The 72,089-nt window shown below is 35.5% G+C and overlaps 4 protein-coding genes across 4 annotated transcripts in view; all 4 read left to right on the top strand.

Annotated features, from left to right (window-relative positions):
* The first annotated feature begins 33,345 nt into the window (after positions 1-33,345).
* On the top strand, positions 33,346-37,463 carry LOC143555501 (E3 ubiquitin-protein ligase AIP2-like). The gene is made up of 5 exons (XM_077045034.1): positions 33,346-33,533; positions 33,963-34,182; positions 34,876-35,111; positions 35,924-36,136; positions 37,184-37,463. The coding sequence occupies exons 1-5, from the start codon at positions 33,387-33,389 to the stop codon at positions 37,331-37,333; spliced, it is 966 nt and encodes a 321-aa protein (XP_076901149.1). The 5' UTR covers positions 33,346-33,386; the 3' UTR covers positions 37,334-37,463.
* Positions 37,464-38,830: 1,367 nt separating this feature from the next.
* Positions 38,831-51,827, top strand: LOC143555510 (mitogen-activated protein kinase 15-like). The gene is made up of 10 exons (XM_077045040.1): positions 38,831-38,836; positions 46,087-46,495; positions 46,578-46,705; positions 47,327-47,386; positions 47,476-47,625; positions 47,712-47,867; positions 48,437-48,648; positions 50,560-50,664; positions 50,746-50,876; positions 51,259-51,827. Exons 1-10 carry the CDS (start codon positions 38,831-38,833, stop codon positions 51,558-51,560), a joined length of 1,659 nt encoding a protein of 552 aa, XP_076901155.1. The 3' UTR covers positions 51,561-51,827.
* A 1,968-nt stretch (positions 51,828-53,795) lies between these two features.
* On the top strand, positions 53,796-58,334 carry LOC143555505 (4-hydroxybenzoate polyprenyltransferase, mitochondrial-like). Its single transcript, XM_077045036.1, has 8 exons — positions 53,796-53,804; positions 54,437-54,550; positions 55,189-55,373; positions 55,506-55,575; positions 55,658-55,784; positions 56,721-56,879; positions 57,799-57,895; positions 58,153-58,334. The coding sequence occupies exons 1-8, from the start codon at positions 53,796-53,798 to the stop codon at positions 58,220-58,222; spliced, it is 831 nt and encodes a 276-aa protein (XP_076901151.1). The 3' UTR covers positions 58,223-58,334.
* Positions 58,335-63,233: 4,899 nt separating this feature from the next.
* Positions 63,234-72,089, top strand: part of LOC143555506 (peptidyl-prolyl cis-trans isomerase CYP57-like) — a 10,436-nt gene continuing 1,580 nt past the window's right edge. Inside the window, exons 1-7 of the mRNA XM_077045037.1 lie at positions 63,234-63,463; positions 64,814-64,992; positions 65,069-65,170; positions 65,240-65,349; positions 65,458-65,599; positions 66,492-66,705; positions 66,837-66,876. Coding sequence (XP_076901152.1) covers positions 63,244-63,463; positions 64,814-64,992; positions 65,069-65,170; positions 65,240-65,349; positions 65,458-65,599; positions 66,492-66,705; positions 66,837-66,876 — 1,007 coding nt within the window. The 5' untranslated portion in view covers positions 63,234-63,243. The remainder of the gene's footprint in view (positions 63,464-64,813; positions 64,993-65,068; positions 65,171-65,239; positions 65,350-65,457; positions 65,600-66,491; positions 66,706-66,836; positions 66,877-72,089) is intronic.

Genomic DNA, 72,089 nt, shown 5'->3' with positions numbered 1-72,089 from the left:
GACGGTGGGTGGCGGTGGTGATGATCGGTGGTGGTGGTGGTGGATGGTGGAGGCGGGTGGTGGCGGTGGTTGCAGACAGTGGGTGGTGCTACTGGGTTGTGATCGACGGTGGGTGGTTGACGGTGGTGGTGGCGGAAGGTGGTTGGTGGTGGGTGGTTGACGGTGGTGGTGGGGGACGGTGGGTGGTGGTGGTGGTGGTGGGTGGTGGTGGCGTCGGACGCTAGGTGGTGGTGGTGGCGGTGGACGGTAGGTGGTGGTGGTGCAGACGGTGGGTGGTGGTGGCGGGTGGTGGCGATGGTTGCAGACAATGGGTGGTGGTAGTGGGTTGTGGTCGACGGTGGTGGTTGCGGAAGGTGGGTGGTGGTGGGTGGTTGACGGTGGTGGTGGGGACAGTGGGTGGTGGTGGCGTCGGGTGGTGGTGGTGGTGGCGGTGGACGGTATGTGGTGGGTGGTGGTGGTGGTGGTGCAGACGGTGGGTGGTGGTGGTGGTGAACATTGGATGTAGGTAGGATGATAAAAAGTGTGAAGAAGTGTGAAGATGGTAGATATTAGCTTATTATTTAAGACCATATAAACAGTTTTTAGATCTTTTTTCTTTTTTTTAAACAGACTGTCTTTAGGAGCTTATGTCTACGCGCCCTCATACATAACCCTCCTGCAGACCTTTGAAGCAAAAACAAACATAGCCTAAATTGAATGCAATTGAAAGCTGTATGAGATGAGATGAGATGAGATGAGATGATGCTAATTTCCATATTAATTGCAATTAAGCAATGCCGCTGGGGAGTGGGAATTAATGTGACATGAGAATAATTGTTGCCAAGAACGTGCCTAGAGCTTTAATTCGCAATTAATATTTAAGCGTCTTAAGAGAGAGAAAATAGGAAGTTGAAGACCTTCCATATGCATTATAATGTAATATAGATATAGATAACAAAAAATGTTCATTTAACCAATAAACATAATTAAAATGTTCATCTATTTAACAAACCTTTTTCTCATCATTTCCATCATTGGCGAGCAAGATTTTCTACTAACAAGATTTTGTCATGCGTTATAAGATTGTCGGGTTGATATTTTTATTTAGAAGAAGAGTAATTTATTTAAAAGAAGAGTAAAGTGCCAAAATCATCCCCAAAATTCAGTCGTTTATACGACTTTAGTCCAAAATGTTTTCTTTTGCAACTGGACCATTGATGTTTCCAACTTTTTACCAATTACGTCCAATTTGTGAACTCCAACCACAATAAAAATGAGCTATTCGTCGCTAATTTTGTTTTCAGCTTCTTACCAATTATGTCCAATTTGTGAACTCCAACTAAAACAAATGAGCTTTAGCGGCGACAAAATTCATCGCTAAAGACCCCAAATGTAGTCGTTAAAAGTACACCGACAAGTCACCGTCAATACTTTGTCGCTAATGGTCTAATATCATCGCTAACAGTTCAATGTCGCCGCTAAAAGGTGTCGTCGCTAAAGGTGTTGCCAGAATCCGGTTAACCGGTGTTTTATTTCCGTGACTTTTAGCGGAGACTATGTCGTCGTTTTGCAATACCGACGACATAGTTAATATCAGCTTTTAAGTTTCAAAAAGTTTAAAGATTGTTGTGTGTACATATGCTCATTTTGTGAAGAAATAAGCTTATTTTTTTCTTTCTTTTATTTTGCAAAGAAATTAAACTTTATTTTTTATTCAAATCTTGTATTATCTTTGCATGATAAGACTATCCAACATGAGGGTTAAGATTTGAATATTCTTCTTTATTTTCTTTGGTGTTTCGTATAAAGCCTTGGACTTTCTCCGTGTGATAATACGGTATCATCCGAAATTATTGTGAAGGCCTTATACACTTCAACGTAGTTTTATCTTTTTATTTTTTTTTTAAATAGAACCTTATTCGCGTGTAGTAATACCAATCTTAAGGGACAATTTAACCTTCCGCTCTATTTTCTTTTTATTATTTTTGCATGAGTCACAACTAATCTTTTTAAGAACGCAAAAAATAATACATGTGACAATTCATTGTATATGATAATATTGTGTCTGATAGGTGGGGTCCATATGAGATTTGTGCTTAATTGAATCTAAAAAGTATCGTAAAGTTATTGAACGATTTGTATAAAGTTTAAATAGGACAATTATATCTGCATTCATCTTTGGATTATGTGCATGATAATGTCGTTATTTTGAGAAAAAATCAAAAAGATTTTAGGTATCGATTTTCTACGTGGCATTACCTGTATAAGAACACACGTGACAATCATGTGAAAGACCGAACACACGTGACAATCATGTGAAAGACCAACTGAAAGTGACAAAGACTAAATCTTAACGATTTATAGCAATAGTCAAGGGGAAGTTTGTTAGTACACTTTCGATGTGACAAGTGCTGGGAGTTGAACTAATTAGTCGTTTGTCTTTAAATAAGGTTCATATGTCGAGAGAATGTAGAGAATGGGAGGTAAATGTAGAGAATGGGATATAAAGTTAAAGAATGAAAGAAAATTGTAGAGAATGAAGGTGAAGTTAGAGAATAAAGGGAAATTGTAGAGAATGAAGGGTAAATGTAGAGAATGAATGAAAAGTTAGAGAATGGGAGGTGAAGTTAGAGTATGGGCTGATTAGTAAAAATACATGTTCATTTGTTAGTTAGTTAGTTAGGAGTTCCAGACTTGATTTGTATCCAAATTGTAATTAAACGGTGTCGAGATTTATAACGAGCTTCAACGAGTTAATATTTACATCTTGTGTTCTTAATAGTTCAACTTTTTTGTTCATCGATTTGTACCAAAACGCACCGAAACAAACTCCGTGTGTTTTCAGTTTCGTTAATGAATATCGAGTTAACTGATCCTCATCAGGAAAAACTTTTTTTTCTTCGGTACACTTATAATCTCGATGGATTCCATTTCTTCTCCGGTACACACCAAAACCAAGTCCAGCTTTGGACTCCTCATCAACCTTTTTAACATTCATAGGCTCGTAGCCACATTTGTAGACTTTGATTCAATTCCTTCACTATTTCCAGAAATACTTTGAACAAAAGGATCTACAGTCAATGGATAATCAATATAATACCCTCTCGATCGGACATTAAATTGACAAGTAATAGCAACTTGCTTACATGAAACTTCCGCTTTTAAATCATGGTTTCTAATAGTTAAAGCATCAGTTGTATCTTTATTATCTTTTTCATTTTCAATCAAAATTCTATAGTTATCTCTTAAAACAACAAGATCAATAACCAAAGTATTGTTATGGTTACACAATCCTTCCACATTAGAGAGATTCTTAACACAAGTTTTGCAAAAAAATGGATCAGAAGATACCTCGAGTGATGTTGGCATGGAATCATACGATTCATTAAGATCATCAAGAAGAATCACCTGGGCAGGAATGATAATCTCTATTGGATGTGGATCTTCTTGTTATCTCTTAAAACAACAAGATCAATAACCAAAGTATTGTTATGGTTACACAATCCTTCCACATTAGAGAGATTCTTAACACAAGTTTTGCAAACAAATGGATCAGAAGATACCTCGAGTGATGTTGGCATGGAATCATACGATTCATTAAGATCATCAAGAAGAATCACCTGGGCGGGAATGATAATCTCCATTGGATGTGGATCTTCTTGTTCAGTCTTGAATGATGTAGATTTAGGTGTCATGATCACAGTTTCATATGATCCAAACATATCGTGCGAGAACTTCATGGTGTACTTATCAAGAATGTCGGCTTCTAGCTCTTGATTGTCTTTTAAACAAGTTGATTCCATGTTTTCTTGTATATCAAACGATTCATCAGGCAATTCTAAAAAAGCCTTTTCATGAATAACTCTTGAATCTTGAATGTGGAAAACATCAATCAATCTTTCTTAATCTTTTCATTTGATACATGAACTTTGTTTTCATTCATTGCCTTTAACAGATCTAAATATCTTTCAGTCAATACGATTAGACATTCATTAGGCAAGTGCTTGAATGTATCAAACTCGGGCTTAAGACTACTTATCCACAATTGTTTCTTTTGATGATCAGCATATTGTCTGAAATATCCATAAGATAAATAATAATAATAATAATAATAATAATAATAATAATGATAATGATAATAATATAATGAAATCTCTACATAAAGAGATAAAATGTTAATCCCTAAAAAAATAATAATATAAAAGAAAAAAAAGAAAGAAAAGAAAAACGAAATAGAAAAAATAAATAAATAAATTATACAATATAATAAACTATAACGAAGGAAAGTGTATTGTACAACATATTTTAATAAAATAATAGTATATGAGAAATTTGAAGATGGAAATAGAAGCTTCATTATGTGCAACCATCATTTTGTTTCACTGCAAAACCGCTGCCTATAGCAGCTACAATCAAAACTTACAGTGACCTAGAAAGTTTAGTCCAGTTATAAATTAAACCAACCTCCTAACCAGTTTTCATCTTACCCTCACTAACTCACTCATCTCTTACAATTTCATTTTGTTTCTTTAAAATTTCCATTTCCAACAAACATATTGAAATTTAGGTCAAGAAAATAACATTGCAAAACTCCAAAGCCAACAACACAACTCGCTACCTACACCGCGTGCCGCTCGTATCAACCACTAGAACCATTGTTGAAACCTCCAACCATCGTTCCGCAGTTTTCCGACATCACTTGTTTCTCGGATCCGTTAACTTCCGTGACTAAGGTAAACAAAGCAAAACTTTGAACCTTCATTTTGAGACATACGTTTATATACGAATACAAGTTTATTGAAGCGGGCTAATAAGTTAGAGAAGATGAAGAAGATGACTTGCTCTTTCTATAAGTAAAAAAAGAAGAAAAAAAAAGAAAAAAGAAATTATTATGAAAAGTTATAAAAACTGAGTTTATTTACTCAAACGTGGATCTAACAAGAGTGTACTATTTTGGGTTAAAGTGGCTACCACCCACTAATTTCTAGCATGATATGAGGAATAACTTGCATTCCACTTGTAAACACTCTAAAATAAAACCGATCATTAATGTTCTAAAAATCTGCATTTAAACTTCCCTTAAGTTTCCTATAACTATTACTTTTATAAATACTAGGCGTAACTAAAACTTTTATAAAACATACTGTAATATACTTGTACACTATTTTCGTAATATAATTTTTAGCATTCTGTTAATAAATAAATGTTTACAAGAATGTTGGTTACCTTAAATTGGTTAAAAACTCAAACGAAAATAAATACATTTAGTTGATTAAATAAATAAAAATAAATTGGTGATGATCTTTACATAAGGTTATGATCGACAGTTGATAAAAAAAAATAATATAACCTATAACCTTTGAAATTAAATATCTAAATCTTAACAATTTTATTTTAGGTTATCAACACCCTTAAAAGAACGAGTGTAATATTCTAGTGGATCTTTCAAGGTACGGATTCTTACCCCTCCACTTATTATTATTGTTTTCGATTGTTAAAACCCCATTGATGTTTCGCATTCTTTTGGAACTCCTAAACGTCTTCGGAATATTAATCGGATCCAAATTTATTTTGCTTCACGGTTCGGTTAAGGTTGTTTGGACTCAAAATATAGATTGCTATTGTACGCATGCGATATTTTTTTTAGTTTGTACACAATATCGCATGTTTCTTACTTATTATACGGTATAGATATTTGTTGATATCGTTAGTACTATGCGCGCGTTACTTGTATTTGCTTGTACTCTTGTACCCTGAGTTCTACGCTTCCTGTGGAGTGTCCTATAGGCGCAACATTGTGGCATCGATGTTGTGTGCTCTTTTCGTGACAGAGATATTAGTTCACGGCGTCTCTTAAGGGCAAGTGTGGCCTACAGATATTAGGAGGCGTATGGATCGATCCTAGATTATATGTATATGATATTTGTGGATGGTCGGTGTATGCCAACTCTCACCATCGCACTATTGGGTATATAGGTTGTAGGTTGCAACCTATGTAGCCCACTAGTATGTTATATGTTTTGGCTCGTGGGTATCATACATATGATACGATTCACTTTATTGGCTTGCATACTTGCATCGTATCATTTTACATCATGACATATTATATATATTTTTATATTGTCGTGAATAAATGTTTGCTTAATTATTGTTATTATTTTACTTGAGCCTTTTATCTGTACTGGGCATTCGGCTCATTCCTTAAATATTTTTCATAACAAATTCACAGGTTACTCCGGGTGGGGTGTGAAGAGAGAGAAACAAAAAGGATTTGAGCTCTAGAATTTTAATGTAAAATGCTAGCCACTTTTGTAGCATAGTCTCGTTCATCTAGATTTGGCAATTATATAATATGTAATAAATAATTAACCCTAGGGTACTGTACTTTTAAACATTTAATAATGTAATGATGTTTTATGTTTTGAATACTATGATCTGTGACACGTCACCCCTCTGTCGGGTGGGGTGTTCCATTGTCGATCAAGAGCAATCCATAACTCATATGAATATATGTGTTTTCTGGATTCATATGTGACATCAAATGACACCGCATATGACAATATAGCGAACACCTTCTTTTCACAATCATTCTCAACTATCTGACAGGAATTCAATTCCGAATATGGCTTTGGCACACACAAATAGAATGGTTTATCTTCCCACAACGGAGGATAATAACCCATTTCTTTGATCGGTACGAACAAATTTTATTAATGAAATGGGCCGTGTTACAATCAATATACAATGACTAAACTACCGCTAGCCTATTTGATTAGCTATGGACAACAAATCATGTACTAACATTTGATATTGTTAAAAAAAATAAAAAAATATAAAATAACCTTGTTGATAACCTCGTCGGTGTAGTGTGTATATGCAATAGTGTGCATTGCATATATGCAAGAGTGTTGTATTGCATAAAATACAACACTATTGCACATATTTGATACACACTATTATATATATATCATATAAGACTAATGCACACGTCGAATACACGTTAGTACGTATGTGTAATAAAATACTAATGCACATGTGCACTATATCGACTTTTATTTTTTTATAACTATTTTTGGCATGCAGTACGACACTGCTGTTCATACACAATACACAAATATATATATGCAAGAGTTATTTACGTTTCCATCTTCTTTTCTTGAGTTTATTTGCAAGAAAATGAGGTTTCAAGTGAAAAAGGGTGAAAACCCGAGATGAAAACCGATTCTTGCATGATCAAGTGATGTATACGGGTTATACAAGGGATCTTGGTCCAAGAAAGGAGTTAAATGAACCAAAAACGAATTTTTACGGTTTAAACTTTAGTTTTGAAAAAATAACCGAAACTATAGTGTAAGAGGCTTGATGGTGAGTGTAACTTGCTTGGTATTGTGGTATGTTGGTTGTAGGTTCTGTATTTAGTGGTAAATAAGGAGGAAAGATGAGTTTGTAGCTTGTAGTGGCGGAAAACAAAAGGTATATTCGGTTTATGTTCGGTTATGAGTGTTTTGGACAGATTGTGGTACATTTAGTGTTAGGCTACGAAATTTCACAGAGATGATCTACACATGAAAATATGAGATCTGTGAAAATTTGGTAATTTTTGGACAAAGGATGAATATTTGGTGAATTTAATGCTCGGTTTTGGCTAAAAATGATGAAAAATACTTAAATATCATGATAAATTCTGGAAAATTCCAGATAAGCTTTTTATAACATGTAAAAGTCACACACAAAATTTTAGGTCAGTTGGAGAAGTCTAAGTAGGCTTTTCGGTTAAACGAGTTCTAGGGTTTTCTAGCTCGGTTTTAGTGAAAATGGCATGTATAAAGAGATTTTGGTTCTGGAAAAATTACAGGGGACTATGTGGATGGCAGGGGTCATCCAGGAAAAATTTGGGATTTTTCTAAGGTCCTTTGGTATTTACGAAATATTTAGTGTTTAAATGGTGTTTAAAAAATAGATAAATAAATTTTAAATATAAAAATTAATTCTGGAAATATTTTTATAAAATTCCCCATTGTCAAAAAGTGATTTGGGCAAAATTTCAAGATCCGAGATTAAACGGATAATTATTTGTGCTAAAAAGAAAATCAAAACAAACTTTTAAAGTTTAAAACGCGTAAACCGGTAAAGTTCGCCTAAACGAGCTGACTGGTGTATAAAAACCCTAAAAATGAACTATTTTCATATAACTGAGTTAAACAGGTAAAAATAAATCATCCGAAAATAATTCGGATGATTTGAGTAATTTTATCCGATTTAACAGTTTCCGGTACCCTAAAGACGGAAACGGGTCCCGCGGCCAATCGGGGCGTCTAAGCCGAGCTCTAATTTCACAACTTTAATTAAATTATCAGTCAACAACTATTTTCGGGTCGTGTGTGACTAAACTCATTTTTGGAACGTAAAAACGGATAACCGTGCTAGGCACGCAAAACGGGGAAAACGAACTAATAGTAATTTTAACTATTGAACTCTAAATGATATCACAATCTGAGTCCGAATAAGTGTTTCTGGGTTAACATTGCCCCCGGAACGGGTACAGTACTGGGTTAACAGTGTCCCCAGATGTACCGGTTAACACGGTTAAAGTTATATTAATAGTGATTGTATAGTAACGAACTTAGGGATCGTATTACAGATCCGGATTAGTAGCTGCGTACTATGTTACCTACTTGCTTGCGAAAGGTGAGTTTCACGAGCCCCTTTTTCTGAATTGTTTTTAAATATTTTCTCGGGGCGGAAAGCATGTTACTATTGAAATGTTTAAGTACATACTGAACGCATGGATTTGCGTGTATTTATATATATATTTTATTGTACGGGAATCGTACGGAAATGTACTAAGATGGTAATTGTCTGAGTTACTAACATTGTAAGGCCCCGCAACACGAGTGATTAGCTAAAAGCCGGTAGAGTGTGAATTGTACTATTGGTCTGACAAACCCAACTGGTCCGGCATGGATTTGCTGATGTTTCCCAGCCAGTTGCACATGTCTATTTTTTTGTTATTTATTTTTGCTATGTAATGTTAGGCATAGCGGTTTGGGGCAGGTTCGTGGGCGGAGTATGCCACGAGGTTGTATGTGGATAGTCAGAGGTTTCACTTGTGGGCTCAGCATAATTACATCGCTAATATATGATATTTATAACGATTTGTCACTGTTTATTTAAATTAGTGAAACTCACCAACCATTCGTTGTTGACCCGTTTTCTTTACATGCTTTCTAGGTACCCACAAACTGGAATAATTGCTACATGCTTGACGATGCGTGCTTTTTGTGGAAGCTAAATGATATTTTTCTTTGTATTAAATATGTTAATGTACTGTTGGTAAAACTTAAGTGCTAACGCCTAGACGGTAACTAAACTCGGAACAATGTAATATGGTGTAAATTAATGTAGTGGTGTTTTCTTTATAAGCGATGTTGTTGATATCAGATGTGTTTGTTGCATCCCGTTTACGTTTCCGCTGCGGTTACGGGGTGTTACAGAACTTGGTATCAGAGCCATTGGTTATAAAGAATTAGGATGTCTTTAAAAGATACCTAAAATATAACCAGTAGCTCAAGTATTATAGGATCTGAATATCAACTAATAATTTATAGTGACGAGATCTGGATGAACTTGGATTGGCAAGTGAGTTATTATGGTCCGGAACATAATAACAGACTTGTCCGCACGAGGGAATTCAGGGGAAGTCACGGGGAACATTAATAGGTAAAATTGGCAACATACGTGTAAGTATATGATAATATTTTTATGTGACAAAGTTGTATAAGTATGTGTATATTAATTATGATTTACATTATGGAAGGAACTATATGTTTGCTAACTTGTGTACAGGTAAGGATGTCGAGATCACGAAGTCTGTCAGTGGAGGAGGACCCGGAGGAGATCAGTTCCGGGAACTCTAGGAGCTTACGCCTAGTATCCAGCACTGAGCCTAGTGAGACTAGCCGTATGAGTGCTAGCCTGTCCTCCCCTACTAGGGTTGCCAGATCCCCCACCCCACCCGCACCACAGGCCACCCCTACCCCTCCCAGACCCGGATCCCGCCTCACGGCGCGGATCAGTGTCCCCTATGTCCCACCTACCTCTACCCCACCCAGACCTACTTTCCACAGGGGCGAGTCCTCCCGCCCCCAGCCCGAGCCTGTGCCTCCACCCCGTGTGGGGTACCCCTAGGCTGGAGAGGGATGAGCGTCCCTCCTCCGAGGCTGCATGGCTCCGAGTGCTCACCGAGCAGGTGGTTGAGCACACCATCGCCTTGACGGTGGGGATCCAGAGGAGGAGACACTTGGCGGACTGCGTACTGGACAGCCAGTACGCGATTGGCCAGCTGAGGAGGGAGGACGCATACTCCCAGTGGATGATTGACCGGATGGAGACACGGATCCGGGGTTTGCTGGCGGTGTTGGTGGTGATGGTGGCAGTGTTGGTGTGGTTGGTATACCACCATGCTTAGTTATGTTAGGGTGGTAGTAGTCAGGGTCCGCTTTTTGATACTCTGTGTAAGCAGTTAGTGGCGATGCTAACATAGAGTGAATCTTGGGTAGTTATAGTACAGCCACTAACCCATAGGGGGTCTCTTTTGGGGATATCATTGTTGATACTTTTGGTGTATCATTCAAGCACTGACCCATAGCGGGTTATGTCGAAATGATGCCGATGTAGGACTGATGTATGAAAACTCAATCTATGTGATGATGTTTATGTAATATTTACTGATGTTTATTAATGAATGGAATGTGTGTTGTGTATCGAGATTGAAATTTGTATTAATTATATGTATTTTTCTTAATGTTGTGTAGAATGGCACCAAAACGGTCAGCTCGAATGTCAGAAGTGGATGTGGATCGTCTGATTGCTCGACAGTTAGAGGCGGTGATACCGGATATAGTATCGCGCATCGCCGCCAGTATTAACAATACGACCAATCCAGACCCTGCGAGCAATCAAACGACCACCAATAATGATGGGGAACAAAATGTTAACCCTCCACCGAACGGTAACCCGATTCCGAGTAATGACGCACCGCCTAGGGTGGTCGTTACAGACAGTAATGGCCCTATACCTAGTGTAGAAACGAACCGCACTGAACCGACTCCTGCAACAAAGGGATGTTCAATCAAAGATTTTATGTTGTGCAAGCCCCTAGAATTTAGCGGGTCTGAAGGACCAAATGGGTTGGTTAAGTGGATTGAGAAAATAGAGTCTGTTGTGAACATCAGCAACTGCCCTGAGGATTACGTTGTTAAGTATGCTACCTGCACGTTCACGGACCATGCCTTGACATGGTGGAACACAATAGTGCAAACTCGCGGTCAGGCAGCGACAAACCGCATGACCTGGGCAGAGCTCAAGGCCCTTGTACTGGAACATTTCTGCCCGAAAAATGAACTGCAGAAGTTAGAAAACGAATTGTGGAACCTGGAGATGCAGGGGGCAGACCACTTGGGTTATACGAACCGATTTAATGAATTGTCGCGATTGGTGCCATGGTTGGTCACCCCAGAGTCAAAGAGGGTTGAGCGCTATATATGGGGACTAACTCCAGTAGTAAGGAGTATAGTCAACTCTGGGGGACACAAGACGTTTGAGGGTGCGGTGACGCAAGCTGGTATCGTCACATACGATTTCGTGAGGAGTGGGTCACTGAAGGTGGCAGGAGAGTCCGCTGGGGGAAAGCGGGGTACGTATGACAATAGGATCCAGGAGAAGCAGCAAAATAAACGTGCTAGTCCCGCTGCCCAGAACTACGCCATGACTAGTTCAGGCGGAAGGCAAGAATCGCAGAAAGGGACGTTCCCTAAGGGTGGGAAATGCGGTTACCAGCATGGTGGCGAGTGCAAGGGGGTAGTGTGCCACCGGTGTGGCAGGAATGGGCACTACGCACCGAGTTGTAGGACAAACCTAAACAGTCTGAACCGACAACCGCAACCTATCCGTGCGCAGCCACATAGGACCCAACCAGCCCGACAACAAAACCCACAAGGAAACCAAATGATGACCACCAGCCGTGCTTGCTTTGAATGCGGCAGCACAGACCACTTCAAGAGATACTGTCCGAAACTGAACCAGGGAGGAAATGGGAGGCAAACCGTGGGTCAGGCATCGTCGTTCAATCCGGCGAGAGGCCGAGCATTTGTGATGGGGGCGAACGAAGCACGCCAGGACCCCAGCGTAGTGACAGGTACATTCTTCGTCTCTGATCATTACGCTTCAGTATTATTTGATACGGGCGCCGATAGAAGTTTTGTCTCCGTTCAGTTCCTATCGATAGCAAACCTTCCGATTAGTGAAACCATAGAACCTTATACCGTAGAAGTCGCTAACGGTAAAACCATGATAGTTAATCAGATAGTTCGGAATTGCCCTTTTATTCTGAACGATCAATCCTTCCTGATTGACTTATTACCGGTAGAATTAGGTAGTTTTGACGTAATAGTGGGAATGGATTGGTTAGCACGTAACAAAGTGGAAATAAACTGTGAAAAGAAAATCGTCAAGATCCGGGTGTCGGATGACGAAGAGGTGTTAGTGCGAGGAGAGAAGTCGGGCACAATGATACCATTTATATCCCACCTCAAGGTGTTAAAATATATACGCCAGGGATGCGTGGCGTATCTAGCGAGCTTGACGGCCACAGATTCTGAGGAGAAACGGGTGGATGATATTCCGGTGGTACGCGAATTTCCACAAGTTTTCCCAGAAGAACTTCCTGGATTACCGCTAACCCGACAGGTCGAATTCAGAATCGATTTAATACCTCAAGCTGGCCCTGTTGCTAAAGCACCCTACCGACTTGCACCGTCCGAGATGCAAGAATTATCCAATCAGTTGCAAGAATTGTTGGATAAAGGATTTATACGTCCTAGTCATTTCCCGTGGGGTGCACCTGTATTATTCGTGAAAAAGAAGGACGGGAGCCTTAGAATGTGCATTGATTACAGGGAGTTGAACAAGTTAACAATCAAAAATAGGTACCCTCTTCCCCGAATTGATGATCTGTTTGACCAGCTGCAAGGTGCGAGCTATTTCTCAAAAATCGATCTTAGATCGGGATACCATCAGGTTAGAATTCAGGAAGAAGATATCCCAAAAACCGCATTCCGGACTCGCTACGGCCATTACGAGTTCTTAGTTATGCCTTTCGGGCTAACAAATGCGCCGGCAGTGTTCATGGACCTCATGAATCGAGTCTGTAAACCCTACCTCGACAAATTCGTCATCGTGTTTATTGACGATATTTTGATCTATTCGAAAAGTAAAGAAGAGCACGAGCAACACTTAAGAATAATTTTAGAGCTTCTAAATCAGGAAAAGTTGTATGCAAAATTCTCCAAGTGTAACTTCTGGTTACAAGTAGTGCAATTCCTCGGTCACGTCGTAAACCATCAAGGAATACATCGTTGATCCGAGTAAGGTTGAAGCAATTAAGAATTGGCAAGCGCCTAAATCGCCAAAGAAAATCCGCCAATTCTTAGGCTTAGCTGGATATTATCGTCGATTTATAGAGAACTTTTCCAGCATCGCCCAACCTTTAACTCTCCTGACTCAAAAGGATCGAAAGTATGAATGGGGAGAAGAGCAGGAAACGGCGTTTCAAACGTTAAAGCAAAAATTGTGCCAAGCGCCGATTTTAAGTCTCCCCGATGGAGACGATGGTTTTGTCGCGTATTGTGACGCATCGCGTAGAGGGTTAGGATGCGTGTTGATGCAGAATAATAAGGTTATAGCCTATGCTTCCCGACAGTTAAAAGTACACGAGAAAAATTACACTACTCACGACTTAGAACTGGGAGCGGTTATCTTCGCACTTAAAATCTGGAGACATTATCTCTACGGTACGAAGTGCACCATCTTCACCGATCATAAAAGTTTGCAGCACATATTCGATTAGAAAGAGCTGAATATGAGGCAACGAAGATGGGTCGAGTTGTTAAGCGATTATGACTGTGACATCCGTTATCACCCCGGCAAGGCTAACGTCGTAGCCGATGCCTTGAGTAGGAAAGATCGGGTTAAGCCATTGCGAGTGCGAGCACTGGGGATGATAGTCCAGTCGAATCTTTCGGACCTGATTCGAGTCGCTCAACGTGAGGCGTTGAAAGAGGAACAATTGGAAAAGGAGGGACTTTACGGCGATGAGAAGAATTTCGAACAGCGCATGGACGAAATTCTCTATTTCAAAAATCGGGTTTGGATCCCGACCCTCCATGACCTTCGTGAATTAATCATGGACGAAGCGCATAGATCGAAATATTCCATACATCCGGTATCGGATAAGATGTACAAGGATGTGAAGGAGTTCTACTGGTGGCCGGGTATGAAAAAGGATATAGCAACGTATGTCGGTAAGTGTGCGACTTGTGCGAGAGTTAAGGCGGAGCACCAGAAACCCTCGGGGATGTTACAACAACCGGAAATTCCCGAATGGAAATGGGAGCAAATCACGATGGATTTTGTGACACATCTCCCTAAGACATCCCGAGGACATGATGCAATTTGGGTAATCGTGGATCGATTAACCAAATCGGCACATTTTATCCCGATTAGGAATAATTATAATACTGAGAGACTTGCGCAGATTTATATAAATGAAATTGTGTCTCGTCATGGGATACCCATCTCAATCATCTCCGATCGGGATAGCCATTTCACCTCCAATCTTTGGCAAGCTGTGCAAGAAGCGCTGGGAACGCGTATTGATCTAAGCACAGCTTACCACCCTCAGACCGATGGTCAGTCTGAGAGGACCATCCAAACCCTGGAGGATTTGCTTCGTGCATGCGTACTGGATTTTAAGGGAAATTGGGATCAACATCTCCCACTCGTTGAATTTTCCTATAATAACAGTTACCATAGCAGTATAAAGGCAGCGCCTTACGAAGCATTGTATGGTCGGAAGTGCCGATCACCACTCTGCTGGACTGAAGTGGGCGACACTCAGGTTATTAGATCAGACCTGGTCCAGGAAACGACCAGCAAAATCCTTGAAATTAGGAACAATCTGAAGGCCGCGCGGGATCGGCAGAAGAGTTATGCCAATACCCGTAGAAAACCGTTGTCGTTTGAGAAAGGTGATAAAGTGTATTTGAAGGTATCACCTTGGAAGGGTGTAGTTAGATTTGGAAATGCGGGGAAGTTAGCCCCGAGATATATTGGACCATTCAATATTACTGCAAAAATCGGTCCCGTAGCATACCGATTAGAACTACCCGATGAACTGAGTGCAGTTCACAACGTGTTTCACGTATCGAACTTGAAAAGATGTCTGGCGGATGAGACATCGGTGTTACATTTAGAGGGTGTCCAAATAAGTAATAAGCTCAATTTCGTAGAGGAACCCATAGAAATAGTAGACGGGAAAATCAAGCAACTTAGACACAATAAGATTTCGTTGGTCAAAGTTAGATGGAATTCGCAACGAGGCCCAGAATATACATGGGAACGAAAGGACGAATTCCGGAAGAAATACCCCTACCTATTCCCTCAAAAGGAAGTAGTCGACGCGTAAAATTTCGAGGACGAAATTTTTTTTTACGAGGGGAGAATGTAACGATTCTGGCAAAACCAGGTATATCCGAACCGGTATATACTATTTATGTGTTATTTAGTAATGAATATATGAATTATAATGCGTTTATACGAGTATGTATGATTCACAGTACGGACTATACTCGATTATGCAGTTAATCGTATTGAAAATACGATTAACCGATTAACGGTTATTGTAGCCCGAACGAATCGAGGATTACGTTATAGACGAGATATATGATATTTAGTGATGTTTACGAAGTATTAAAGCTTCGGGATAAGTGAATTAAAGCACAGAAAAAGAATTTTCGATTTAATGGTACGTCGGTACGTTAAACGAAACCTTTAATACCAAACCGAGCAAGAGACGATCGATCAAGCCGAAAAAGATGCGCAACTATTAATAATATGATGTTTTAAGTTAATAAATGTCATGGTTTAAGTTTTTTTTAAGTTTTAAATCGGTTTTATATAAATTTCATTTTTAAGTCGAAAACAACCGTTTTAGCCTCGTTTTAAGCTGAATTAAACATTTAACCGAAAAACGAACTGAACCAGATTATCCAAAACATTATCCGAATTTCCAAAATCCAAATGGGTGGCTAGAAATGGAAAGGTGGGTCCCACCCCACCTCCCCTTGACTTCCGATCGGACAAGGGTATATACCTTGTCACTTGTTATTTTTTTTTAAAACAAACATCTCAACCTTCATCAATTCTCTCCATTTTATGATCTAAAAATCCAGAATTTTAGCAAGAAAAGCAAGGTAAAAATCGAGTTATTTACGTTTCCATCTTCTTTTCTTGAGTTTATTTGCAAGAAAATGAGGTTTCAAGTGAAAAAGGGTGAAAAGCCGAGATGAAAACCGATTCTTGCATGATCAAGTGATGTATACGGGTTATACAAGGGATCTTGGTCCAAGAAAGGAGTTAAATGAACCAAAAACGAATTTTTACGGTTTAAACTTTAGTTTTGAAAAAATAACCGAAACTATAGTGTAAGAGGCTTGATGGTGAGTGTAACTTGCTTGGTATTGTGGTATGTTGGTTGTAGGTTCTGTATTTAGTGGTAAATAAGGAGGAAAGATGAGTTTGTAGCTTGTAGTGGCGGAAAACAAAAGGTATATTCGGTTTATGTTCGGTTATGAGTGTTTTGGACATATTGTGGTACATTTAGTGTTAGGCTACGAAATTTCACAGAGACGATCTACACATGAAAATATGAGATCTGTGAAAATTTGGTAATTTTTGGACAAAGGATGAATATTTGGTGAATTTAATGCTCGGTTTTGGCTAAAAATGGTGAAAAATACTTAAATATCATGATAAATTCTGGAAAATTCCAGATAAGCTTTTTATAACATGTAAAAGTCACACACAAAATGTTAGGTCAGTTGGAGAAGTCTAAGTAGGCTTTTCGGTTAAACGAGTTCTAGGGTTTTCTAGCTCGGTTTTAGTGAAAATGGCATGTATAAAGAGATTTTGGTTCTGGAAAAATTACAGGGGACTATGTGGATGGCAGGTGTCATCCAGGAAAAATTTGGGATTTTTCTAAGGTCCTTTGGTATTTACGACATATTTAGTGTTTAAATGGTGTTTAAAAAATAGATAAATAAATTTTAAATATAAAAATTAATTCTGGAAATTTTTTTATAAAATTCCCCACTGTCAAAAAGTGATTTGTGCAAAATTTCAAGATCCGAGATTAAACGGATAATTATTTGTGCTAAAAAGAAAATAAAAACAAACTTTTAAAGTTTAAAACGCGGTAAACCGGTAAAGTTCGCCTAAACGAGCTGACTGGTGTATAAAAACCATAAAAATGAACTATTTTCATTTAACTGAGTTAAACAGGTAAAAATAAATCATCCGAAAATAATTCGGATGATTTGAGTAATTTTATCCGATTTAACAGTTTCCGGTACACTAAAGACGGAAACGGGTCCCGCGGCCAATCGGGGCGTCTAAGCCGAGCTCTAATTTCACAACTTTAATTAAATTATCAGTCAACAACTATTTTCGGGTCGTGTGTGACCAAACTCATTTTTGGAACGTAAAAACGGATAACCGTGCTAGGCACGCAAAACGGGGAAAACGAACTAATAGTAATTTTAACTATTGAACTCTAAATGATATCACAATCTGAGTCCGAATAAGTGTTTCTGGGTTAACATTGCCCCCGGAACGGGTACAGTACTGGGTTAACAGTGTCCCCAGATGTACCGGTTAACACGGTTAAAGTTATATTAATAGTGATTATATAGTAACGAACTTAGGGATCGTATTACAGATCCGGATTAGTAGCTGCGTACTGTGTTACCTACTTGCTTGCGAAAGGTGAGTTTCACGAGCCCCTTTTTCTGAATTGTTTTTAAATATTTTCTCGGGGCGGAAAGCATGTTACTATTGAAATGTTTAAGTACATACTGAACGCATGGATTTGCGTGTATTTATATATATATTTTATTGTACGGGAATCGTACGGAAATGTACTAAGATGGTAATTGTCTGAGTTACTAACATTGTAAGGCCCCGCAACACGAGTGATTAGCTAAAAGCCGGTAGAGTGTGAATAGTACTATTGGTCTGACAAACCCAACTGGTCCGGCATGGATTTGCTGATGTTTCTCAGCCTGTTGCACATGTCTATTTTTTTGTTATTTATTTTTGCTATGTAATGTTAGGCATAGCGGTTTGGGGCAGGTTCGTGGGCGGAGTATGCCACGAGGTTGTATGTGGATAGTCAGAGGTTTCACTTGTGGGCTCAGCATAATTACATCGCTAATATATGATATTTATAATGATTTGTCACTGTTTATTTAAATTAGTGAAACTCACCAACTATTCGTAGTTGACCCGTTTTCTTTACATGCTTTCTAGGTACCCACAAACTGGAATAATTGCTACATGCTTGACGATGCGTGCTTTTTGTGGAAGCTTAATGATCTTTTTTTTGTATTAAATATGTTAATGTACTGTTGGTAAAACTTATGTGCTAACGCCTAGACGGTAACTAAACTCGGAACAATGTAATATGGTGTAAATTAATGTAGTGGTGTTTTCTTTATAAGCGATGCTGTTGATATCAGATGTGTCTGTTGCATCCCGTTTACATTTCCGCTGCGGTTACGGGGTGTTACAGATATAGATTATAAACGTAGGCCACCAACTATAATACGATAATAGTTCCTAAATCGTTATTTAACTAATTTAATAATTCACTGTTTGATTTTAAACTTGTTATATATATTGAATAGTTTATATGTTTTAAAAAAACATGGTCAAACGTTCTATATATAATAATAAAATTAGATGTAATGTGTTAATAAAAGTTAGTATGATTTAAATTACATTAAATACATGGATACCAATGGGTTATACCGATTTAAACCCAAGATCCATGGATAGCATGGATTAAAGAGAGTAGATATTAGAAAATATGAAAGAAATTAAAATTAGGATTGAATGTTGTTATGAGTTATGACATATCTTCCTTATTATTTTTGTTTATTAGTATAGGTAGATAGGTAGATTGGAGGGCTGTTGGATTATTATTATTACTTCCTCTTGACGGTTGCGTATTGTGCACGAATTGAAGGTTTTTTGTGGCTGGGTACAAGAATCTTGGAGACACCAGGGAAGAGTTTTAGTTTTTGAGAGCGCAACTTGGTGTCAACATATTCGAAGACAGAAAGTGTTTAGCATTTGTTGGTTTGTTTTATTTATAATTATTTTTTTATGAATTCTTTTTATGAACTTATATTAGTTTTGTTTCATATTTTTTTTATAAGTAGCTAAATATTTTAACCATTTAGGTTTTAGTTGAGTACTATCTATACTATATATAAAGCATGAGTGAATGACCTCTTAAATTTTAAGAGGTACAATCACTAATGCATAAAATACAATCAATAATGCATAAAATTTTGAAAATTTGAGGGCAATATAGTATTTTTGACATCATTTACGGTTAAGAATGTTTACTTTGCAAAATAGTTACAAAAATGATCCTTCAACTTTAATACAACTTTGGTAATTTGTAAGGTAGTTACCCACAAATCCTCCATCTTTACCCATTTAATTGACAAATTCATTTAAATATTTTATTTCTTAAATATTTTTTAATATATTGTGTTTTAAACAAAAACGAACCTACCATTGCAATATGCTTATTTTTGTTGACGTTTCAATGTAAATTTTGTTTTATTTTGAGGTGTTGATTATAATGTACAAGTCAATTAAGCATAAGAGTACAACTCAAATATGCAATTATGAACATAAAATATAATTACAAATTTAACCCTTTAACTATACTCAACTTTTGTAAATTTAATTAATAATTACTTTTCAATCCCCTTAAGTTTACCCATATAATCATATATATTCTTTTTCTTTGATTTTCATTTATATCTTTGAATGTAATACGTTATAATAAATTTCAAACATACAATCACAATGTGTTCATTTTTGTCGACGTTCCAATGTAAGAATATTGGTGTGCATGTTATAAACTTATAACCAAAATGATTTCGTGTCATTTAAAAAAAATATTAAATTTGGTTCAAGTCAAAATGCCATCAAATTGAGTTTTGATCATTTTCTTTTAAATACTTTTATTGTTTCGGGTCAACGATTGAGGACTTTGACTGGTCAAAATGCCTTCGAGTTATAACTGTATGTAAGTCAAATGAGTTTAGGCCATTATAAAAAAAAGTTTAAAATCTTGTTTAGGCTAAAACATGCAATAAGTAAAATGAGTTTGAGTCGTTTAAGAAATAAAAAGTTGTCAATTTTGGTTATGGTTAAAACATGTTATAAGCATAATGAGTTCGAGTCATCATAAAAAATGATATTTGTTTGCGTCAAAACAATTATATTCAAGATGAATCCAGGTCATTTAAAAAATATCAATTTTGGCTCTGGGTGGATATTAAATCTTTGGTCGTTTATGAAGGTTTCAAAAGACTCCCAAATAACAATGACTAACGTAGTAGATTTGGTTCAGGTCAAAATGCCCAGTAAAATGAGTTTCGGTCATTCTTTTAATATTTTTATTTTTTCGGGTAGACGATCGAGGACTTTGATATGTGAAAATGGGTTCGAGTTATAATGGGATGTAAGCCAAACGAGTTTAGGTCATTATAAAAAAAATTAAAGCTTTGTTCAGATTAAGATGAGTAATAAGTAAATTGAGTTTGGGACATTAAAAATAAATTGTCAACTTTGATTCTGGTTAAAACATGCTATAAGCATAATGAGTTCGATTCATCTTTAAAAAAATAGGTTTTGGTTTGCGTCATAATAATTATATGCAAAACAAATTTGGGTCATTTAAAGAAATTATCAGTTTTGCCTGTGAGTGAACATTAAATCTTTGGTTGTGCATGAAAGTTTCAAAATACTTCCCAAATAACCATGACTACCATTTTATATATTTGGTTCAGGTCAAAATGCTCAGCAAAATGAATTTCGATCATATAAAACTTGGTTTTTATTATTCGTATACTAATTGTAACATACAAAAAGTAATATTCATTTTTTGAAAAAAAATGTATTATGTTATATGTTTAAAATGTTGTAACTACTAAAAATCTGTTTAAACATATTGTCATCACCGCAGCATTGCGCGGGTATACTACTAGTGTTATATTAATGGTTTGATGAATTATTATTTGATATTGGTTGATTTGATGTTATGGTAAAAGTTTGTAATTAGTTTGGTCATGATATTGCTGAGTAATTGAATTTAGTTTATTATTTTAATAATTTATTCCACTTGTGTTTAATAATTTTTGATGATTGTTAGACGCATGATTAGGTTGTTTACATTGTGTTTTCAACTTGTTTGCGATTTATGGTCGAAATAATCGTAGGAATAATTATTGAGAGCGGGTTAGATTTTATTGTTCTATCTCTAGAGAGGCCGGGAGGCAATTTAGTATTATGTCATCTTTGTCTTTTGCGGGTTTGGGTAATAATTGCACGGGAGTGAGTTATCCTAGGTCCCTTAGATTATTGTGATACAAATTATGTTCAAGTTACCCTTTTATATTAATATAATATTGTATTCGAAGAGACTGGGAGGTGATTTGGGTTTTGGGGTACCAAAATATTATCGGGTAAGGTGAGATCGGGAGGCGATCTAAACCTTTAACAGTTGAGCTTCACATGTCATTAGAGTTCTAGGGTGTCGTTGGTGAGGCCGGGAGGCGATCTAGCGTACTTTAGTAGTCTTTAGTGTCATATTTTTTAAGATATTGTTTTTCAACCAAGTCAAGTTCGTTAACTATTAATTCAACTAGTATGATTCAATTACCTAGGTAGTAGTTTCTCATATCTGTTTTAAACCCGATTTTTATAAAGTTTTATTATTATTTAATTTTATATTTATTTAAGTGTTATTAGTTTAATTAATATAAAAAATATATATATAAAAATTCTAAAAATCAAAGAAAAGTCTAGGTTAGTAATCTTTTAGGTTAAATAATTAGAGTTTACCCACAGTGTCATAGGTTCGATATCCGTTCTTACTTGCTAGCTACATTACGACTGGTACACTTGCCGGTTATGTGTGGGTTTTTTAGGTGAATCCAGTAAAACTTGGTTTTTAATATTATATAAGTTTTTCATATATAAGTAGAAACATCAACAATGAAACCAAAAATAGAATATGAGCATAATATGAGAAATTTCAAACAATTGAAGGCCGGTTACAGACTAGGAGCACCTCGGACTCTATGGTTTCAGATTCTGATATACAAACAGGTCGATCGACTACGGTAATTTCATATTACGAGTCAAATATATTGTAGTAGCAGTCGGAGACAAGAAGAAAACTAAGATCGGAGATGAGAATATTCAAATGAATTGAGCAGCTTTGAATATGTTTCATATGAATGGCGGTTATCTAACTTTTGAATCTGAATGTGTGAACTGTGAATATAAAAGGTATTTACTCATTTTGGGTTCTCAACATTTCTTATATTCAAACATAGTAAATAATAAACTAATATAAAATATAACTTTCTGATATTTCGGATATCCGAACTATCCGAAAGTTTTCAAAATCACTATTCACATCCGAATCCGAAAATTCTGATTTTCGAATATTCGGATAATTCGGATTCGGATTTTCGGATGTTTCGGATACGGATTCGGATACGGATTATTTTGAACACACCTAAGCACAAGATTTCAAGTTTGAATCCAATCTCAACCAGGTTTATTGGAATTAGGGGTGCAAACGAGCCGAGCTCAAGCTTGACCAGGCTCGAGCTCGGATCATTTAATTTACACATAGCTCAAGCTTGACTTGTTTACTATTTGTTAATTAACTTTTATATATTATATATGTATATATTAAAAACTAAAAAGTCAACTACTCACATTTTCTGTTATTCATCAAAAGTACAATTAAGCATGCTTCTCTTACAAGTCCTAAGAGCACTTATACCTCTGCATATGAAACTAAACTTTTTATAGATATGCTAAAAAAGAGAAAACAAGGTTTGTGTTCACAGCTATCGTTTCTTTAACCACTTACAAGACTAAAAAGGCAAACTAAACATTCACTAAAACAATACTTTGGTAGAAGGTTCATTCTACATGTGTAGCCACAATAACAAAGTTCAATAAGCCACATCCATGTACCACACAAAGTGCTACAGGTGTCAGTGGCGAAGCTTGGAAAAATTTGCCGAAGTGCCAGGCTCAAATTTTTGACCAAAAACGGGTAATGTATTGTGATAATCATTAACTCGAGGGGGCCGAGCTCAAATTTTCGGCCAAAAACGGGTAAATTTACACTACGTATACAAATTTTCGGTTGAATATCGAAAAATACACTACTAAGCGGAAAAAGGGGGGGCAGGGCCACCCCTGGCCCTAGTGAAGCTGCGCCACTGACAGGTGTCTCATATCTTTTGAACAATCACAAAGACACAACCTACTACTCCAAAGACTATTGGCAACCATTAGCATATAACAAATCTTTTGTATAACCAGGAGATGTAACTGCTAGAAATATGGACCGGTCCGCTTAAGTCAACGTGGTTGACTGGATTATGACCCGTAAGAGTTACACATTGGACAACGAACATAAAATCCACTTAACGAGATTAACTGGTATACACTAACCGTTAACGAAACGGATTATGATTATCTTGTATAATTATATATATATAAGACGGTTTATTGATTATAAAAGGTATGGGCTTTTAAACGTATGCTGAAGAGTTTGGGCTTTGCGGGCCAAGAAAAAGTTAAGAGATTAATATTATAATTTAGGTTAAAGGTTAACCTAATTATAATAATAATACATATATATATATATATGTGAGATATATATATATACTCCCTGCTGTGCTTCTCGTCAATCACAAGGAAGAAAGAAATAAAGAAAAGGCAGTAAGCCTTTTGGTAATTTACCAAACTGCCGCAAACCACGGACCAAGCCGCCACCGCGTCAGCCGCTGTCGTGCTAGTCCGCCGTAATCCAATATTCGCCGCCCCTACTGCCGTACATCACCCGGATGCCGTCGCCGCTGCCCATACGCCAACGTCGCCGCTCGTTGTTCAGTTTGTGTACTAGCTTCAGTTCGTTGAACCTCGGTGTCTCAACCGGTTATTCATTAACCGAGGTATAAACTAACTTTATCTATGGTTTGGTTTGATTTATATTATCGTGCTCGTGTATGTTGTAACCGGATCCGAGTTCGGGTTTCCGGTTCGCTTTAATAATTTGTTTTCTGTTGCGTTTTATAATTTGTTTTTAATAATTACTTAAACGAAATAATTAACTAAAACGGGCTAAAAGGTTTGACCGTTTTCGTTCCGAACCACCGTTGAAACCCATCAGTGGTATCAGAGCCGCGGTTACAACATACGAGTCGATCCCGGTTCGCTTAAACTGGATCTACATCTCAAACTTTAAATCGTTTAAAGTTTGTAGATCTAGATTAGTTTTCGGGTAATTTTAGATTTGGTCAAAATTTTGTTTATTTTATTTGACCAAGTCAAAACGACTCGAAATTTATTTATTTTTGAATATGTAAATCCGGCCCCGACCTATGTTTGTTTGGTTGTGTTTAGATCTTGAGTTTGTTTTTTGGCCATATAGATGGTTCAACATTGTAATCGGTTATTTTTATTTTTAGGTTTTCTTTTGGCCATATTGGATGGTTCAAATTTGTAATAGGGCAATAATATGTTAGTTTATAAATTTGTAATAAAGAAGACGCGATAATAACCGAGGACGAGCTCAAGGATTTCTTGGAGTTAGTGGGAGTTCGGACAAGATGACGGGATGCACCTTGAAGTCCATCCTTGTGGTTGTTTTGTGTTGTGAACCCCTTGACCCGATCGGTCTCCCTAATTGGCTCTAGCGAGACCGATCACCTTTTGGCCATAAGGATTTACATATTATTTATTTGCTATTTTGGTTGCTTGGTTTGTTTATAATAGGATTATATTAACACCAACTTAATACCAAATAAAATTGGAAAAATAAACATTTTTAATTAACCATTTATGTTTTGAAAATTAAAAGCGTTTTGATTTCCAAAACTAATAACTTAATAGTTTTCTATTAACTTAAAATTGGTTAGTCATATCGCGACAAACTTAGTTTTAATAGGTTATTTAAAAACTAAGTGTCTTGAGAGATGAAAGGGTTCATCAATTCGTCCCGATAATAAATACAGTAAAATTAGACTTTTACTCTATTTGGTAATTTTAAAATTAATCCTAATTTAAAACCAATAGTTTATGCCAATCCTACTACAAGTCACACTTGAGGCATACTGCGAAATTTCGAGTGTTGGAGCTACAGCACCGCACTTATTTTCTAGCCTATCTCATCAAGGTGAAAGCGTTTCGTTGACACATCCGGCGCTTTCACACGTCACTATACTAGGACAACTATTATTTTACTCTCCTGTTACGTGTTAAAGCTGTCTGGAGACTTAAAGTGGGCAAAGATGAGGCTAAATGCATCTATACAGACAATCGTTGTCCCTATAGGCCTCATAACCGAGAGTTGTGCTCTATTCAAAATTGACAATCGTTGTCAATCTGCCTAACCACTTATTAATGTTGTGTGCTACAGCTGCCTTTAATAACTGGAAGCCAGATTCTCATACTCCTATTTCATTAATGTTATTGGGTCATTAATAATGGGATTACAACATCGAAAATACTAATTATATTTACTTTTGCTTTATTAATCACATGTCTTCAAACGAAAATTCACCCTACGCCCTTAAGCCTATCCTTGAGAAGGAGAAACTAAACGGTACCAACTTCATCGAATGGCACCGCAACTTAAGACTCGTTCTTACTATGTCAAAGCGCCTGTATGTTCTCGGTGGACCTGTTCCAAACGAGCCTGAAAACAACACAGCCGCTGCTCGAAAAGCTCTTGACAAGCATAGGGATGACTCGGCTGAGGTCTCCTGTATTATGCTAGCCACCATGACTTCTGAGCTTGCTAATGGCTTAGAAGACTTCGGTGCCTATGAGATGCTGGAACAACTCAAAGGCATGTTCTAGAAACAAGCCCGTCAGGAGCGGTTCGATACCATGAAACAACTCATAAGTTGCAAGATGGCAAAAGGGTCTCCCGTCAGTGCACATGTTCTTAAGATGAAGGGGCACATCGATTAGCTCAAGAAACTTGATTATCCCATGCTTGATGAGATGGCATCGGATTTCATCCTCAACTCTCTCCCCAGCTCTTACGACCAGTTCGTAATGAATTTCAACATGAATGGCTGGGTAAAGACAGTGCCGGAGCTGCACAACATGCTCAAAACGGCTGAGATGAACATTCCTTCTAGGACCAATCAAGTTCTGATGATCCGATCTGCTGGTGTAAAGAAGCCCGAACCCAAGAATCAAGGTTATAAGGGAAAAGGCAAGAAGAAAGTTACTGTTGCTGCCAAATCTGCCACCAACACTAACAAGAAAGTTGCAAAGGCACCACCGCCGCCTCCTAAGGAGCGCCAGTGCTTCAAGTGCAACAAGATGGGGCACTGGATGCGTAACTGCCCCGAGCATCTAGCTGAGCTAGCAAAGAGAAAGGCCAATGGTGAAGGCTCTTCTCGAGGTATTTCCATATACGTTATTGAACTTTTCACTGTCTCTAGAAACACATGGGTATTTGATACTGGATGTGGTTTCCACATTGTTAATGTCTTGCAGGAGCCTGAGAAGTGGAAGAAACTAAATAAAGGCAGTGATGGGTCTAAATTAAACATATTATTAAATAAATATTCCATACACTTTTAAATACTTTTGAGCCAGGTTTTTATCAAATATTACTCTAAGGTGGTTCATATTTGAATTTTAAGGTATCTAAAAGATAACAAGCTAAAACGAAATATGTTTATCAAATTTGAGACCAATAAATAAGTTTCAAACAGATTATATATTTTTATTTTTATTATCAAAGTTAATTCAAAACATGTTTAAGTTTGAAGTTCTTTCAAAGTATTCCATTTTAAATTCAAACAAGTGACGAGTATTTCAAATTAAAAAAAACGAAAAGGGAGTTATATAAATTAAATAATCAATGATTGAATGAATAAATTACTATTAACCATATTTCTTTGTTTTTGTATACAGGGTCTAGTTTAAAAAGCAAGGAATAATATAATTTTATTATAAGAAAGAATTATGGTGACTAGGTGATGTCAGTTGGGCCAATCATAAACATAAAAAACCCACATGGGCCATAAAACCTATACAAAGAATTAAGAGTCGGCTAAGGAGCTTGGGCCAAAAGAAAAGAAAATCATATATAAAGAATAACCCAAGAAGGGGGGGCACGAGACACATCAGATTACTATCATTATTGTTATTTAAAGTTAGAGCCAAGGAACAAACAGAGAGGGAGTTGACGGCTGATTGGAGTTCAACTAGGGAGCCTCAAGAAGAATATTATATAGAAAGAAAGCACGTTCGTTTGAGTCGAGATCGTTTGGGTTCAACACCTACTCAACCAATCATCATAATTCGGTTTGAATTTATTATTTTAATTATGAGCTTGGTTGTTGCACTTAATTACTTTGGTTTCTTTGAATTTAAGATGCTAGGCTAAACTTATTAGACTACCTAGGTCGTGATGAACCTTAGTTCGGTTTGATATTTGTTTGGATTTCGTTTTCGTTCTGGATTTTATGTTCTAAGTAAACGGTTGAGTTTGATTTAATTGATGCGTATGATTGCTTGGTTTTGTTTACTTGAATTTATTGTTTCACATTGCCCTTGTTGATTGTTTCATATGATAGGGTTTTGTTAGGTCATTTACTGTGTGTTCTTGACTAGTTTGTGATTAATATCGATTAAAATCATAGAAACAATAAAATCAAGTAAATAGATAAAAGTGAACTGCCAGCCTAGAAAGCTGTAAGGTGATAGGCTATTGATAGATCTTTGTTGGTCAGGATTGCTAGATTTAGTTCTTCGTAAGGAGTCCGTCTAAGTTTGATTGTCAGCTTAGTCTATTAAATTAATTGAGTTTGCTTTGCTATCTTTTGAATTCCGCGCTGTAAGGTAGGTTTTCGCCATAAAAGATACTTAGACATAAGCGATTAAATAACCGTAAGGAAGTTTAATATAAAACTGGTGAGTCTTAAAACTTGTTAGAAATCCATAGGCGTCTTCTTGAAGTTCAAGGGTCCTGTTCGGGTTTTCTGTCAATGGTCTATTTTATGATCCCGGTTCCATAACTTGCGTTTTTCCATTTAAATTAATAACCGTAACTTTGGGGATTCCAGCCTGGGTAGTTATCTTTATCATCTGAATCAATCAAAGTTTTCTTAATTGTTTTCTTTAGTTAAATTAATTAGGTTAAGTTTTTATATTAAATTAATTAATTAAGTGGTAATGATTATGCTTTATTATTATAATATTTACTGTTAGGGTTTTATATTTTATTAATTAGTTTAATTAAAGTAATTATTAGTTAATTATTATTAAGTTTAATTATTAGTTTAAAATCCACCTCAAATATTATTAATAAATAGTCGTGTCTTGTAGTTGAGTCTAATTTAGCTAGTTTACGTAATTAAAAGAGTCTCGTGGGTTCGATATCCGGACTTACTTAGTTGTACTAGAGTTGACCGGTTCACTTGTCGGTTAGTAGTTTTAGTTAAGTTAAGAGTCTAAAGTATTACTTAGTGTCTAGATTAGCGTGTTTTTATATAACTACTTTTAGCACATCAGGCAGCATGGAACTCATCGTTGGAGATGGGAAGAGAGTACCAGTTCTGGCAACTGGAGTTTTTCATTTTACTTGTCCATTTGGCCTAGTTTTTCCTTTAAATAATTGTTTGTATGCTCCTGGTTTGACCAGAAACATTATTTCATTTTCATTGTTGCTTGAACATGGTTTTAAGTACGTTTTTAATGGCATGGCTATTTCTGCTTACTTAAATGATATCTTTTATTTTGAGGCTAAACCTCGAAATGGTATTTATGAGATTGATGTTCAACCTGAAAATAACGTATATCATCTTTCAAAACGTATCAAGACTAGCATCAATGATACTTTTCTATGGCATTGCCGACTTGGCCACATAAGCAAGGCAAGAGTTAAAAGACTCCAATCCGAAGGGATTATTGAATCCATAGGACCGGACTCGTTTGATGATTGCGAATCTTGTTTAGCTGGCAAACTCGCCAAAGACTCCTTCACTCATAAAAGTGAACGAGCAAGTGATCTGTTAGGACTCATACATTCTGATGTATGTGGACCTTTCAGAACCATGATTAGAAACCATGAAAGATACTTCGTTTCTTTTATCGACGATTATAGTCGATACGCTTATGTGTATCTTATGAAACACAAGCACGAAACTTTTGAAAGGTTCAAAGAGTTTCAAAGCGAAGTGGAAAAACAACTTGGTAAAACCATTAAAATGCTTCGATCAGATCGAGGTGGAGAGTATCTCAGCTCAGAATTTATCACTCATCTAAAAGAGCATGGAATTTTTTCACAGCTCACTCCACCTGGCCCACCCCAACATAATGGCATGAGTGAAAGGATAAATCGAACTTTGCTAAACATGGTTCGATCGATGATGTGTATAACTAACTTGCCTCACTCCTTTTGAGGTTACGCCCTTATGACCGCCGCCCGCATTGTCAATCTAGCTCCAACTAAAAAGATAGACAAAACCCCATATGAGATATGGCACAAGGGAAAGAAGCCCAAATTGTCTTACCTTAGAGTATGGGGATGTGATGCTTACATTTCAAGTGAGTCTGATGACAAACTTGATCCCCGCGGCGTAAAAGTTGTTTTCGTCGGATACTATAACCAAAGCGGTTATTACTTCTTTCATCCTGATACAAATACGATTTCTATAAAGAGGAAAGGCCACTTCCTTGAGAAGAAATTTCTCAATCGTGGAACTGGAGATAACATTGTTGATCTTGAAGAAATACAAGAAGCACAAACAACCGCTGAGGAAGTTGGAACGTTTGATCAACAAGTTGTTGTTGCTGATACATCAGACGTGAACACGAACGTTTGCAGAAGTAGTAGGACTCCCGTACCAAATTCTAGATACCTATGGCATTTAGATGGTCCCGAAGTCTTATTAGTAGCCGAGTCTGGCGACGAGCCTACTAACTACAAATCTCCTATCTTGGATCCGGAATCCGAGAAATGGCAAGATGCCATGAACGCCGAGATGCAATCCATGCAAGATGACCAAGTTTGGAACTTCGTTGAGCAACCCCCGATAGTCGGGCAGTAGGGAGAAAATGGGTTTTCAAGAGAAAAACCGACATGCATGGAAATGTTCAAATCTATAAGGCACGGCTAGTCGCGAAAGGTTTTACTCAAACTCAAGGTGTTGACTATGATGAAACCTTCTCGCCCGTTGCTATGACTAAGTCAATAAGGATATTACTTGCCATAGCCGCGTACTATGACTACGAGATATGGCAGATGGATGTCAAAACCGCTTTTCTTAATGGACATCTTTCTGAAGATGTTTATATGGTTCAGCCTGAAGGTTTTGTCAATCCAAAATATCCTAATAAGGTTTGCAAATTGAACAAGTCCATTTATGGACTCAAGCAAGCGTCTCGAAGCTGGAATCTTCACTTTGATGAGAAAATCAAAGAGTTTGGTTTTGTCAAAAATGAAGATGAGCCTTGTGTTTACAGAAAGGCTAGTGGGAGCACTATATCATTCCTCATCCTGTATGTGGATGATATACTGATCATTGGAAACAACATTCCTATGCTTGAGGAAGTTAAGCACTGGTTGGAATCTTGTTTTGCAATGAAAGATCTTGGAGAAGCCGCATATATTCTGGGAATAAAGATCTATAGAGATAGATCTAAGCAGCTTCTAGGGCTAAGTCAAAGTACATACATAAGCAAAGTCATGACACGCTTCTCAATGAACACCTCCAAGATAGGAGCTGTTCCATTGCTAAAGGAACCGTTTTAGCAAATCGCAATCTCCGACAACGGACATTGAGACAAAGCACATGCAAAAAATTCCATATGCTTCAGCGATTAGCTCTGTCATGTATGCACTAGACCTGATGTATTGTAAGCGTGTTTAGAGGAGTGGAAGAGGAGCTCACTGTAATGTGTTACACTGACACTGACTTCCAGAATGACCGAAATGTTTCTCGCTCATAATCTGCTTGGATGAAGAAATTCATAGCCAACCTCGATCTGGTTCCAAATTTAGGAAATTGATCGACGTGATATGTGATTACACAGGTGCTATTGCTCAAGCCAAAGAGCCCAATTTTCATCACATGGCCAAACACATTTTTAGTTCCACTATATACGAGAAATACTGGAACAAGATGACATCATAATAAGCAAAGTAGACACAGATCAAAATCTAGCTGACTCGTTCACTAAGCCGATGACTCAGGACAAGCATGACCAACACAGGGATGCTATCGGTCTTAGATTAGCTAGGAATTTTTTTTTTATTTAGTATTTGGATGTATGAACATTTAAGTAGTGATACTTTTGAGTTCACTTTTGATTTAATGGTTAAATTCAAACGTTGAATATTATAACTGTGTTCATTTTAATACGTTTAATCCATGAATATTGTATTCTAAATTATCCGTAGTCGGTCAGACTCGTGGGAGCGATTCTGAATTAAGACTATTCTGACTTTGGACTCAAAGGGTTGACTTCCAAACTCACAGACCTCATTATGAATGACGTTAGATGTAACTCGCATCAAATCATCTTCATGGATCTTAGTCATAAGATGCATTTGATATTGGTATGCTCATTTAGTATCCTTAGACCTGAGGTACATATTAGAACTTTCGTTTACTAAAGATATTCTTTGATCAGTGTCAACCGCTATCGCGTAACTGCCAGTCATAAAGGCATTGGTTGGGATTATTCTGAAGTTCAGTGGAAGTTGTATGTAATCAAGATGTGATTATATACTCTTACATGTTATATAACAGTTAGACATCTTGGCGCCTTCTTTGATTCAAACTTGTAAAGTGTGAGCCTCACCCAAACTTACTGTGTGTTTGATTGGACCACTTTGACTCGAGAACGAAAACAATAATAGTTGAACGCTATATGAGATTGATCTGATACATGTCTCATTGTTCAATTGGTATCTTATACGGAAAGGATAGATGACAATAATTACTATATTTTCATTATCTTGCAATAGTGTATTCCAAGATCTTTTGGTTAATGAATTTAAAATGTCATAACCTGTTGGGGGCAACCATGTGTAGCTAGAGCACCGCTGGTTGTCAGCGTTGAGAAACTTAACCGAATCTGTCCAAGTGGGAGACTGTTGGAAATATGGACCGGTCCGCTTAAGTCAACATGGCTGACTGGATTATGACCCGTAAGAGTTACACCTTGGACAGCGAACATAAAATCCACTTAACGAGATTAACTGGTATACACGAACCGTTAACGAAACGGATTATGATTATCTTGTATAATTATATATATAAGACGGTTTATTGATTATAAAAGGTACGGGCTTTTAAACGTATGCTGAAGAGTTTGGGCTTTGCGGGCCGAGAAAAAGTTAAGAGATTAATATTATAATTTAGGTTAAAGGTTAACCTAATTATAATAATAATACATATATATATATATATATGAGATATATATATACTCCCTGTTGTGCTTCTCGTCAATCACAAGGAAGAAAGAAATAAAGAAAAGGCAGTAAGCCTTTTGGTAATTACCAAACTGCCGCAAACCACGGACCAAGCCGCCACCGCGTCAGCCGCTGCCGTGCCAGTCCGCCGTAATCCAGTATTCGCCGCCCCTACTGTCGTACATCACCCGGCTGCCGCCGCCGCTGCCCGTACGCCAACGTCGCCGCTCGTTGTTCGGTTTGTGTACTAGCTTCAGTTCATTGAACCTCGGTGTCTCAACCGGTTATTCATTAACCGAGGTATAAACTAACTTTATCTTTGGTTTGGTTTGATTTATTTTATCGTGCTCGTATATGTTGTAACCGTTGAAACCCAACAGTAAGATATATTATTTAGTTATTTTTTCATAACATTGTATATATGAATTAAAAATTATATAAATGGCAGGGGCTTACGGGCCAACTCGAGCACAAACTCGTTTAAGCTCGGTTTGTTCATGAGCCAATCTCAAATAATTTGTCCGCTTATAGCAAACCCGAAGATATTTAATTAATTAATTAATTAATTAATTACTCCTTCATCCAAAGTTGGTCTAGGGAGGTTTCCCCCTATCCAAGACACCAATCCTTCCTTTCATATATATATATATAACAAAAACTATATAACTCATACATACACATTCTTCATTCATATTCATTTGAAATCTATTCAAAACCAAATTAGGGTTCTTATATGGAGCGTGAGGATGAGTTGGTAGAGAAATTGCAAGAATTACAGAAGCAGCTGGGTAAAAAACAAATGTTTGAAGAAGCTGTTGCTTCTATCAGATCTCTGCTCCATCAGTTTTACCTCTCTGGGTCTCCCTCTCTTCGTAAATCGGTAATTCATTCTATTATTATTATTATTATTCATTTCTGTTTTTTGATCAGTAATTTTATGTAACGGAATTAGTTGAATTTTTAGTTTATACTATACTCTGTATGGATGATTGTTAGGGTTTCTGTTTGTTATTAGATGATTGATGCTATTGAATGTTCTTGAACACAAAAAAAACAATCATAGCCTTTGTTCATGTTCAGTCATTTATTAAACAGACCAACATAAACAACAAACTTCCTGCCAAACAGTTTTTTTATCATGAATATTACAACCGGGTTGTATATGTTCAGGGCCGCGTTATGGTGATCATATGCAGATTTATGGCTTGATTAATACAGAAACAAATCTGTTGATCATATTCAGTTACTAATGAATTGCATAGCTTTTGATGAATGATACTTACCGATTCAGTTACAAATTTCTTCACAGTTTTTCACAGTCATATCTCGTGTTGCAACTATATTGAAAACGAGATATACGTCACCTGGATTCTGGAATGCTGGATTAGGCCTTTTTCTTGAAGCTGAACAACTGGTGTCTGAGCCTTCTCAAAAACATCATTTACAAGCTTGCATTACTAGAGCCAGAGAACAGTTGAGTGAAATGGATAATCAGCCTGATGAATCTGCACAAAACAGGAGAAATCAAGGTTTGCCCCTTTATTTTCATCTAACGGCTCATAATGTCAAAATTTTATCAAACACGAACAATTAGACTAACATGGTTTTCTTGTTCGTGTACGTTTATTAAAAAAATGAGTTTGTTGGTGTTCATTTATGTTCGTTTGTTAATAGTATAGACAAACAGTTCACAAACATGGATGAACAAACATAGATGAGCTAAAACCAATTAAAAGCAAAAGTGAACAATGTGTCGGGCCTAAAAAGTTATTAAAACTAGAGTAAGTTGTAATGGGCCTAAAAGATCTAAATGGCAATATTAATGAACGGAAGCGAACGGACTTAAAACAAACGACATAAAGGAACATGCTTAAATGAATTTAAATGAACAATCGTAAACAAATGTTCACAAACATAAATGTACCAACGAGACATATGTTCATATGCAGTTGTTTAAAACAAAAATATTTTGTTCATGTTCGTTCGTTTCTTAAATAAACGACCGCTGAACCGTTCGCTGAATGTTTGGTCTGTTTACACGCCTACATGCAAACATTTGCTTTTATCATTTGAACAGTTTAAACATTTTTTGTGTTTAATATGATTGCAAAAACTGTATTATTACCAAAAAAGAAAAAATAATAAAAAAAAAACATGTAATTTGGTTTAGGAGGTTATATATATTTGAATTATATAAATATTGTTATTATTATCTATTGCAGGATATTTGTTTGAAGGACATCTAACTGTTGACCAAGAGCCACCACAGCCTCAATGGCTGGTTCAGTCAAACCTGATGGCAAGCATTGCAGCTTCAATGTCACAAACTACTGAGTCATCAGACGGGCCTAATAACTTACCACAAGATCTGATGGAGAGAATTCAGGAGCTTATGCCTAACATAACACAAGAATCAAATAATGTACCACAGGAGTTGATAGACAGACTTATGGCAATGGTAATTTACTTGTCACAGTATTAGATTGTTTGTACAGGTGGCAAAATGGGTTGGTTGGGTTGCTAGGGGTGTGCATGGCCATCAGTCGGTTTTGGTTTTTGAAAACAGTTCGGTTTTGGTTTTACCATCTGCACTTGAAGTTTTGTGCTGCAAAAAATAAATAGCCCAAGATAATGGACGTGGGCCTAAATCTTTTCATTAATTAATAATTAACTGGTTATTATATGTTTGGACTAAATATTTGGATAACACTATTAAATTGTATGTTACTTAAAAGTCAAAATTAAAAATGAAAATACATTAATTCGGTTCGGTTTTGTTTGACTTTGGGTCCGGGTTCATCTACGTGACACTGTTTTCTAGTTCATGTAGTTATCTCGCGTTCATGCAGGGTTTGACCTGCCAACCTGCAAACACGATCCGTTTGGCAACCCTAATCGGGTACATGTCTGGTCGACCCAGAAGGCCAGAACAACATTTGTTCAAGTTTTTGGTTTTTAGTTTTTATATAACTAGTGTGTCAAGTATGATTATAAAAACAATACTTTTTAGTAAAATAATTTAGTAGGTTTCATCTTTTACACATTACATTAATACTACACTTTGGGCTACGGGTGTAAACAAGCTGAGTCGAGTTGTGCCAAGCCCAAGCTCGTTTATAACCCCTAGCTACTTTGACCTGTTTGAACCATTTATTTTAAAGCTAGTTTTTAAATTTGGCTCGTAACTTGTTGAAGACAAAACATAACCTGAATCGAAGACTTTCAATATCGGACATATTTTATATAATACATTTTGGTGTTTGTATGTAGTTCCCGGAGGGTGATTCAGCCCCGAGGGCCCCACCAGCAAGTAAGGAAGCGATTGCGAAGCTTCCAGTAATCACTATTACAGATGAGGTATTAACCAAGTTAGGAGCGGATGCTGAGTGTGCCATTTGTAAGGAGAATTTGGTGGTAAATGATAATATGCAAGAAATGCCATGCAAGCATACATTTCATCCTCCTTGCCTCAAACCATGGCTGGTAAATAGTTTTTGCACTTCTTTTACTTGTTGGTAGATAGGTTGGTTGATTAGTCATAATGGGTTCATGATGAAATTATTGTTTTTAGTTGGGGTCGGTTTTTGGCTCAAACCGAACCATAAACGAGAACTTAGTTTTTGAAAACTGTTCGATTTCAGTTTTCACAATGGGTTCGGTTTGGTTTGGTCTTGGTTTTTTCGGTTTTACTATTTGGGCTCAAACCAAACCAAAAAACTCGGTTTTGGGGGATTTTGAAAACTGTTTGGTTTCGGTTATTTTGATTTTCAGTTTTTACAATGGGTTCGATTGGGTTTTAAAATTTTGGCTCAAACTAGACCAAAAAGTATAAAAGTCTGGTTTTTCACTTTTTGGGTTGTCGAAAACTGTTCGGCTTTTTTTGGTTTTCAGTTATCACAATGGGTCTGATTTGGGTTCGGTTTCGGCTTTTGGTTTTAATGTTTGGGCTTGAAAATTTTGGGCCGGAAAATAGTGGCCCAAAATGATGAATTTGGGCCTAAATGTCTTTTGTTGATTTATGATTTAACTGTTTACACATTTGGACCTAAATTTTATTTTACACCATATATTGATTTCTTACAAATTACCTAAAATTGATTTTTTCGGTTTGGTCAGTTCCAATCGATTCAGTTTGTTTTATATTGATAGCAGAACCGGAATCGAAAGTGAACAATCAGTTTTTTAGAAAACATAAAACCAAATCGTTGGTTTTTTATCAGGTTTGGTTATTTTGGTTTTATGCACGCCCCTAATTTTAGTGCGAAAGTACACAGACTGGGTCGAGTTGGGTTGACTCGCTAACACTTCTTTTCTTCATTTTTTAGACTTTTTATATATTAGTTAATCTTTTATTGTAGTAGTTATGATTGCCAAAACAATACAAGTGTTTTGCTAACTATAAACTTAGGCCTGTGGTTAACAACTGTTTTAGTAAATAGAAGTTAAATAATACGATATATGATTCATGGGTGGTTAATATGACATTTAATTGAATTCGGGTAGTGAGAATTATGGTGTTTTTTGTGGCAGGATGAGCATAATTCTTGCCCGATTTGTCGTCATGAATTGCGGACCGATGATCACGAATATGAAAGTAGGAAGGAGCGGGAGAAGGAGGCTGAAGAAGAAAGGAAAGGAGCTGCGAATGCAGTTCGCGGAGGTGAATATATGTATGTATAGGCTAAAATAATCATGTATTTGTGATGTTTTTTGTATGTTACCTTTTGCACTTAAATATAACATTTGGACCACATATATTTGAATATTAATAGATTTTAAAATATAAAGTAATGAGAGGAAAAGTATGACATGTTGCAATGTCTGCTATCCTGGTTTGTAGGGTGTTCAACCATTTGTTTCCTTGGTTTGAATATTTTTCGGTTGAGACCAAACCGAAAACAAATTTCAATTTGGATTGGTTTCAGACAGGTAGATCAAACTTTTAACAGGATAGGTGCTCATCAAACTAGCACGGGTACAGGACCAGGATACGGGGACGTTACGGGTACGAGAAACGGCATAAATCCAAGATACGAGTACGGAAGGGTACGGCCAAAAAATAAAAAAAAAAAGACAAATATATTAAACAAAGTCCAAAATCGATTTATATTGATATAAAGTTCAAACTGCAGAAATAACTATATCAACCATAGGTTTATATTAATTATCATTTATCAATAATCAAATCGTTTTCAAACTCCGGTTCATCTAGCGAGATTGGCAACCTCCAAAAACCCAACATCTTTCATTGAATCAAAAGCATCTTCATCCACATCCCACTTCTTTACATCATCATTCGGGTTCCTTGACAAAAGACGAAGGTTATTGTAGACATAAACCCAAGTCTTCGGCATGACTTGTCAATTTGTTCCTCCTAAGCGAGTGAATGAATGCATAAGTACTTCAATTACGCTCAGCACAAAAAGAAGAACTAGGCTGTCCAAGTAATTTAAAAGCCATAGTATGGAGAAGAGTTTGAGCACCAAAGTTAACCCATCAATTCTTGGGTTATGTGCAATGCATGTTAAATCCTCAAAAGAACCACTCTTCATTGAAAACTTTGCATACTCATGAAGAACTTTGTTATACTCATCATCATTAGGAAATAACATTCGAAAACATTTCATCTTTTCTTGTGAAATTTCTCTGTCCCTATGTGGAGCAACTCTTTTAGAATCCTCAATTAGCCATGTGTCACTATAATATCTACAACATTCAAAAGTCAAAAACATTTGTACATAATAGAATCAAGCATATAGTTTAAAATCATATACCTTGGATTTAAAAAGTGAGCTAAACAATGTAGGGAGTGTTATTCTTCGCCCATCGAGCCTGTAAAATATCATGCACAACATCATAAAAGGGACTTAATTCGGACATCCGACGTTTTTCTTTCTTCTAGATTTCAATCTTCACTTTCTCAATCATTGAATCCCACATCTCATACACCAAATGTAAACATGGTTTGTCGGTGTCACAAACTCTAATCATCTCATATATAGGTCAAGTGAAACTAAGAATATATGATACTTTTTCCCACCATTCATTATCCACAATCTTTTCTTTAACAAAGTTTTCTTTCACACTGTCATCTTCTCTATAAGCAGACCATTCTTCACTTATAATCATAGCTTGAAGACCCCTTTGATAAGTTTCAATCTCTTTAGCATCACAACGATGGAGGTAAGTGAGTATCGGCAACCAAAAGCAGTCTAATAGGAGAAAACTTGTTGAGAATTAAGAGTCTCGTGTTATGGTTCATGATGAAATTTTTTATTGCAAGTGCATCTGTGTGAACTTCTTTTATCCATTTGCGCTCGTCATATGGTGTTGTATTTGTTTCCACATACCTTGGTGAACAAATGTTCTTCAAGATTAAGCGTATGAAGTATGAACAACACATGGTGTCCAATAGATGTGAGTAAACTGACTCTATATAATTTCTCCAGCTGCCTTACAATTTGCTACATTGTCAGTAATGATTTGCACAACATTTTGGTGACCAATTTCATTAATGACTTCTTTCATCAAATCAGCAATAAAAATCTATCTTTTACATACCCGAAACAATTCACTGCCTTTAGAAACATAGGACCACTGCCTGAGGTAGCCATGAAATTAATTAGAGGTTTTCTTGTAAGATCACTCCAACCATCTATCTTTTTGTAGTAACGCTGTTATGAGCTTATTATAACTAGGAGGTACATAACCAACAATTTTATTATCAGCAGCAAACCGAAAAGCCCTAACATAGTATGGATTTCTTGCAAGATTAAAAGGTAAATCTCCTGTATAAAACATTCTTGCTATTTCTTGATCTAATTGATCCTTTATTTCAACACCAAAAGTCTATCAATGAGTGATGAAATACCTTTTCTTTTCTTAAATCCAACACCACCTTCACATGACAACCCAATTTCTTTCAGTCTTGGGCTTTCTTCTCTTCATACGCTTCTAACCATTTCATCTCAAGTTTGTCACTCGCTGTTGATTTCTTGCAAATACTAATCCCAGTACCTGTATAAATAGAAAAACAAAATTGTTCACCGACTAAAAAGTTTATCTTTGAAGGAGTTTTATGTATAAACTTGCAAATAATAACGAAAATCGATTAATACAATTATGTTTTATATATAAAACTGTAACCACAATAATTCTAAATCTACAATTAGCAAACCTACATAAATAATCGAATCTAGAACACAATAACTCTAAACCACAACAACCAATCTACAATAATTATCATTCTATAAATGTATAAAACACTACAAATATTACCTGTTATACCAAACACATGTGCTCTAACCCTCGAATAAGATCCTTGTCTTGTTTCACCGCAAAGTTTGCACTTAAATTTCCATGTCCCTCTTGCCGTACTTTGCTTTTATTTTAGTTACGTAATCCCACAATGGTGGTTCATCTACGGGAACAGTAGTAGATGATGCTCTTTGTGTTGTCTTGGGAAGCCATCAATAATCGATTATGAAGAAGCGATGAAGTGAGAAACTGAGAATTGAGAAGATTGATGAATATTGATAATAAACAGGAGGAACATGCTAATATAGTTTATAAACAGGGAATAATAAGTTCGTTTCAAATTCCTGCCATCGGAACATATAGTTTATAAACAGGAATAGGCCCACGTTGTTTTATATTAAAATCACTATACTTGGAATTTGAAAAAATGTATAATCAGGGGCGGATCTAAGGACTTTGGACGGGTTCACGGGAACCCACTGAGTTTCGAAATTTATATAGAATACCTATATAAATTGTGAAAGTAAACCCACATATATTTTGAAAGCGAACTCGTAAACAACATGGAACTTTGGTCAAGTGGTAAACCCCCTTTCTTTAAATTACCCTTCCTTTAAATGAATTGAGTAACCGGGGTTCGAAACTCCTTGCTTGCTATAACTTTGTGTGTTAGTTTTATTCTTTTTTTTCTTTCTTTCTTTATTTTTTTCTAGCTTCAGCTTAATACTTTTTTTTTTCTTTCTTTCTTTGTTCCTTTCTAGCTTCAGCTTAATTCTTTTTTTTTTCCTTTCTTTCTTTGTTCCCTTCTAGCTTCATATTTAGTTTCTTCTTTTTTTTCTTTCTTTCTTTATTTTTCCTATATTTGTTTTTGTTTCTAGGAAGATGTTTGTTTTTTTGTTAATTTTTCGTATTTTTATTATGTAATGAACCTTATACGACCCGGACTGTTGAACTAATTCAAACCTTCGAACCGACTCGAAATTTTTTTATGCTTGGTCGTACAAAATTAGAGCAATTAAAAACAGTGAACCCACTGGAAAAAATTCCTGAATCCGCCCTTGTATATAATAAAACCCTAAATCTGGGCAAAAACGTATCATGTACCTTGCCTAAACCGTCTTCGATTTGCCGAAGCGGCCGTTGAAACGTTTCTCGGCGTCTCCCGGCGTTTCCATCCCCATGTCGTCCCCGGGACGGGGACTCAACCTTCCCTGTTGTTTCCGTGCTTTAGAGGTGCTCATCGGTATAGATTTCAGGTTTCTCAGTTCAGTTTCCTGAATTTTATAATGGGATTGATGTTAAATGGACCATACAAATTGATAGTTCATAGCCTAATAGCCTAATACATGTAGTTAGGTTTTTATTTATTTATTTTAACCTATTGAGTATATAAAAGCGAAAAGCGATTATCTAATCTGGTTTTGATTTAAGAGCGCGAGGAGTGCTCTCAAAAGTTCCATTTTTTCCAATTTTTTCATGTCACATATTTGTCAGCATTTTCCGTTTTTTTCCAGATTTTTCCCATTTTTCTCCAAACGGCCTAGTGTCGTCCTGTTCAATTTACTTGGCTTTAATATATTTTCTAAAATACATAAAATATTTAATTAAAAAAATACATAAACAATTAAACAGTACTTATTCATTAATTAAAAAAACGTAAAAACAATATTCCCAATTCCACAACTTTCAACTTCTGTTTCACTTCTAACGTGTGCTTATCATGAGCGCTAATTTGTGTTATCATATTTTGCCATTTCGAATATATTTGGTCCACATTACAATATGTTGATCCTCTCTTTCGCACAAAATAGTTGAAAACCAGTTGCCAAAAGTTCAACATTCGTTGGTCCATGGGAACCAAGTTTTCGGAAACATGGACCAAGCGTTTGCCAACACCACTTCTTCGTAGCTCCACGTTCGTGGTAATTCTCTGTTTGGGAATGAGATTTGATTGCTCCATATAGTTCTTTTGTAATTTAAGGGTAAAGAGTTGAGAGAGTATAAATATGTGAAAATATTGAATGAAATGAGTGATATGTATAGGGTTAATTTCTTTCTTTCTTTCTTTTTTAATCATCATCAAGAAGGCACAAGTGCGGAAGATGGAGGTAGCAGAAATGAGAATGCTACGTTGGATGTGTGGGCACACAAGGCTAGACCGAATAAGAAACGTTGTGTTTCGCGAGAGATTAGGGGTGGCGAACATAGCAGACAAGATAAGAGAGTGGAGATTGAGATGGTTTGGACATGTAAAGAGAAGACAGACGACGAATCCTGTTAGATCCGTAGAAAACATTACTATAGAGGGGAGGAGGGGTAGAGGACGACCAAAATTAACTTGGGATGAGAGGATTAGGCATGATTTGATAGACCTAAACCTCTCCGAGGACATGGTTGAGGATAGGAATTCGTGGAGAAATAGAATTAAAGTTAAAGATTTTTAGAGAGAATTGAATATCTTAGGGCTTAGACTTGACTTATTTAGGTCACATACCATAATGGTATTTCCCTTACATATATTATTATTATTATTATTATTATAATTATTATTAGCTTTTATATAGCTGTTAAACTGTGACCTTATTATTAATATTATTATAATTAGTAGTAGTTTTTATATAACTGTTAAACTTTGATTTCCTTTATTTTGCTTCATACTCATACACATACACATGTACTTAGAGCCGATGGTCTCTCTGGAAGCCACCTCTTTATTCCTTTGAATAGAGGTACGGTGTGCCTACATCCCACCCTCCCCAGACCCTACCTATAGCTTTGCTGTCGGTGGGATTTTACTGGGTATGATTGATTGATTGATTTGATTTTCTTTTTTAAGCTTAAGAGTCATTTGATCATTGAAGTGGGCCAACATAACACATCACTCCCATGAAAAACCGGTGATCTATCAACGATTTTTGTGTAAACCCCCCGAAAACAAGGGGTGTGAATTCCCCACCTGGGAATTTGGTTTCCACGCCCCCCCCCCCCCGGTTGAAATCCCCAACTCTGTGCCCTCTAACTGACAATTCAATACGAAATTTGGTTACATTTCAAAGAGTTTAGGTTTGATTTTCATACTAATTGGTTTGAAATCGAATAATGGTTAAACCTAAGTAGAAATCAAATGTAATTGGTTTGATTTCCAAGAGTTTCAGTCTAATTTACAAATTAATCGATTTGAAACCGAATAAAGAACACCCAGTTGGGTTTCCATAAAATTACATGAAAAATCAACCCAAATGCTGTAGCATCATATGTTCATATATTCATTGTTCATAAAGTAAATTTAGTGTTGTGTGATCATTGCAAGCGTCTAGTTAGTGCTCAAATAATATGAATTGATCCAGATCTATCTTGACTAAAAACATGTTATTCAATAATTGGTTTGACTTCTTTAAATCAATACTTTAATCATTATAGAGTTAAACATTGAAAAAGTCTATTATTAGCTTTATTTTAAGTTAAAACATCCACGTTCTTCTCAAATCATACAAAAACCTGAGACCAACAATTGTTGTTGACCTATTTTAATTATTAGCTTTTCTTTTTTCCTAAATAAAACATACAGGAGCAGTTAATGGGATGCATTTGCTTTAAACAGTATTAATTAAACTAAAATATAATAATAAGAATTATATTATAATTAGAGGCTTATAGCTATAATCATAGTTGTTCAAGTCTAAATAATATATTATAACTACTAATGTCAAGTTTATGTTATCTCATACACATTTACTATTCATAACTTTTAATATTTTTTAATTGAAGTTACTTACTTCCGGTCTCAATTACTCGTGCTCTTTTCTTTTTCCCCTAAATCTTGCTCGTCTGTCTCATTCTCTCTCTCATATATCCCCAAAATCAACTAAACCCCTAGCTCTGAAATCGCTGAAAAACGAACAAAGTCGTAATTTCTACATAAAGTACCGTTTTGTTTTATTGTTTGAAATTTCTACACAAAGTACTGTCGCAGAAAAACTAAACCCCTTAGCAACAATAAGAAGTAAATAGCACTCGAATTGCAAATCAAACACAGATGTAGAGAGAGAGAGAGAGAGAGAGAGCGAGCTGTCTTGTTAAAAAAAATCTGAATTTGAAACATTTTTAAATTTATAATATAATAATGACAAACAAATAGACAAATGGATAAATAATTCGATACTAGACAAATGGATAAATGATTCGATACAAAGTCTTCTTATTATACCAAGTGTGAGAAGGATTATGGGTCATTGATTTGAATTAAAACAGATAGACGGTGACTAATTGTAATTACAGAACATAGATCAAGGACAATTATTGATTGTTTTCAAGTTCTCATACCTTTTTAAAATGTTAATAACTTTTTTGTATATCATTTTATTTTAAAACAACTACACCATAAATTTGAACATTTTATTATCTTTAATTTAAATACCATATGACGTTTTCAAAAAACCCAAATTTGTTGTGCAACGTGCAAGATTCTTTTTCTTCATTGCATAATTGTTTTACTTTATGCTTAATTATTTTCCATCATGTGTAATTATTTATATTCATTCGCAACTGTTTTACTTCATGTGTAATCATCTAACATTTGTGTGTAATTTTGGCTTCATATACACAATTATACCCCCACATAAACTTTGTGTGATAAGAAGACATTACACGAAAAATAACTTTACCATAATACAAATACTGTAATTTTATATTGCACGATATGATTACACAAAATACTATTTTATAAATTTCTATTAACTGAATTTTATCCTTAAAAAGTTAATAAATTTTGATAATATTACAAAAAAAGTAACATATAAAATATATAAAAGCTAGCATAGTACTTGCCCAAAAAAATAACACGACTTAGCAGAAAAACAATTTCTAATGCTCCATGTAATCTAGTACTAGTTGACAAAGACAAAATGTTTTAAGTCACAAAATACATAGCCAATGTATAAAACAATTTCAATCATCTTTAAGAGCCATTTCAATTCAATAGCTTTAAAATGGATTTCACTTAACCTTAGAGGGTTATTAGGCTCATATAAATTGGATAGTCACTTAGCCGGTTTGCTTAAGATAAATTAGTCATAATACAATTTTATTTAAGTGTGATATACAATACTAATAATATCTAATTATAAAATATTTTAAAAATTAAATATAATTAATTATAGCAGTCTAGTCTAATTTTTGGTGTAAACAGTGAACCAAAACGTTTACTACGATTTTAAAATTTTGAAACCGACCGATCAAGAGCTAAGTAAAATCCAACCAAAAAATTAATGACTATTTTGATCTATATACGAGGTTTGAAATATTTTTCACCGATATAAATAGAACTAATATTTGTAGATAAAATGAAAAATAATCCCTTATATGTGTTTGTTCCAGATCCAAAATCCATTATCTTTCTTTGTTTGTTCCATTCATTTTCATCTCTCTGTCTCTCTCTCTCCACTTTAACCCACGAGGGTGTCTTTCTTTCTTTCTTTCAGTTTCTTGATCTCTGCATCTCACCAATAATAATAATAATAATAATAATAATAATAATAATAATAATAATCATTCATTCATTCAAAACCCTTTAACCCAACTAACAAAAACCACCCACTTTTTTTTGATATTCAATCCTTTTGGCGGAAAATAAGTTTAGGGTTGTAGGTAGTTAGATCCACTAGCTGATAGATACTAAGGGGTTTTTATAATAAGGTGTTTGATGAATTGCCGCACTCATACTCATACTCATCATGCAGACTACTGATCAAAGGAAGGTGGCTGTTAAATCTTATTTAACTTAATATTTTCTTATTTGTTGTTTGATGTTAATATGTTACTAGAAAAAAAGAAAATCTTTGGTGGGATTTTTGCTAATATAATTTGCATTTTTTTTGTGTGGTTAAAAGTATATAAATAATTTGATGTTGCATGGATCTTGTGAGTTTTTAGTGTCATTTTCTTAATTACTTGATATTAGGTATTAAAAAAAGAAAAGAAAATCTTTGATGGGGGTGTTGGGATTTACAAACATTTTGATGAGTAGTTTCATTTTCTTTATTGTTTGATATTATGTTGTAAGAACATGAATTCTTTGGTTGGATATTGGGAATTTGCTAATATGATTTTTGCAATTTTTGTGGTTAAAAATAATAAAAAAATATATTTAAATAATTATAAATCATTTGATATTGTAGGGATCTGGTGAGTTTGATTTCTTCACAGAATATGGTGAAGGAAGTAGGTATAAAATAGAGGAAGTGATTGGTAAAGGAAGCTATGGTGTTGTGTGTTCTGCATATGACACACATCTTGGTGAAAAAGTAGCAATAAAGAAGATAAACGACATATTCGAACACGTTTCAGATGCCACTCGCATTCTTCGTGAGATCAAGCTTCTTAGGCTTCTTCGCCATCCGGATATTGTGGAGATCAAGCACATATTATTACCGCCTTCAAGACGGGAATTTAAAGATATATATGTCGTGTTTGAGCTTATGGAGTCGGATTTGCATCAAGTTATCAAGGCTAATGATGACTTGACTCCAGAACATTATCAGTTTTTTCTTTATCAGCTTCTTAGAGGATTGAAGTATATACATTCAGGTTATAACAGTTAAATAATGTGATCATTTGTTTAGTTATGTATATGTGGATTCTGAATGATTTTGAATTACTCTTTTTGCAGCAAATGTTTATCATAGAGATTTAAAACCAAAAAATATTTTGGCGAATGCTGACTGTAAACTCAAGATTTGTGACTTTGGTCTTGCAAGAGTTGCATTCAATGATACACCTACTGCAATATTCTGGACAGTATGTATCTAACTCGTATAATATAATATATACTTTTTGATGGGTCCAAATGGGTGGTATTTTTGTATGGAATAAGTAGTTTTTAGCGTGAGACGAGTCTTTCAAATACCAAACATGCATTTTTGCATGGATCGGTTTTGAGCTCAAACTGCACCAGAAACCAAAAACTGGATTTTTAGGTTTTTGAAAACTGTTTGATTTTGGTTTTTTCACAATGGGTTCTGTTTGGTTTCCTTTTTTAATTACCATTTGGACTTGCAAATATTAGGTTGTAAAGAAAAGGGCACAAAATAATGTGTTTGGACTTGAAACTTTGAGGCTACGTTTATTTGTTAATTAATGATTAGTTGATTGCTATACTTTTTTGGCAAACTTTCTTAGAAATTACATTATTTGAATAACATTTAAAATTTTCGGATGATCTAGGAGGTTTTATGAACTAAAAATGCACTGTGGGTACTTATGACCCGTTCAAACCGTTTTTTGCTGTACATTTTGAGTTGTGCCTGGTTAGAACAGTTTTCCTTCTAACTATACTTCTTTATTATAACGGTTTGACCCGTCAAAAGTTAACAAGAAATGACCTGTTTACAAGTAAATGCTTATATTATTTGTTCACAGGATTATGTTGCAACAAGATGGTACCGGGCTCCTGAGTTATGTGGATCATTTTTCTCTAAGGTAAAAATACAGTACCGAAATTTTTAACCATTTAGTAGTATAGGGAAATCAAAGTCAACACCTAATTTGACTTGATTATTTTTGTGTAGTACACACCAGCTATAGATACATGGAGCATTGGTTGTATCTTTGCAGAACTTTTAACTGGAAAACCGCTTTTTCCTGGGAAAAACGTGGTGCATCAGTTGGATCTAATGACTGATCTTTTAGGGACACCATCACCTGAAGCTATTGCCAGGGTTTGTTTTTTTTCCTTTGAATGTTATGTGTTTATTATGTTATGCATATAAATGTTGATTTAATATTGTAATGTTACACAAAACAGATAAGAAATGAGAAAGCAAGAAGATACTTGAGCAGTATGAGAAAGAAGAAACCGATTCCTTTCTCTCAGAAGTTTCCAAATGCGGATCCTCTTGCGCTTCGTTTATTAGAAAGAATGCTTGCGTTTGAGCCTAAAGATCGGCCTACCGCTGAGGAGGTAATGTTTTATCTATTTAGAATTTTCATATACATTTTTATGGGTTAATATCATAAAAAACCAACATACTCTCTTTTTTTTCACGAAAAAGTCCCTCAATATAATTTTGGTATGTATGTATATAAGTCCCTGCACATGCCAAAAAAACAAGAAAAAGTCTCTCAACCCAGTTTTGCTGTATTAAAGTAGCTACATTTGTCTAGAATGCATGTACTTGTGAAAAAGTACTACAAATAATAACCCATTATCTCCTCAATTTGTAATATATATATGTGTGTGTGTGTGTGTGTGTGTGTGTGTGTGTGTGATCTTGATATTGATAAATTAAGGAGTAACAAGTCATTATTTCAAATATTGTTTTTTTTTTCAGAAATACATGCTTTCTAGACAAGTATAGGGACTTCAATATAGCAAAAGTGGGCTGAGGGACTTTGAATACTTGATCAAAATTGAGTGACTTTAGAGGAACAAAAATACTGAGTGGCTTTTGTGTAAAGCTAATCTTTTTCTTATTTGAAAGTCATTATATTTGCAAAAAAGTAAAATATTTATTTCACTCATTGTATTAGGCGCTTTGTGACCCGTATTTTAAGAATCTGGCTAAAGTTGAGAGGGAACCGTCCGCTCAGCCGGTTACAAAGATGGAGTTTGAGTTCGAAAGAAGAAAGATCACAAAAGACGATATGCGTGAATTGATTTATAGAGAGATTCTGGAATACCATCCCAATATGTTAAAAGAATTTTTGGATGGAGCTGAACCAACAGGCTTCATGTATCCGAGGTAAATAAATATGGGTGTAGAAAGATTTTTTTTTCTAAATATAACTAGTGCATTTTATGGGGGTTTGATCGCTTAGGGGGCTTACCTTTTTTCTCAGTTACAAATGGGGTTCTCGCCAATAGGAATGGCGATTAAGCATAATATATAGGGGTGTAAGGAGGGAGGCAGGAAAAGTAAGTGGTTCTATTGAATTTTGTTTACAATCGCCTAGGCCCATTTTTTCAGGCGAGGCTCAATAAATTCGTGTAGAAGCTATTTAATTAGAACCATAGTTATTAAAAGCTCTCGCTTCTTGCGCCTAGGCCCATTTTTCATGTGAGGCTCAATAAATGCGCTTCTAGTTTCGAGGTGAGCGCTTCGGCAATGTCTATGACAAGAACACGTGACGATAAAAGCATAGTTGTCAATAGCGGTGATAGCGGGCGCTATAGCGCGCTACGTAGCGATGCGACTATAGGTCGCTATATACTAAATATCGGTCATTTAGCGTGATTATAGCGGTATTTAGGGTTTTTTTATATTTTTTAATGTAAAAAATTGTAGAAACCTATTTTTAGGCTTGTTTATCGACCAAACAGCTGCACCTTCCACAAGTTCTATCGTAAAAGCTTATTTTGTAAATATAAACCCTAATTATTTGCTTAAAAATTTTCTACTCCTTTATCGCTAAATATGAAATAGCGGTCGCTATTTACCGCTATTCGCTACATAGCATATAGGTGACCCATTGCTATTTACCGCTATTCGCTATTGACAACTATGGATAAAAGCCAAGCAAAAGACATGCACCGAGTGCTATTGAAACTTAGATCTTGGAGAGGTCAAAGGCATTATATTGACACATTTTGTTATTCAAGTTTGGAAGTACATTTGAATCTTGACTATTTTAAAACTTTTGGTACTAATTAAACGTCATATGATAACTTTGTTTATTTTATTTGAAGAATAACATTATTTTTCATGTACATTATATGTATTTTAAATTTTTTATTTTTTTATTTTAGTGCGCTTTTTTTTTTCTTCAGGCCCTTGCTTTTTTTGCGCCTAGGCCCCAAGCGAGGCCTATGTGCCTTGAGTGCGCCTAGCGTATTTGATAACTATGATTAGAACAAAAATTTGAACCTTTTAATAATGCAATCTAAAAATCATATGCTTTTAAATATGTTAAAAGAATACTGGCTGCCTTTTGACTCGGTTTCTTTTTAGTTAACTTTTTTGTTAGACCCACTCAGAAAACCGGTCAAATTTGCCACATATTTTAATTTTGTTTTATGATATATTAATATAGACACCCAATATTCATCACTCGCCTCTAAACCCGACTTTACTCGTGGAATTGTGTTCATCTATAAGCACAAATACTCTGAGGGCATTTTAGTCTTTTAAGTTGACAGAAGTTTTGGATGGGGTTAGTGAGCTGGACTTTAACTGATATGAAAATCAAACTATTGGACTAAAGAAGTCAAATTTAAAGTTTTGGACTAAAATGGTTATTATGTTTAAACCACACGGACTAATACTGTATTTAACTCTTTATACTTCATAAATTGAACAACTTTTCTTGATTTTTTGTTAATGGTTATTATACTGAGTATGTATTAATGTACTTAAAAACTACAATAAAATTAAGGATAATTTCTTTTAAATAAACAATTAGGAGGTGACTTTTCTACCGTTCGACCTGTTTCTTTTCTGCTCGTTTATAAAAAAAATTATTTTTTACGCACCTACTTTGACCCGTTAGCAATATAACATAAACCCAAATGAGCTCAGTTCCACATAGACGGGCTGAAATTACCTTTTTTAGTATTTGTTCATGGATGATACTCTTTTTTTAATTTGACATATAAATATACTTGATATTAACTAATATGTAGCTAATTTTTGTTCTTCATTATGTTGACTTTACAGTGCTGTTGACCAATTCAAGAAGCAGTTTGCTCATCTTGAGGAACATTATGGCAAAGGTACAGCTGCTGCACCTCTAGAGAGGCAACAATCTTCATCATTGCCAAGGTAATATATAGTTGTTATGATTACAAAAGTGATATTAATTCAATAATTATGATGGTAATAATAATACAATTTTGGGTGTAGGGCTTGTGTAGTATATCCAAAAGAGAGTGCGGTAGAAGTTACAAATGGTATCTCAAAGTGTTCAATTAAAGACGGAAACCAGTACATGACTAACCCTGTGCCAATGACCAGACTTCCTCAAACCATCCAAGGTTTGATTACTGAGTTATGCTCTTGTCATATAACTATGATTAAGATATTCATTATATCATATTCAAAATACGCGCTTGGGTGCAAGGCGTCCTCAAAGTTGTGTAACGCGTGCATCCGAAGCGCCTCTTGTGTTTTAACATAATAATAACATGTTTTAGTACATAAGGAATTGGTATATTTATATTTTAACGCGATCAAATATCTTTTATTTATCATTCATTGTAGTATTGATGTTGATAAATACACGATCAATAAATAATACAGTAGAATACCATGCTTAATACCGGTACATCATAGTACATAATCCTATTACAATATTATTTATTATTATTATTATTATTATTGTTATTATTATTTATGTATCTTTGCTTGCTTGAACAGGGGGGGTTGCTGCAAGGCCCAGTAAAGTAGTTGGTTCTGCAACACGTTATAACAACGAAGCTCTCGAACAACGAAGGTTAAGTAGGAATAATAATAATCCACTACCCGTCCTGACCCATACCCAGTACCCGCTTCCCGCCTCTTCTTACCCTAGAAGAAACAGCAGTGCATCCGTGTGCAAAACCGATAATAATATAGAAACCGCTATAGATGCTTCTGGAAACGGGCTACAGGCCCGACCTCCATACATTCCCAGAAAAGTTGCTGCTGCTCAAAGCGGGCCCGCTAGTCAGTGGTATTGACTTTGTTAACGGGCGTCAAGGTTTTGTTGGTAAGTGAATTGACTATAATACCCCTTGGCGTCAGTTATTTGGCAAGTTTTGTTGGGTTGGGTTATCTGGTGTGGGGGCGGTGATGATATTATTACATGCTTAACAGTTAAGACGACTGTTAAGCAGCTAACAGGCGAATAACGATGCACTAGCTTACTAAATGTTTTTGACTTGTAAAGATAACTATTGTTGAAGACCAGATTTTTTTGAATTGTATTGTTTGTAATGTGTATGTACTTTTGTTTAAAGAAGGTGAATATGCAGTTTGTGCATATAAGCAGAAGTCAAAGTCTACAATAAACAAGTTATAGTTAAAAACCAACTTGTACCAATGAATAAAAGATGTTTATCTTGACCCAACAATCAAAAGTTATGAAAAAATATTTGGTTATGGTGCATAACAGTAGGCTGTAGGATGTTAAATGTTGAATTGTTGACCCGTTTTCCAAAATTTGTCAAGGTTTGCAATCGATCACTTTAGGCTGTAACTCGACTGTTTGATTAAGTCAAAAAATGGGTATTGGTTTGAATGATTGGGAAAGTGATAAACTAGGAAAATTTAATGGCTGTTTATTTGTTAGAAAGAAGGGATGTTATATACGAACACCACCTTTATGGTGTCTTTACCATCTTATAAGACTCGTATAGGGGCTATAGGAGTCGTATACGCATCTTATGATTGACAAATGTACGGAGGGAACTTAATGACGACTTTTTTGCGGTCTATACCGGTCATATAGCTCCCATACGACTTGTATAGGGCTTCCTAACTCGTATAGGACCTCATACCACGTTTGAGCTATATGACTTGTGCCCGAAAGTGTAACTCAAATACTTTAGCCAAAATATGTATACAATAGGTTTTAATTAACAAAAAAGTTTAGCCTCAAATTAATTATTTAAAGTCAAATTATTTTCACGCCAAACAATCAAATTTAAATGACAAAACCAAAAATCAAAAGCCTAAAGTTAAAAAACCAAAACTTTAATTTTCGGCTCAATTTAGGTCCAAAACGACTTAAATTTTAAGCCCAAATGACAAAACTGTTTATGAAATAGTGAAATACCTAAAAGTCTACAACCCAAACTTCGATTTTTGGCTCGGTTTAAGTTCAAACCCGACCCAGACCGACCAGCATACAACAAAATTAAATACTCATCTTAAGAATCAGATCTACTCAAAGGCATTTCTCGAAAGACATTTACACAAACACTTGGTCTGCAACCTACGTATCGGAGCCTCCCACGAAGGGCAAGGTTATTCTCCACACCAATCAACCCACTTGACATCGAGTTATGGCCAAAAGAGGCGCCCAAAGCCATCAGAAACTTCATTTAGTTCTATGTTTATTTTATATTTTCAGTTTTGAGTAATCTATAAGAATTAATCAAATACTTCAACCCAAATACTTTAGCCCATATATATTATAATCAACTAGTAGTAACTCGTGTGATGCTGTGATGACAACAATTTACAAAGCGATGGCAATCTTAAAAATAAGATCCATCTCCATCTGAAGACATTTTCTCGAACACGCAAACACTCTACCCGAGTTCATTTATAAAAAGAAAGGCTTTCTTTTCTTTTGATATTTCTCGCTCCCTCTCCATTAAAATTCTCCCATTTTCCACTCTTTCTTTTCTCTCCGTGTATACAACTCAGGAACACAGCGGCAGTCACCTGACATCCATCAGCATCGCCGCCGTACCTGGAATCAGCTTCTATCAATCATTTAATCATCACCAAACCTAACCTGTGAGTTCTCCTTTAATCCAACACTTTGTTTTCATTACACATCATTAGCTTTGTACAAATCAATAATTATTAAGTGGTAGAACATGAATTAGGTTTATGTTGTTGATTAAATTAGCAACTGCTTCAATATTCTTAGCTAAATGAAGTTTAGATTTAACAGACACAAAGATTCCAACAATTCAATTCTAACATATCCAAATGCCAAACTTTGATGTTAACTGCAGCACATTGATGCGTTTAAGTATCAACAGGTGCAGAAACCCAATAGCTAGCAGCAGATATGGCTTTACTACTACTACTACTACTACTACTACTCTCTCGTAGACTCCGTCCTCACCTCTAATAATTCTACTTCACTTCATGACTGCACACAAACGCACCCTAAATTCAATTTCATCAAATTGCTAACTCACACCTCCAGCATTCTTCACATAATCATCTCAACAACCATGTATGTGGTAAGATTTAAATTATAATTTGTGTGTATAAATGAATTGGAGCAAATTATTGAACATGTTGAGCTTGCAAATTAGTTTAGGTCAATCACATTAGCAGCATCACCTGGACACCTTCCTGATTTCAATTGTTTGGATGTGGATCCTTTCTCTTACGCGGTGCCGGATGCACTATTAATGATTTGATTGACCGATACAAAGGTTTCAACTTTCAACATCTTCTGACATCTGGTTTTGCTACAATATTAATCTAATGTATGCATTAGAAATAGACTTTGTATGACTTCAACTCTATAGTATTTTCAAGTGTTTAGCAATAATAACTTTGTCACCGTTGCTATCAAAAGTTAGAATCTGTATCTAGATTCTAGACATGTGTTGTGCTGCAAATTCTATATTATCAATGTTTTCTTCGGGTTCGATTCAATATATATATATATATTTTTTTAACTAGTATTGTATATTTCCATTATCCAGTACCATTATCACTACCTTTATTTATCTATATATTATTATGACTAATGTTTTTTATTATTATTTAATACTAATTGTATCTAGTTTTTTATTTCTCCAACATCTAAAGATGTTCTGTTAAGTTCTGTCTTTTTATATTATCTAATGTATATGAGTTTCAGAGCCGAGGGTCTCTCTGGAAGAACCTCTCTGTTCTTGGAACAGAGGTACGGTTAGCCTACATCCCACCCTCCCCAGACCCTGTTTATAGCATTGCCATTTATGGGATCTTCTGGGTATGGTTGTTGTTGTCAACTCAATTCGCGTTCGATTCAAATTTTTTTATTTTTATATACACACACATTTGATTTTATCCTTTTAATTGTTATATATACATATATATATATATATATATAGCATTGCCATTTATGGGATCTTCTGGGTATGGTTGTTGTTGTCAACTCAATTCGCGTTCGATTCAAATTTTTTTATTTTTATATACACACACATTTGATTTTATCCTTTTAATTGTTATATATACATATATATATATATATATATATATATATATATATCACATATATGATACATAAAGCTGTTAACAATAAACAACCATTTAGTTCCATGTTCGATTAAACTATTAGTGTGTTATGGTTTCATATTTGAAACTACTAACAATAAACGACCATTTAGTTCAATAAAAACGAAACTATTTTATTTATTACTAGTGTCTTATGCTTCCATATTCAAAACTGAAGTCGTTTTGAAAATAAAAGTAAAATAATTTATTAGTTTGGGCATATTCGAATTCGAGTTCACTCGAATAAGTTGAATCTATTTCGAATACGAATATAGATAAAAAATAAAAAAATATTCAAATAATTCGCTTTGATTAATTCGAAAATTTGATATTCGATTCGTTGAGCATCCATAGTTTTTTTTTTTGTTTTTGGCATTTGCTATACAAAATAATGATTTGAGTTTTTATTTGACTCAGGTGGAACGAACAAAGTCAAGACCAATTGCAAGTGGCGCGTTGACTCCATTTCAGAGGATTTCTTTTCTTGGTATACAATTGCTCTTGGGTCTTGGTATTCTTCTCCAACTAAACAATTATAGGTTAGTAGTTTGACTAATTTTAACTTGACTATAGCTCTAATGTTTCTATTTGCATATTAACCTCAAAGATTGCTATACTACTCTAACGCATGATATTCATTTTATATGATGATTATAATTGATTACTTGCAGCATTGTATTGGGGGCTTCATCTTTGCTACTTGTGTTTACATATCCTCTTATGAAAAGGATTACATTTTGGGTAAAACAACTACTTTTGTTTCATAGTAGTTGTCTTATATCTTTCTTGGTTATGTTTTTTGATTCATCGGAGGTTGTTGCAGCCTCAAGCCTTTCTTGGTTTGACTTTCAACTGGGGAGCCTTATTGGGATGGTCTGCAATCAGAGGAAGCCTTGATCCTGCTATCGTTTTGCCACTTTATCTTTCTGGAGTATGTTGGACACTCGTCTATAAAAGTATGCACTATAAAAGTCGAAAATGGAAGTTTATATGGTTGGCCTAGAGCTCGGCCAGTTTATCTATGGTTTGCCAATTAATAAAAATGAGTAGCTTAATGGCGAGCTTGTTAAAGTGGGATGAAAGTCACATGATGGATTTAGTTTCCATCTAGTAACAGTTGTCAATAATGGGTAGTTTTGAGTAACGGGCCTAGTTTTTTGAGTAGTGGATCCAGTTATTATAAAAGACAATTGTCTGTCTCTGTTTTAAGGAGTTGAATGAAAAAATTAGAGAAAATTGTTTCAACTGTCATCTTCATTCTGCTTTCGTTGATGCGATCTTGTTCAATGGAATCAGCCTCCAATAATTCAACGGAGAAGATGAGACTTGGGGTAATTGTAGTTTTCATTTAATTTCTTAAATGAAGACATACAGCTGCTTTTTATAATACTTGATTAATCAATCAAAACATAAGTTCCATTACTCAAAAACTACCCAGTTGTCCAATCCATAATGTGCAAATCATCACCTTTATTTATAAGTTTCTAAAGAATGGCATTCAATGAACTAAAAACTGCATTAATTGCATGTTTCTTTTTCTGGTGGAAAATATATGGGATAGAGGGAATAATATATATGATATTATTTTTTAGCGACCTAGAAATCTAGAATGCTTTTCAGGGTCTATTATCATGTTATGTCTACATCTTTAGTAATCAAAATGATGACATAATGTCTGTTTGGCACCAAAATCATGCATGTTGGTCCCACCGGTGCTTTTAAGTTTCAATTATAAGAAGTATTTAACTATTGATATGTTAACAAAACTATAGTATTCAAATACTGTAAGTGATTATTGATTAAGTTTTCAAAGAACACAAAGGGAAAAAAATATCTGAATGGATATGATCAAGGATTGTTGTGTCGAGAAATTTGAGTTTTAATACATTTGTCGGTTACATGCATCCAGGATAAAGAAGATGATAAAATAGTTGGGGTGAAGTCTACAGCCTTAAGATTTGGGGATTCCACAAAAATATGGGTCAGCGGATTTGGAATCGCGTGCATTAGCGGTCTTGCGCTCAGTGGCTTCAATGCAAATCTTGGTAATATTTTACTTCCCAGTTGACTTTTTTAAACAAAAAGTGTTTCGACTTTCGAGTCAACAAAAACAGATCCAGCCAGTTAGTTGTAACCATAGTCACAGGAAACGTGATAGTCCCTGCGATCTTCATGCACGTACCGGAAACGGGTACAAAGTAGTACCGATCGCTATGAAAACGCGATCTGGATCGCTAAAATTCATAGTTTCCGATTTTAAACCAAATCGTATTTTTGGCATGTAAATTGCGTTCCAGAATGTTTGCAATCGCGTTCCCAATTGTATGAAAACTCGTACTTGGTTGATTAATTCGCTGATTGAAATTTCAACGGCCTGTTTTCACTAATTTTTCAACGAATTGAATGTTTTTTTTCTTCCGGTGAAGGAGGCTGTGACGGAAGAGGATAACGGCGCCGATTTAGGAATTAGGTTAAAGTTAAACATCACGAACCTAAATGTTTCTACATATTAAATTTACATTCTACACCCTTTAAGTTATAGTTATTATTATAAATTTACCTTTAATTTTGTATGTATATGTTATTTACATATTAACCATAAATAAAGCTTATCTAAAATTAAATTTTAGTTTACTTATATTAGAAACTTATGAAAACTATTAAAAAAATATATGTAGATTGTTTTGTATATGATACAGTATACCGGACTATATGGTACACCGTACCGCGTACCGAATTGGCGTTCCGAATGAGCCTACCCCTCTCGTACCGGATTTTTAAATTGCACGAATCGCGTACCGGACCGTACCGCGATCCGTGTGACTATGGTTGTAACGATGATGAGGACGACGGCGGCGGCGGCAACGAGGGCGACGGGCTATATAAAATCAGAAATGATGCTTTTTTTAATAGAATGTTTCACAAGAAACTGTACGATAAACGGGGTCTTGAATCTTGATGCAGGATTGCCGTATTATGTGTTTTTGGCAGCAGCGTCTGGTCAATTAGCATGGCAAATTTGGGCAGTGGACATATACTCTTCATCTGATTGCAGAAGAAAGTAAGTCATATCCCAAAGTATCTTCTGCCAGAAAAATTGTACTTTTGGATGAAATACAGTTTCATTAAAAAAACTAGTTTTATGTAAAGAACCCAATAAACACTTGCTGACCAGATATCATATGATTCGAGTTCTTATTACCCATATGAATCCGTGATAAATTTTGTTTGTCTTTGTTCTTTTCATGAATTGGAGTATAAATTCTTCGAATATTTGCCTCATCTAATGTGGAATTTTTTTTCCCTGTTTTGTTGTAGATTTGTGTCCAACAAGTGGTTTGGAGCCCTAGTGTTTGGTGGCATTCTAATGGGAAGGCTATCATCATAGCGGTTCGACTAGACCGGTGCGCTTGAAACTGAGAAATTCTTTTCAAATGTTTGTTACTTAAAGTAGAACAGATAATAACAGGTTTAGTGATGTATCAGTTCATTTAAAATTCGGTGTACACGTTACTTATATTGATAAAACTCACCATACTTATGTTATTTAGGACGGTTGTTCAATAGTAATCAGATAGATAGGTTGTATCTGTTGCTTTAATTATAATACATCACACTGATTATACTCTTACTGTTATCTCTTAAGCACTAAGATCCTAAACTATATTTACAACAAAAAGGCATCTCCAACTTATTTTGTCTCAACACAATATTGTTACATACATTTGTGATTCTAGGGGTGTTCTTCGGGTTATTTATTTGGTTTTCGGGTTTGAGCTCAAAGAAAATAGACCCAAGAACCGACCCAAATAAGGTCGGGTTTTTTGGGTTTCGGGTTTAACAAGTTATAAAATATCATCTTTAACAAGATCATAAATAAAATCAAAATTCAAACCTTCATAAGACTATATCAAATCAATCTCAACATATAACCATATTTAACTATAACAATATTTAAAGTAGGGGTGCTTCACTATGCAGTTAATGCCAAAAAATAGCGGATATCGGTCAATGACTGATATCTGAGATATCGGTTATTGCGGTGGGATAGCGGTATATATATATAGGGGTGGGTTAACGTACAATAATGGCTTATCATACATTAGGTACGCGACATTCCAGAGCGTTTGATTAAAAAACGCGTGGTGGCAATTTCGTAAATAACCCAACAGTAGTTCGCGATCAAAATTCGTCGATTACAAATCAACTCTGATCCAAATTCGGAACTTGTCGCTCAATCTAATCCAATTTCTAAACTCTAAGCACAACTTAAAGTATGAAATCTATAAAGTCAAAAACCAAAATTGAAATAGAACGTCCATGAACATTAAAAATCTTCAAATAGATCAAAAATTGATGATTTAATCAATCGAATTGATGTGTAAGTGGCTTTAGAATCATCAATCGATTATGAAAATACAAATTAACACACTTAATTGAGCTATGATTAGGGTTCATGTTTAAACGTTCTGCTCAAAGTTTAAATGTTCTGACCAAAATAAACACCAAAATTGATGATTTAATCAATCGAATTGATGTGTAAGAGGCTTTAGAATCATCAATCGATTATGGATTTGCAGAAATAACGCACTCAATCGAGCTCTGATTAGGGTTCAAAATATTATGTTTAAACGTTCTGAAACAAAACTGAAAACCTTTAAACGTTCTGACCAAAAAAGAGCATATTTAAACGTTCTAAAACGTTCAATGAAGTTCTGGATGTTCAAAAAACAATGAACATCTTTGAAATTTTCTAATACGTTCTAAGAAGTTCAGGTTGTTAAAAAAAGTTTATAAGTTCTAATAAAGTTTAGAAGTTCTAAGAAGTTCTGGGTGTTAAAAAAAGTTTAAAAGTTCTAATAAAGTTTAGAAGTTCTGGGTGTCCAGAACTTCTAAAACTAACAGAAAAAAATTAAACACCTGTAAATATGAAATTGAACACTGAAATCACTTCATATAATCTCATAATCATCAAATAATCGTCAATCGGCCGTTAATTTGATCATTGATTTGATCATATGAACAAAATATGAAACGTCTGCAACTGGGTTTCTGCAAATGGCGCTTAAAACTTTAAACGTTCAGTTAAAACCCATCACTCAAAACTCAAAATTGATCAATTGAAACTTCAAATTGATGATTAATTGGACCAATTTCAAAGTTTAATTGGTCAATTAGTTCAACAATTTCAATTTCTATTGGTCAATTTTATCAACAGGTCGTGACGGAGGAAGATGGTGTACGGTGGACGGAATCACTGGATGGTGGATGGTGGACAGGATCGTTTGATGGTGACAGATTGCTGAACGGTCATGTTGAAGGTGGATGAAATCGATGGGAGCAACGATTTGATGAATATTACAATATTGCCACCGCGTGTTATTTGAAATCGACGGGGATGCGAGTCGCGTACGTAATGTACGATTAGGGATTATTGTATTGGATCCTCTATCTATCTATATATATATATATATAACACCAAAAGTTATCTAATAATAATACTTAAGTCTTAATACCAAAATCATAAAAGTCAATAGTTCAAAACACAAAGTAACAATATTTTTAATTTAAGACATGATTTAATCACTTAATCGAAAGCCATAAATATATAAGCATCAGCAGCGGCTGAAGAAACGGGTATCGGAGATGAGCATTAGCAGCGATTGAGGTATTTTTAGGGCAATAAGCTGATCGTTCAATAATAATCATAATGAAATTGGGTTATGGGCTTACAGTTTGGGCCAAAAAAAGTAACAATTGGGTCAAAAATATTAAACTGAGAATCTCACCGCTATTTCCGATGTATCGGTGGCCAAATATCGGCGAAATAGCGTTAAATAGCGCCGCAATTATCGGAACCGCTATTTTACCGCCGGACCGATAACCGCTATAGCACCGCTATTGATAGCATAGGTGCTTCATTGCTTTGTGTGATTCTATGTGATGTGTAGCTGTGGATTTTGGAATGAAGAGAACCACCGATCAATATATAAAAGGAATAGAGATTTTAGGGTTTTGTAAAATTAAATTATGAATTGAATGAAGATATCATGCTTCAACTCAAATATTAATGCGCACGCATGACAACCAGGATTGAGAGCATGTGGTTACCCTATGCTTATAAAACATCAGAACCAGCTATTTGAGTTATTCGGCTTGTTCGGGTCAACCCGATTTTGGACATTTTAACCCGAATACCAACCCGAATCTTTATTCTCGGGTTCGGGTTACGAGTTTATTAGGGTCGGGTTATTCGGGTTGCTTCTGGTCGGGTTTGTTATTCGGGTACAGTCAAAAAACGCACCCCCATGTAATTCTGATTTAATTACATATTTGCCAACCCAAAAATTCAAATGCATATTTATCATCTTTAATTTAAAACTTGCAAATTTGCCTATTTTGATTTATTTTACCCTTATATGTACTAAAGCTTTTGAATTCGCATATTTACCCATTTTAACTGGTTTTTTGTAGTGTTTTTTACTTGTTTCTTAGTATATATTCATATAATGATGTAGGCTTCTTAGCCATTTTGTGACATTTCAAACTGTATTTTGAGATTTGAATCTGTCCTGATAGCACAAAATCTACTCGGATTTAGTATTGATTATAATGGTGTAAGCTAACTTAACTCTAAGAAGATGACTTTTATGCAACTGAGACAAGATTATGCAGAAATGTTATAAGCTACAATATGATTTTTTTTTTTAGAAATTCATTTTGCTTTTATTTTTTTTGCAGAAAGTTTCTATTTCTCAACTTCAACAAACTTATGTCATTCCTGAAAGATTCATTGCAGCCTGCATTTGAAAGTCTATTCCTTGGTCAAAATTGCATTTGCAAAGTACATTCTTTTAAGTGTATTTTTAAACTTTTTCTTATTTATTTGTAATAAATTTTTATGTTAAAATCACCACTTAGGCATATGTTATTTTCAAAAGAAGTTATATTCAAATAGTAATTGATGATTGAGTTCTGTAAAGCATGATTGATTTTGATAAAGAAAACTCATATTGGGCATCACCTGTTTTGAACCGAACATATTCTGGGCATGACCTGTTTTGATCCGAACATATTTGTTTCTATATGTAAAGGTATATGCACCAACACAATGAAGTTGAGCTCTCATGATTTGCAAAACCAACATACATTTTTATTTGTTTCATATACATTTTTATGGGATAATATCATAACAAAAACCAACATACTCTCTTGTTTTTCATGAAAGTCCCTCAACATAATTTTGGTATATATAAGTCCCTGCACATGCAAAAAAAAACAAGAAAAAGTCCCTCAACTCAGTTTTGCTGTTTTAAAGTACTACAAATAATGACCCTTTATCTCCTCAATTTGTAATATATCAAAAACTTTAAAGTTTAAGACCAAAACTGATCTAAATTTTAAGTCTAAATGATAAAGCCGATTACGAAATACTTAAAGTCTAAAACCAAAACCTCAATCTTTGTCTTGGTTTAAGTTCAAAAACTAACCCAGACCAACCAACATACAACAAGGTCAAATACTCGTCTTAAGAATCAGATCCATCTCCATCTAAAGGCATTTTCTCAAACATACATTTACAAAAACACTTGGTCTGCAACCTACTACAACAACCTACGTTTGCAAAGCGATACCAATTTTAAATTTCTAAACATATCGTTGGAGCAAAATACAACCAAATATCAAACTACATCTACCATATAGTAATCAAAATCTGGTATCAAATATGACATATTAGGTCTCAAAGAAAGGTATTTTCAATTTACATTATTTCTATTAAAAAAAGTAAAAGAATCAAATAATTCTTATCCTCTCACATGAACACCTTTAGCAAACTTAAAAAAAAAACTTTTTAAGGATACCTTTTAAGACTAAATACTTGATAGCATCAAGTTATCAAAACTCCGAAAAACAAATTGTTCAACAAATCATGTTCTTAAGAGAAATAGCGTACCATTGTGTGTGTACGCATTGTTGTATTTCCTTTTTACGTGAATAACTATTTACACATTATTTAAAAAAAAAAAAGTGTATTAGTTTTATTAATCCAAACTATCATAATTTGATAGCTAACAGTTGCAACTAACGAATTAGCTGATAACGATCCCATCTTTTATCATATTTATTCCCAATGGTCCGCGGCTAACGCAATCCAAATACTTTTAACTAATATTTAAATATAATAACTAATTAGTCATTATTAATTAACAAGCTATTCATTAAATTGACAACCCCAAAATATAATGCTCAAAAGTCAAAACAACCTTAAAAACCTAAAAGACCGAAAACAACGTAAGCCCAAAACCAACCCATATGGTCTTAACCACCCAACAATACAATAGCATAGGGTCAAATAGTTACTCGTCTCTTCTTCTTCTTCTTCTTCTTCTTGGTTACAGAGAAGACTGAATGTCTTCAATATACGTATCTGAGCCTCCCACCAAGGGAAAGGTTATCCTCCACACCAATTACGGCCCGCTTGACATCGAGTTATGGCCAAAAGAGGCGCCAAAAGCCGTACGAAACTTCGTGCAGTTGTGCGTTGATGGATACTATGATGGCACTATATTCCATCGGATTATTAAGTCGTTCATGGTTCAAGGTGGTGATCCCACTGGTACTGGCACAGGTTAGTCAGTTTTAATATTTCTGCCTTAATTCATTTAGATGTATATTATTATTATTATTCATTATTATTGTTGTAGCTAATTAAGATTGATATTAGTAAGGACCTTTGTTAGATTACTTGACGTGGTGGCAATGGGGCTTTAACTAACACACCGCATTATGGCCTGATTTACTTGAGATAATGTTACAATGTGCACATTCAGGTTAGGTTATTAGCCTAAACGGAAACTCAAGTCATCGGTTAGTTTCTTGGTTTTCAGTTCAGTTTGGTTAATAACCAAAACCATACAATGTGAACGACTGAACGCTTCGGTTAGGTTATTAATAGCCTAAACCAAAACCGAATCTATTTTGTTAACCAATCGGTTTGGTTCATGTGGTTAGTTTGTCAGTTTTCAGTTCGCTTCGATCAATAACCAACACCAAAGTCAATGGTCAATCTATTTTATTAACCGCAAAAAAGGAACAAAAAATAGCATAAAAGCAGATATCATGAGACCAATTACATGGGTATATGCATAATCACATGCTCAATGGTCGAAAGCAAACATGGAGTGTGGTCTCCAACCATTCTTCTGTTCCATTGAACGTTTGATTATGCATAAACCCGTGTAATTGATTTCATGATTCCTGTTTGTTTTAATATTTTAATGCCTGATTTTGTTCTTTTTTCTCTTCTAATATCTGTGTATGTGGAGAGTTCCAGCATTGTACGGATATAAAAATACCACTGTCCTGGGCTAATTTCTTTTAAACAAACAAATAGGAAGTTGTAAACAGATGAGATTGCTATGAGTTACTTTTTAATCATGCTACCTGCTTCTATTTTTTCAAACATGCCTTGTTTGACCCACTAGCATAATAATATAAACCCAAATGAGCCTGTTTAAATGGGCGGAAATTGCCTTTTCGGAAGCATCACTGGCACTCGAGCAATTATGAAACTTGAATTCTGAACAACAGTCAAAATGCTCTGAAATGTGCAGCACGACTTCTTGTATTGAGGGATAACATTATACATTGAATTAGCATTTAAAAGAGCTTTAAACTAGTAGAATTGAAGGCAGCATACTATTTTGATATACACTTTTAATAGTGGCAATTGAGTTGTGACTGCAATATGTATTATTAATCTGTGGAAGACAATAGGTACTTGTTTTAATTGTAGGGGTATTTTGATGAATACATAAAGGCTTTCTCAAATCATAAGAATATCTTTCCACTGTGAAAAGGAAAAACATCAGCACTGTATAATATTCTTTTTTTAACACATGAGTTATATCAAAAGTTACGTGAGTATTGTTAATTCTTATTTGTTATTTGCAAATAATAATTGTTTATGAATTCTCAGGTGGTGAAAGTATATACGGAGGGACATTCGCCGATGAGTTTCATTCCCGTCTAAGATTCAACCACAGGGGTTTAGTTGCATGTGCAAATTCTAATGCACCAAACACAAACGGAAGTCAATTCTTTATGACCTTGGATCGTTGTGATTGGCTTGACAAAAAGAACACAATATTTGGCAAAGTAACTACACCTCACTGACACATAATCGATTTCCTTTTCTCTCTTTAGATATTGATTAATTTTATATCCTTTATAGGTTACTGGAGACTCAGTATATAACTTGTTAAATATGGGTGATATTGAAACCGATAAAGATGACCGTCCCATTGAGTCACCTCCAAAAATCCTCTCAATCGAGGTATAAATTCTATTTATATTTAGTTTTATCTTTTTCCATGTCATTAGCATTATATTATTTATATTTCAGATGTTATGGAACCCGTTTGATGATGTGTTTCCAAGATCAGCACCTGCTAAATCTTTGCCATCATCTACTGCAGAAACTGCCAACAAAGATACGAAAAAGAAGGCTACAAAGTAAACACTTTTATCCTGCCTTTAAAGTGGTTCAAAATTTTGATATTAGATACTGCTGTTCATACTTATAAAGGTTCTTAATTTTGTGATATCGCTTGTTATTTGTAGAAAACTGAACTTGCTGTCATTTGGAGAAGAAGCACAAGAAGAGGAGAAAGAATTGGCAGCTGTGAATATTAAGATAAAAAGTAGTCATGATGTGTTGAATGATCCTCGTCTTTTGAAAGAAGAAAATGCAAGAGATCAATCAGTAAGCACAAGTACATTTTAATGCATAAAAAGGTTATCGAATTGAACTGAAAGAACTGGTCAACTCAATCCTCCATGCCCATTCCGCACCGTACAAAAACTTATCCAGTTGAACTGAACCAAATTTGGCCTGTTATGATTTTACAAAAAGTTACCCAGTTAATCATCAAAGGGAAGCATTGTAGCTTCTGATGAACTGCTAAGTGCTGTAGTGATAGTAATAGGAGTGTGTGTACTTCATACATGGTCTTTTCATTGACGATGTGCAAACGTTCTTCATGCAAAGACAACCGAACCGCACCAAGTGCTTATCGACCCAACAATTCCCAATCCTTCTTATTCATCTTTTCTTGTTTTGATTACAACACAAGTTCATTTTGTTTCTTCTTGTATAAGCAATTTTCAATCTGTATCTTTTTGAAACCAAAATTATGGTCGTTAAACTTTTTTTTTACTTTATCGTCTACTATCATTTCTCCTAAAGAATTTAATGGTTTTGATTTTTGATACTAATTTGTTTAGGGGAACTTGTGAACCAAGAAACACCATAGTTAATAATATCACGTGAGATGTCTATATGTAATAGCCGGATTCGGGCTAATAACTTGATCCCTACGTTGCATAACCAGGCCAAAGATTCATAAGGGCTGAACCCATTATCCTAGCTAAACTGAAGTGTTGCAGTATTAATAATATGTGAGACGGTTAACATATATCATACACCTGAGAGGCTGAGACACTGATTCTGACTGTAGGAAAATTTTATTCAGTTGACTCAAAGCAAAGGAAACATAGTAAATCTAGGTTGATATTAATTACATTTATCTTGTTTGTGGTTCTGTACTTCTGTTTGAAAGACCAAGTTTTTATTAATGCAAGTTTTATGGGTGCAGAATCCAGAAGAAGATAAAGCAAGAAGAGATTTACAGATGAGTGTTAGAGAAGCTTTAAACTCAAAGAAAGAAGAGTTAGTTAAAGAGTCAGATGCTGACTCAGCAGATGACAACGATGATGACGAGGCAAACTTTGATACACGGATGCGTCTACAGATACTTAAAAAGAAAAAGGAGCTTGGAGACATGCCATCCAAGTCAAAAAGGCAAAAAGGTAATTTAACTCACTTTTTCCAATTAATGATCTTAACAGACTATGTTTGTTTGATCTTTTTGTAAGCAATAATTTGATTTCATCGTTTTTGCTTTCTGATTTCTAAATTTATATTCATTGTTACATTTCAGAGAGTTCCATTCCGAAAAGCCAAGAAAAGTCTCCACCAAGGTAAACTTAGCTATTCAAATTATTTACTTATGAGAGTGGATTTGGGCTATCTTTTAACTTAAACGGGTCAAATAAAGAAATAAAAGTATCTAAACGGGCTAGGGATGTTCAACAGTTCGGATATCGTTCGGTTTTGATATTTTTTTCCCCTAATCGAAACCGAACTGATCCAGTTTAGAAATGTGTCTAACTGAACCGAATTCAAGCGATTTATTCGGTTTATGCAGTCATCGATTAAACCCGTTATTATGTTTATTTGATTGAATTCGGTCTTATGGACTCATCATCCTTGAGGAGGTTGGCCCCACCATCCCGAACGGATAGGATTTTGGCTCTGATACAATAGCTGTAACACCCCAACCCGAAACAGGTTGACGCGTCACTATTACATATATTATAAGCCAAACACATGCCATTTAAATAAAAAGAAACATAATCCTAGGACAAAGCAAACAAGTTGAATCAAACTGAAAGAAAATCCAAAGTCTCAATGAATTAAGTACTGAAAATAAACAAAATCTTGACATAATTGATTCTGGACATAACTTCAAATATGCGAAACTATAAGCACACCAAAAATAAGAGTTTTATGATATTTCAGATAGACAAAGAACGGAAACCTAACAAATCAAAAAGAATAACTATACGAAATCAAACCCAAATAACTGCGATATGGAGTACTAAGACGGAAACAAATATGATATTGGGAGTGGCTCGTGTCTTCCATGTCCAAAGTAGCCTCACGCTAAGGCTGGTTCTTCCAAAGAACTTTTGTTTTTTGACAAAGGGAATTAATCTTCTTGCGCTAGTTTTGTTGATTCTGGTTTCAGTTTCCCTCACTTCGTGACCGGTTCTTATAATTCTTGTCAGAACGATGTCTACGGTCTCGGACTCTCGGTGTACCAAGGACTTATTATTATTAGCATGTGAAAGAGACTAAAGATTATAACTTTCCCTTGGCCGTCACACGCCTTTTGACGATGCTTTTTATCATTATCTAAGTTCTTGACCGCAATAACTATCTCATTAATCCCATTTGAAATTGTTGGTCTGCTGCTCTTGCCTACATTGAGCCTAAAAAACTAACTAAACGACACAAACGATTCTTAAATTCCATAATAGACTCGTCATTTCCCTATATGATAGAAATATACTCCCCCATAGTATTTACCGTGATCGGCATCAGTATAATACTTCTAGTATGATACTTCTGATAATACAATGTGTGACACTCATTTTAGGGAAGTGTGGCTGCATAATTATCTTCTCCATTAGCAATTTTCAAAGTCTTCCACCATATATGAGCATCATCCTTCATTTTATATGTAGCAAGACAAACTTTGAACACATCCTCAACACGTATCACTTCAAACAATTTCTCGATGAGGGATTCAATTTTCTGCTTTAACTGGAGTAATAAGGTTACTAAATGATTTCGGCTTTTGCTTTTGGAAACGTTCAAGCCAAACTTGGTTTTAAAAAGGCGCGCCTCAGGCCTGAGGCGTGAGGCGCCCGAGGCGTTTTTGAAAACGCCTTATTTTAGGTAAGGCGCTAAAATACATGAGGCGCCCTGAGGCGCGCATTTAGCTGGCGAGGCGTGAGGCCCTTGAGGCAGCGCCTCATGTGATTCGGTCCAAATTAGATTGAAAATGTAGCTGTTTGGGCCATCTGCTTAAAATAATAACGTTGGGGCTCATCTATAAAACATTACCCAACCGCATTATATATATTTATCACTCTATTTAATTCAAACCACTCTTTAATTTTCATATTCAAAGTTTATCTTCTCCACATATCAACCTTCTGGCATGTTTAGTTTTACAAATATGTTTTATCTTTATGATTGATTTTCAAGTAAAATATGTCATGTATAATTAATTTTTAGTATTTTTAAATAAGAACGCCTCACATACATTAAGCTCTCTCTGGTGGGAACAACACTGGACCACCTCTTGTTGCTATTAATGTTTGGCTTGAACATTTCCACAAGCAAAAGAATAACTCGTTTAGTACCGCTATTACTCCAATTGAAGCGGAAACCTGGATCGCTGATAAGGTTAGATATGTTATATATTGAATTTAGAGAAGATAGTAGGGATAAAAAGGAAGGACGCTTATATTATTATAAACGTAAAGAAAGATTACAAGATATTCCCGGGCCTAGCCCTCTCTCACCGCATACACTGGAGCCATGGCAATGCCATCTTAAACCTAAAACATACTCTCCTCTCTCTATTAGCTATCAATACCTATTTATAGAAATATAAGTTGCACTTAACCCCTCCCACAATAGACAAATGATATTTAGACTAATACTAGATCATGATTCCTATCATTACTCCCCCCTTCAAAACAGTCTTGTCCTCAAGACTGGAATCGGTAAGTGACTCCAAATCCAAGTAGAGGTCTCCTTTGTTCCCAAGCTCACTTCAAGAAGGGAAACTAGCCAAAGAGTTTGGATAGGATATGAAGTCTGAGGCATGCAAGGATCTGGTGGTTTCGGCTCCCGATCCAAAACAAACAACTTAGGAGGAACGTGACCATGATGTTGAGTCACAAGGGATGTGGTATACAAGAACATGCAATTCAACCATGGGAAAGTGAAGAAATTTGTATAACCAGACCTGCAACAACTCGAACATTAACCAAAATCAAGGTATAACAGTGAAGGGTCGCAATGACGATTGAAATAACCAAACAGTGTGCTATTCCGTGAAACGCTACCCCAAAAGGTGAAATGCAGCCAACCATAATCATAATCATAGAGGATCTAGAATAATGCACTATGGAGGCTGTAACAGTTAGATGTAAGCCCAAAATCAAATTACAAAGTGCTATAATAGTCACAGAATCATGGGTTATTAGCTGGTACATCCTCACAGGGGGAACAAATAGTATAGGAGGTGATACACGAACTGAAAGAACGAGTCCAGCATATATGTTTATATGGGGGTTGTGATATGTGGCATCCAGATTCAAGATGTAGGGTACAGTACCTCCTTTCCAACTCAGACGTCGATCGCTGATTTTGAACACAGCCACCACTGTTGCCGTCGGTGAAGGTTGCTGAAACAGAATTACAGTAGAAATTCTCGGAACCCTCGAGTCGACCAGCAGATTGGATGGTCACGCCCTTATGTGAAATTGAATTCAATTGCCACCCCGAATCAATAGAGGGAAACACAATTGAAGTAACTAGGATCTGAGCGGCATCCCTAGATCCGGTCTTCCCCTCCGGTAGTGATTTTCCAGCCATATTGAAGCCCAATCTGGCTAACGGGCCTAAATCTGGAGAGTCCTGGCCCACAATAATTTTCTGCTCCCCGGGGTCCAAAGCCAACTGACATACGACCCAATTATCACCTACCAGCCCCAATTTGGAATGGTCGGTTGATTGTTTGTCAGATCTGGGTAGATCATTACCCACGCCAAACGAATTGGCTTCAGAATGGGTGATTATTGCCTCCAATTGAGCGAGTAGAGATGGAGAATTAGGAATAAAGCCAGAGAAACGATACACCGCTAGGTCAATTTTCGGATCTGAAGATGGATCTGGAAGAAGTGATGGAGACCTGGAAGTTAATGTCGAGGCTAAGTCAGATTTGGAACCCGAATCTGAGAAAACGTGACTGATGAACCCAGATCCCGACGAACGCTCATCGGTTCTCTTCTCTTGGGACTTCATCCAAGCCACAACTACCTTACGAAATTCCCGTGACTCCTCCCGATCTGCTATTAACGTGGAGAGAGAAGCCTTAATCTCAGTGATATCTGATCGAAGTTGCTGAATCTGATGTTCATGAATATCCAGACGAGCTTGTTGATTCACCATGGTGTGGGCTGGTCAAGGCAGGTCAGACCAATGATAAGGTTTGTATGTTATATATTGAATTTAGAGAAGATAGTAGGGATAAAAAGGAAGAACGGTTATATTATTATAAACGTAAAGAAATATTACAAGATATTCCCGGGCCTAGCCCTCTCTCACCGCATACACGTGAGCCATGGCAATGCCATCTTAAACCTAAAACATACTCTCCTCTCCCTATTAGCTATCAATACCTATTTATAGAAATATAAGTTGCACTTAACCCCTCCCACAATAGACAAATGATATTTAGACTAATACTAGATCATGATTCCTATCAATCGCTCATATCGAGAAATTGTTTGAAGTGCTGGGTGTTGAGGATGTGTTCAAAGTCAGACTTGCTACTTACGGACTGGAGGATGATGCTCATAGGTGGTGGGAGATGTTGAAAAATTGTTCATGGAGGAGATAACTATGCAGCCACACTTCCCTGGAATGAGTTTGGCACATTGTTTTATTAGTAGTATTTTACTGATGCCGATCGCAGTGAATATCTGAGCAAGTATTCTTCTATCATATAAGGAAATGATGAGCTAATAGTTTCAAGTGACCTATATGTGACTGGGTTAGGAAGTTTATCATAAATCTTTGTTCCAATGACAATCATGAGATAGTTCGGGCGGTCAAGAACTTTGATTATGATATGAAGCATCATCAGAAGGCATTTGATGATGATCGCAAATGGCTAGGGGAAAGTGTCGTGATTAGTCTATTTCACATGCTAATAACGAATTAACGATTATTCCTTGGTACCACGAGACGTATGCGCGCATGATGCGCGCAATTTAAAACCAAGATAACAAAGATAACGATTATTCCTTGGTACCACGAGACGTAGACACCGTTCTGACAAGAATTACAATAATCAGTCACGAAATTGGGGAACTCGAAAGCAGAATCAATAGAACTCCCACGAGAAGATTAGTTCCTTTCGTTAAAGTTTTTTGGAAGAACCACTCTGAGCATGAGGCTACCTAGGAAATGGAAGACATGAACCGATCCCAATGTCTTTATTTGCTTCCGAGTTATTTGGGTTTGATTTCCTATGGATTTTTTTTATACGTTAGGTTTCCGTTCTTTGTCTATCTAATATGAGAAAACTCTTATGCTTTTGTGTGTTTCAAGTTTCACCTATTTGAAGTTATGTTCCGACTTTATGATATCTGTAATAGTGACACGTCAGCCTGTTCTGGTTGGGGTGTTACAATTAATTTTTTGGTTTTTTTGCACACCCATAAAACTGGAACAAGCCGAAACATTTGGAAAGTGTCCAAATTCTACTTTTAGTGCGTACAACCTTCTATTTTGTTTTATCAAATAATTTAGATTCATATTGCAATCA

This window comes from Bidens hawaiensis, unplaced genomic scaffold, assembly GCF_021521415.1.
Source record: "Bidens hawaiensis isolate Kalapana, Puna unplaced genomic scaffold, B.hawaiensis_p1.1 tig00018138_1, whole genome shotgun sequence".
Taxonomy (NCBI): domain Eukaryota; kingdom Viridiplantae; phylum Streptophyta; class Magnoliopsida; order Asterales; family Asteraceae; genus Bidens; species Bidens hawaiensis.
This window is presented reverse-complemented; position numbering and strand designations above follow the sequence as displayed.

What these genes read in the sequence shown, in the direction of transcription:
- LOC143555501 (XM_077045034.1), top strand. Translation starts at nt 33,387, where the DNA reads ATGGAGCGTGAGGATGAGTTGGTAGAGAAATTGCAAGAATTACAGAAG. An exon ending in ACAAAACAGGAGAAATCAAG is followed by an intron (nt 34,183 to 34,875) that starts GTTTGCCCCTTT and finishes TATCTATTGCAG; the next exon opens with GATATTTGTTTGAAGGACAT. An exon ending in CTTGCCTCAAACCATGGCTG is followed by an intron (nt 36,137 to 37,183) that starts GTAAATAGTTTT and finishes TTTTTGTGGCAG; the next exon opens with GATGAGCATAATTCTTGCCC.
- LOC143555510 (XM_077045040.1), top strand. An exon ending in GTGGATCATTTTTCTCTAAG is followed by an intron (nt 47,387 to 47,475) that starts GTAAAAATACAG and finishes ATTTTTGTGTAG; the next exon opens with TACACACCAGCTATAGATAC. An exon ending in CAATCTTCATCATTGCCAAG is followed by an intron (nt 50,665 to 50,745) that starts GTAATATATAGT and finishes TTTTGGGTGTAG; the next exon opens with GGCTTGTGTAGTATATCCAA.
- LOC143555505 (XM_077045036.1), top strand. An exon ending in CCATTTATGGGATCTTCTGG is followed by an intron (nt 54,551 to 55,188) that starts GTATGGTTGTTG and finishes GAGCATCCATAG; the next exon opens with TTTTTTTTTTTGTTTTTGGC. An exon ending in TGAAAAGGATTACATTTTGG is followed by an intron (nt 55,576 to 55,657) that starts GTAAAACAACTA and finishes AGGTTGTTGCAG; the next exon opens with CCTCAAGCCTTTCTTGGTTT.